The sequence below is a fragment of the Rattus norvegicus genome, chromosome 16 (assembly GCF_036323735.1).
Source record: "Rattus norvegicus strain BN/NHsdMcwi chromosome 16, GRCr8, whole genome shotgun sequence".
Taxonomy (NCBI): Eukaryota; Metazoa; Chordata; class Mammalia; order Rodentia; family Muridae; genus Rattus; species Rattus norvegicus.
This window is the reverse complement of record NC_086034.1, coordinates 20,457,747-20,529,835: the sequence shown is the minus strand read 5'-3', so window position 1 is coordinate 20,529,835 and position 72,089 is coordinate 20,457,747. Positions and strand designations below refer to the sequence as shown.

General features: G+C 41.5%; 1 long non-coding RNA gene across 3 annotated transcripts; it reads left to right on the top strand.

Annotated features, from left to right (window-relative positions):
• The first annotated feature begins 37,596 nt into the window (after positions 1 to 37,596).
• On the top strand, positions 37,597 to 58,275 carry LOC120097476 (uncharacterized). 3 transcript variants are annotated; one of them, XR_010058367.1, is made up of 3 exons: positions 37,597 to 37,934; positions 56,345 to 56,496; positions 58,035 to 58,275. It is a non-coding gene; the product is annotated as an uncharacterized LOC120097476 (long non-coding RNA). The 3 variants fall into 3 exon arrangements; XR_010058366.1 differs by lacking the exon at positions 37,597 to 37,934 and adding an exon at positions 53,887 to 54,241; XR_005494906.2 differs by lacking the exon at positions 37,597 to 37,934 and having other exon boundaries at positions 56,135 to 56,496.
• Positions 58,276 to 72,089: the final 13,814 nt, after the last annotated feature.

Genomic DNA, 72,089 nt, shown 5'->3' with positions numbered 1-72,089 from the left:
ACAGAAACAAAATCCTGCGCTTCCTTCACTACATGATTTTTATAAAGTTATTAGAATACATTGATGAAGTTCATCATCACAAACATCTCCCCATTTGATTTCAAGCAGGCATGGTAACAGGATTGGCTCTGCATGGCAAACCTGAGGTCTGAATGATGTAGGAGAGGAGCCGGAGGCAGAGATGGATCTTTGCTATCAGCATGATTTATTGTGTGCTGTCTCCCAGGTTTATCACGTCCCTATTTATGTTGTGAGTGTGTGGGGGTTGTGGGTTTTTGAACATTTCTATGTTTAATATTTAATTGAATACTGTTGATATTTACTTTGTATAATTGACAGACTGTGTGAATTTTCTCTTGATAACTGACAGACTATTGGAAATTCCTATGCACAATTGGCTTGCTGTGGTCATTTCCTATGCATGAATGGCATGCACTTAGTTTTTCCTATGGATGACTCTCAAGCAATGTGTGTGTCCTCTAGATGACTAACAGACTGTGTGTGTTTCCAATAGATGACTGAAAGGCTGTTGACTTTCTCTGTGGATTTTCAGAGGATATGGGCATTTTTTAGAAATGGTTCTAAGGCTGTGGGCAATTCCTATGGGTGTTTGATAGGCTGCAGGTTTTTCCCACAGATGGTTGCCAGGTTGGGGGTCTGCCATGTAGGTGACAAACAGGCTGTAACTCCTTCCTACGGATGATTGACATGTTGTAGGTGTTTCCTATGAATGCCTGACAGGTTGTGGGTACTTTCTATGGATGATTTGCAGGTAGCAGTCAGCTAATATGGATGACTGACTGGAAGGCTGTGCATGTTTGCTATGCATATTGAACAATTGTAGATGTGTACTATGTATGGTTGACAGGCGTTGGGTGTTCCTTATGAATGATGGACAGGGTGTGGGTATTTCCTGTGAATGACTGACATAGTGTGGGCTTGTACTTTGGACAAGTGACAAAGTTGGTATGTGTTTCCTACGGTTGAGAGACAGGCTGTTGACTCTACCTATGAATAATTGACAGGCTCTAAGATATGTTATGAAAGACTGACAAGCTGTGGGTCTCTCCATTGAATGAGAGGCTATGGGAGTTTCTAATGAATGACTAACAGGCTCTGAGGGGTTTGTATATAACTTTGTGGGCATGTCCTGTGGGTGATTAATAGACTATGGCCATTTGTTAGGTCTGATTGACAGACTGTGATAATTTCTTCTGGGTGACTGACAGGTTTTGTGAGTTGCTGATAGATGATTGACAGGATGAGGGGGTTTCCAGTGGATGACTGACAGGACATGGGCAATTCTTATGGATGGTTGCCAGGCTGTGGGCTTTTCCTTTGGATAATTAACAGGCTATGTAGGTTTTAGGGACAGATTTTTGATAACCTGTATGACTTGTGGGTGACTGACATGTTGTGGGTCTTATGCTAGATGACTGACACAACATAGGCATGACCTACAGATGCAGATCTACAGACTATTTGTATCTCCGTAAATTTTAGCAACAAATGAAAAATTGAAACCCCCAGTCACCAATACTTTGACTCTTTTCATTTCCAAATTTCATTTTTTTACACCCACGATTAAGGTTTCCATATTTGCTGCCATTAGGATCACCACATACTGCTTATAGATAAAGTATCCATGATAACACAGGGGCTAAAAGGTAGTAAAGCAGGACCTCAGGCTTTATGGTAAAATGGTCGATGTGTCCCTGGACTTACAACAAATTGGGTAAATATAAATACAAGGAGATAACCTATGGCATCCAATCTCCTATACATGAGAGTCCAAAAGGTTTCAGCAAAAAGAAACGAGGTTTCCAAATAGCAAAGTTCATTTCATGTTATATTTACATTCATATAATGTAAGGAAGCTTGACTGGGCAGAGGAATGTAAAGGTTGAGGAATGGGAAGATCTTGAGATATATTAGAATGTGTATTATACACAATAGATATTTAAGTTACATGTGGGGAATAAATGGACTGACAGAATGAAAAAGTAAAGTTGGACAAGTCAGAGTTTTAAAGAAAATATTCAATAAGCAAAAGAATATTTTCATTATATTATATCAAATATAATTCATCCTTGCATTATTTACATGAATCTCTACCTTAACAACTAATTAACACCCTAAAATAACAAAATGATCAAGAAGCATGTGGACTTCAGAAAATATGCTGGTGTATCATCAATTCTCCTTCAAGCAAAAAAATAGGAAATGAGAATGAGAGTGTAGATCCCTAATCTCAAATCCCGTGGGGAAGAGAGCTGAAAACTGAGAAGTGCAGAACATCCTGAAACCGCAGGACACTTCTGCTCACCTCTGCCCACATCCCTGGTCAGACAGGAAACTGCATAGTTCCTCTGGACACAGTAATATAGGAACTGTTAGCAGCAGGTACCTGCAGTTCTGGTCGGTGCCCAGAACTGAACTGAATGAGTCAAACAGCTCCCTGCTCCCAAATCCTGTGGGGGAGATAGCTGGACCCTCAGAAGTGAGGACACTCCTGAGAAATCAAAGGAGACTACCCTCTGCCCACATTCCCAGCCCAAGAGGGAATGGTCTAGTGTCATCTCTGCCTGCTGGGTGCAGGGACATAGGAGCAGTCGGGGGTGGGGGATCCTTCCAATTCCTACCTGTGCCAAGAGCTCAAAGACAGTCACCAGGAGCACCTCCATACCTGAGAGCAGAGCACCTCTTCCCAGAAATGGCTGAAAGAAAACAGGAAAACAATTCCACCTGAGTGCTGACACAGAGGCCCGTTGAAAGAACAAAAAAACAAGAATAGCAAAAACTATACTCAACAATGAAAGAACTTCCTGGGGAATCACCATCCCTCACCACAAACAGTATTACAGAGCAATAGTCATAAAAACTGTATGGTATTGGTACAGAGACCTGCAGATAGATCAGCGAAATAAAACTGAAAATCCAGAAATGTTTCCACACACCGTTGGTCACTTAATCTTTGAAAAAGGAGCTAAAATCATCCAATGGAAAAAAAGCGTTTTCAACATATGGTTCTAGATCAATGGAGGACAGCATGTAGAAGAATGCAAATAGTTACGTTCTTTTTTATTAATCTTTTATTAGATATGTTTCCTTATTTACATTTTAAAAGTTATTCCCCTTCCCAGTTTCCGGTCCATCTGCCCCCATCCCCTCCAATATCCTCCCCCATATGGGTATTACCCCATACATTCCCCTTACTGCCCCCCCACATACCCCTGCACTGGGAGTCCAACCTTCGGAGGACCAAGGGCTTTGGGTCCATTCTTATCTCCCTATACAAACCTTAAGTCCACATGGATCAAGGACCTCCAAATCAAACCACATGCACTGAAAGTAACAGAAGAAAAAGTAGGGAACTGTCTCAAACACGTGAGAACTGGGAAAAATTTCCTGAACAAAACACCAATGGTTTATGCTCTAAGATCAGGAATCAACAAATGGGATCTCATAAAACTACAAAGCTTCTATGAGGCAAAGGACACTGTTGTTAGGACAAAATAGAAATCGACAAATTGGGAAAAGATCTTTACCAATACTACATCTGATACAGGGCTAATATCAAAAATATAGAAAGAACTCAAGAACTTATGTTCCAGAGAGCCAAATAACACTATCAAAAACTGGGGTACAGAGCTAAACAAAAATTCAAAGGTGAGGAATATCGAATGGGTGAGAAGCACCTTAGGAAATGTTCAACATCCTTAGTCATCAGGGCAATGCAAATCAAAACAACCCTACAATTTCACCTCACACTAGTCAGAATGGCTAGGATAAAATCTCAGGTGACAGTAGATGCTGGTGAGGATGTGGAGAAAGAGGAACACTCCTCCATTGTTGGTAGGATTGCAAACTGGTACAACCAATTTGGAAATCAGTCTGGAGGTTCCTCAGAAAATTGAACATTCCACTACCTGAGGACCCAGCTACACCTCTCCTGGGCAAAGACCCAAATGGTGCTCCAACATATAACAAAGACACATGCTCCACTATGTTCATAGCAGACTTATTTATAATAGCCAGAAGCTGGAAAGAACCCAGATGCCCTTCAACAGAGGAATGGATACAGAAAATGTGGTACATCTACACAATGGAGTACTACTCAACTATATGATTTCATGAAATTCAGAGGCAAATGGATGGAACTGGAAAATGTCAACCTGAGTGAGGGAACCCATTCACAGGAAAACACACATGGTCTACACTCAGTGATAATTGTATGTTAGCCCAAAAGCTCAAATTACCCAAGATGCAATCCCCAGACTCCATGAAGTTCAAGAAGGATGACCAAAATTCAGATGCTTGCAATCCTTCTTAAAATGGGGAACAAAAATATTCATAGGAGGGTATATGGAGGCAAACTTTACAGCAGACACTCAAGAAACGGCCATTCAGAGCCTGCCCAAATGTGCCCCATATATATATACAGAAATACAGAGAGAGAGAGAGAGAGAGAGAGAGAGAGAGAGAGAGAGAGAGCGAGCCACCAAAACTAGGTGAGACTGATGAAGCTAAGAAGAGCATGATGACAGGAACCGGATATAGGTCTCTCCTGAGAGACACGAGCTGAGCATGTCAAATACATAGGTAAACACTAGCAGCAACCTACTCAACTGAGAATGGGGCACCCTTGGGGAAATTACAGAAGGGACTGAAAGATCTGAAGGTTCTTGAAACCTCATAACAATACCAAGGCCTACCATCCAGAGCTTCCAGGGACTAAATCACTACCCAAAGACTTTACATAGACTGTCCCAGGACTCCAACTGCATATGTTGCAGAGTTGGAATATCATTTTTGGGCACCAGTGGAAGGGGACGTCCTTGGTCCTGCCAAGGATGGACCCCAGAGCAGGGAAATGTCGGGGGCATAGAAAGGAGGAGTGATGGGATGGCCACAGTTATGATGAAGGAGGAGGGGATAGGAGGCTTACGGACAGGAAAATGGGAAAGGAATGTACATTTGAACATAAATAATTTATCCAATTAAAAAGAAGAAAAAGAAAACAGACTGAAGGAGCTGAAGGGGCTTTCAATCCCATAGGAATAACAACAACATCAACCATCCAGACCCTCCAGAGCTCCCAGAGACTAAACCATCAACCACTAAGCCACTACCCAAAGACTATACATGGACTGACCCTGGTCTCCAACTGCATAGGTAGCAATGAATAGCCTAGTGGGGCACCGGTGGAAGGGGAAGCCCTTGGTGCTGCCAAGACCTAATGCCCAGTGAACAGGATTGTTGTGGGGAGGGTTGTAAGGAGAGGAGGATGGAAAGGTGAACACCCATATAGAAGGGGAGGGGAAGGGGTTAGGGGGATGTTTGCTTGGAAACCAGGAAAGGTAATAACAACTGAAATGTAAATAAGAAATACTCAAGTCGAGGAAACAGACGGGATAAACAGTTCTCTGCACCCAAATCCCGTGGGAGGGAGAGCTAAAACTACAGAGAGGCAGACACGCCTGGGAAACCAGAAGAGACTGCACTCTGCACACATCCAGACGCCAGAGGAAAACACCAAACGCCATCTGGAACCCTGGTGCACGGAGACTCCCAGAAAGAGCGGCGCAGATCTCCTCGGTTGCTGCCGCCGCGGAGAGGACTTAGGCAGTACCCCACGAGCACACTTGAGCCTCGGAACCTCAGGTAGGACCAACTTTTCCCCTGCAAGTGACCTGCCTGGTGAACTCAAGACACAGGCCCACAGGAACAGCTGAAGACCTGTAGAGAGGAAAAACTACACGCCCGAAAGCAGAACACTCTGTCCCCATAACTGGCTGAAAGAAAAAAGGAAAACAGGTCTACAGCACTCCTGACACACAGGCTTATAGGACAGTCTAGCCACTGTCAGAAATAGCAGAACAAAGTAACACTAGAGATAATCTGATGGCGGGAGGCAAGCGCAGGAACCCAAGCAACAGAAACCAAGACTACATGGCATCATCGGAGCCCAATTCTCCCACCAAAATAAACATGGAATATCCAAACACACCAGAAAAGCAAGATCTAGTTTCAAAATCATATTTGATCATGATGCTGGAGGACTTCAAGAAAGACGTGAAGAACTCCCTTAGAGAACAAGTAGAAGCCTACAGAGAGGAATCACAAAAATGCCTGAAAGAATTCCAGGAAAACACAATCAAACAGTTGAAGGAATTAAAAATGGAAATAGAAGCAATCAAGAAAGAACACATGGAAACAACCCTGGATATAGAAAATCAAAAGAAGAGACAAGGAGCTGTAGATAGAAGCCTCGCCAACAGAATACAAGAGATGGAAGAGAGAATCTCGGGAGCAGAAGATTCCCTAGAAATCATTGACTCAACTGTCAAAGATAATGTAAAGCGGAAAAAGCTACCGGTCCAAAACATACAGGAAATCCAGGACTCAATGAGAAGATCAAACCTAAGGATAATAGGTATAGAAGAGAGTGAAGACTCCCAGCTCAAAGGACCATTAAATATCTTCAACAAAATCATAGAAGAAAACTTCCCTAACCTAAAAGAAGAGATACCCATAGGCATACAAGAAGCTTACAGAACTCCAAATAGATTGGACCAGAAAAGAAACACCTCCCGTCACATAATAGTCAAAACACAAAACGCACAAAATAAAGAAAGAATATTAAAAGCAGTAAGGGAAAAAGGTCAAGTAACATATAAAGGTAGACCTATCAGAATTACACCAGACTTTTCGCCAGAAACTATGAGGCCAGAAGATCCTGGACAGATGTCATACGGACCCTAAGAGAACACAAGTGCCAGCCCAGGTTACTGTATCCTGCAGAACTCTCAATTAACATAGATGGAGAAACCAAGATATTCCATGACAAAACAAAATTTACACAATATCGTTCTACAAATCCAGCACTACAAAGGATAATAAAGGGTAAAGCCCAACATAAGGAGGCAAGCTATACCCTAGAAGAAGCAAGAAACTAATCGTCTTGGCAACAAAACAAAGAGAAGAAAAGCACACAAACATAACCTCACATCCAAATATGAATATAACAGGAAGCAATAATCACTATTCCTTAATATCTCTCAACATCAATGGCCTCAACTCCCCAATAAAAAGACACAGATTAACAAACTGGATACTCAACAAGGACCCTGCATTCTGCTGCCTACAGGAAACACACCTCAGAGACAAAGACAGACACTACCTCAGAGTGAAAGGCTGGAAAACAAATTTCCAAGCAAATGGTCAGAAGAAGCAAGCTGGAGTAGCCATTCTAATATCAAAAAAAAATCAATTTTCAATTAAAAGTCATCAAAAAAGATAAGGAAGGACACTTCATATTCATCAAAGGAAAAATCCACCAAGATGAACTCTCAATCCTAAATATCTATGCCCCAAATACAAGGGCACCTACATACGTAAAAGAAACATTACTAAAGCTCAAAACACACATTGCACCTCACACAATAATAGTGGGAGATTTCAGCACCCCACTCTCATCAATGGACAGATCATGGAAACAGAAATTACACAGAGACGTAGACAGACTAAGAGAAGTCATGAGCCAAATGGACTTAACGGATATTTATAGAACATTCTATCCTAAAGCAAAAGGATATACCTTCTTCTCAGCTCCTCATGGTACTTTCTCCAAAATTGACCATATAGTTGGTCAAAAAACAGGCCTCAACAGGTACAGAAAGATAGAAATAATCCCATGCGTGCTATTAGACCACCACGGCCTAAAACTAGTCTTCAATAACAATAAGGGAAGAATGCCCACATATACAAGGAAATTGAACAATGCTCTACTCAATGATAACCTGGTCAAGGAAGAAATAAAGAAAGAAATTAAAGACTTCTGAGAATTTAATGAAAATGAAGGTACAACATACCCAAACTTATGGGACACAATGAAAGCTGTGCTAAGAGGAAAACTCATAGCGCTGAGTGCCTGAAGAAAAAAACAGGAAAGAGCATATGTCAGCAGCTTGACAGCACACCTAAAAGCTCTAGAGCAAAAAGAAGCAAATACAACCAGGAGGAGTAGAAGGCAGGAAATAATCAAACTCAGAGATGAAATCAACCAAGTAGAAACAAAAAGGACCATAGAAAGAATCAACAGAACCAAAAGTTGGTTCTTTGAGAAAATCAACAAGATAGATAAACCCTTAGCCAGACTAACGAGAGGACCCAGAGAGTGTGTCCAAATTAACAAAATCAGAAATAAAAAGGGAGACATAACTACAGATTCAGAGGAAATTCAAAAAATCATCAGATCTTACTATAAAACCCTATATTCAACAAAACTTGAAAATCTACAGGAAATGGACAAGTTCCTACACACATATCAGGTACCAAAGTTAAATCAGGAACAGATAAACCAGTAAAACAACCCCATAACTCCTAAGGAAATAGTAGCAGTCATTAAAGGTCTCCCAACCAAAAAGAGCCCAGGTCCAGACAGGTTTAGTGCAGAATTCTATCAGACCTTCATAGAAGACCTCATACCAATATTAGCCAAACTATTTCACAAAATTGAAACAGATGGAGCACTACCAAATTCCTTCTATGAAGCCACAATTACTCTTATACCTAAACCACACAAAGACCCAACAAAGAAAGAGAACTTCAGACCAATTTCCCTTATGAATATCGACGCAAAAATACTCAATAAAATTCTGGCAAACCGAATCCAAGAGCACATCAAAACAATCATCCACCATGATCAAGTAGGCTTCATCCCAGGCATGCAGGGATGGTTTAATATACGGAAAACCATCAACGTGATCCATTATATAAACAAACTGAAAGAACAAAACCACATGATCATTTCATTAGATGCTGAGAAAGCATTTGACAAAATTCAACACCCCTTCATTATAAAAGTCCTGGAAAGAATAGGAATTCAAGGCCCATACCTAAACACAGTAAAAGCCATATACAGCAAACCAGTTGCTAACATTAAACTAAAGGGAGAGAAACTTGAAGCAATCCCACTAAAATCAGGGACTAGACAAGGCTGCCCACTCTCTCCCTACTTATTCAATATAGTTCTTGAAGTTCTAGCCAGAGCAATCAGACAACAAAAGGAGGTCAAGGGGATACAGATCAGAAAATAAGAAGTCAAAATATCACTATTTGCCGATGATATGATAGTATATTTAAGTGATCCCAAAAGTTCCACAAGAGAACTACTAAAGCTGATGAACAACTTCAGTAAAGTGGCTGGGTATAAAATTAACTCAAATAAATCAGTAGCCTTCCTCTACACAAAAGAGAAACAAGCCGAGAAAGAAATTAGGGAAACGACACCCTTCATCATACACCCAAATAATATAAAGTAACTCGGTGTGACTTTAACCAAGCAAGTAAAAGATCTGTACAATAAGAACTTCAAGACACTGAAGAAAGAAACTGAAGAAGACCTCAAAAAATGGAAAGATCTCCCATGCTCATGGATTGGCAGGATTAATATAGTAAAAATGGCCATTTTACCAAAAGCGATCTACAGATTCAATGCAATCCCCATCAAAATACCAATCCAATTCTTCAAAGAGTTAGACAGAAAAATTTGCAAATTCATCTGGAATAACAAAAAACCCAGGATAGCTAAAACTATCCTCAACAATAAAAGGACTTCAGGGGGAATCACTATCCCTGAACTCAAGCAGTATTACAGAGCAATAGTGATAAAAACTGCATGGTATTGGTACAGAGACAGACAGATAGACCAATGGAATAGAATTGAAGACCCAGAAATGAACCCACACACCTATGGTCACTTGATTTTTGACAAAGGAGCCAAAACCATCCAATGGAAAAAAGATAGCATTTTCAGCAAATGGTGCTGGTTCAACTGGAGGTCAACATGAAGAAGAATGCAGATTGATCCATGCTTATCACCCTGTACAAAGCTTAAGTCCAAGTGGATCAAGGACCTCCACATCAAACCTGATAACTCAAACTAATAGAAGGAAAACTAGGGCAGCATCTCGAACACATGGGCATTGGAAAAAATTTCCTGAACAAAACACCAATGGCTATGTTCTAAGATCAAGAATCGACAAATGGGATCTCATAAAACTGCAAAGCTTCTGTAAGGCAAAGGACACTGTGGTTAGGACAAAACGGCAACCAACAGATTGGGAAAAGATCTTTACCAATCCTACAACAGATAGAGGGCTTATATCCAAAATAGACAAAGAACTCAAGAAGTTAGACCGCAGGGAGACAAATAACCCTATTAAAAAATGGGGTTCAGAGCTAAACAAAGAATTCACAGCTGAGGAATGCCGAATGGCTGAGAAACACCTAAAGAAATGTTCAACATCTTTAGTCATAAGGGAAATGCAAATCAAAACAACCCTGAGATTTCACCTCACACCAGTGAGAATGGCTAAGATCAAAAACTCAGGTGACAGCAGATGCTGGCGAGGATGCGGAGAAAGAGGAACACTCCTCCATTGTTGCTGGGATTGCAGACTGGTACAACCATTCTGGAAATCAGTCTGGAGGTTCCTCAGAAAATTGGACATTGAACTGCCTGAGGATCCAGCTATATCTCTCTTGGGCATATACCCAAAAGATGCCCCAACATATAAAAAAGACACGTGCTCCACTATGTTCATTGCAGCCTTATTTATAATAGCCAGAAGCTGGAATGAACCCAGATGCCCTTCAACAGAGGAATGGATACAGAAAATGTGGTACATCTACACAATGGAATATTACTCAGCTATCAAAAACAACGGCTTTATGAAATTCGTAGGCAAATGGTTGGAACTGGAAAATATCATCCTGAGTGAGCTAACCCAAACACAGAAAGACATACATGGTATGCACTCACTGATAAGTGGCTATTAGCCCAAATGCTTGATTTACCCTAGATTCCTAGAACAAATGAAACTCAAGACGGATGATCAAAATGTGAATGCTTCACTCCTTCTCTAAAAGGGGAACAAGAATACCCTTGGCAGGGAAGAGAGGCAAAGATTAAAACAGAGACTGAAGGAACTCCCATTCAGAGCCTGCCACACATGTGGCCCATACATATACAGCCACCCAATTAGACAAGATGGATGAAGCAAAGAAGTGCAGACCAACAGGCGCCGGATGTAGATCTCTCCTGAGAGACACAGCCAGAATACAGCAAATACAGAGGCGAATGCCAGCATCAAACCACTGAACTGAGAATAGGACCCCCGTTGAAGGAGTCAGAGAAAGAACTGGAAGAGCTTGAAGGGGCTCGAGACCCCATATATACAACAATGCCAAGCAACCAGAGCTTCCAGGGACTAAGCCACTACCTAAAGACTATACATGGACTGACCCTGGACTCTGACCTCATAGGTAGCAATGAATATCCTAGTAAGAGCACCAGTGGAAGGGGAAGCCCTGGGTCCTGCTAAGACTGAATCCCCAGTGAACTAGACTGTTGGGGGGAGGGCGGCAATGGGGGGAGGGTTGGGAGGGGAACACCCATAAGGAAGGGGAGGGGTGGGGGGATGTTTGCCCGGAAACCAAAGAATTATTATTAAGTATTAAATAAATTAAAAAATATAATAATTTGACAGATAAAGAAAAAGCCAGAATCCTATGAATTAAAACGTTGACTAATTGAAAAAAAAAAGAAATACTCAAGATAATAAAGATGAAAAAATTATAAAAACAATTCCAAAAAAAAGTAAATAAGAAATAACCAATTTAATAAAGATGGAGAGAAGGAAAAAAAACACACACGATCATTTCCTTATATGCTGAGAAAATATTTGAAATAATTAATCAACCTTGATGATAAATGTCCTGGAAATGTCAGCAATCAAGGTCCATAACTAAACATAGTAAAACCATGTACAGCAAACCAGTAACTAACACCAAACTAAATGGAAAGGAACTTGAAGCAATACCACCAAAATCAGGGACTAGATAAGGCTGTCTACTCTCTAACTACTTATTCAATATAGTACTGGATGTCCTAGCCAGAGCAATCAGACAACAAAAGGAGGTCAAAGGGATACAAATTGGAAGGGAAGAAGTCAAAATATCACTATTTGCAGATGATATGATAGTATATTTAAGTGACCCCAAAAGTTCCACCAGAGAACTACTAAACCTGACAACAACTTTAGCAAAGTGTTGGGTATAAAAATAATTCGAACGAATCAGTAGCCTTCCTCCACTCAAAGGATAAACAGGCTGAGAAAAAAAATTAGGGAAATGACACCCTTCAAAATAGTCCCAAATAATATAAACTAACTTGGTGTGACTTTAATGAAATAAATGAAAGATCTGTATGACAAGAACTTCAAGTCTCTGAAAAGACATTGAAGAAGATACCAGAAAATGGAACGGCCTCCCATTCCCATTGGATTGGCCAGATTAATAGAGTAAAAATGGCCATTTTGCCAAAAGCAATCTACAGATTCACTGCAATCCCCATCAAAAATCCAACTTGATTCTTCAGAGATAGAAAGAGCAATTTACTAATTCATTTGGAATAAAAAAAAAAACCAGGATAGCAAAACCTATACTCAACGATAAAACAACTTCTGGGGGAATCATCATCCCTGACCTCAAGCAGTATTACAGAGCAATAGTGAAAAACAGCTGTATGGTATAGTTACAGAGACAGTCAGACAGATCAGTGAAATATAATTGAAGACCCAGATCTGGACCCACACACCTTTGGTCACTTGATCTTTGACAAAGAGCAAAAACCATCCAATAGAAAAAAGATAGCATTTTCAACAAATGGTGCTGGTTCAATAGGTTAGCATGTAGAAGATACAAAAAAAAATTCTTATCTCCCTGTACAAAGCTTAAGTCTAAGTGGATCACGAACATCAACTTCAAACCACATACACTGTATCTAATAGAAGAAAATGTGGGGAAGAGGCTCAAACACATGGACATTGGGGAAAATTTCCTGACAAAACAACAATGGTGTATGCTCTAAGATCAAGAATTGACAAATGGAACCTCATAAAACTGCAAAGCTTCTGCAATACAAACGACACTTTCAATAGGACAGAACAGCAACCAACAGATTTGCAAAAGATCTTTATCAATACTACATCTGATACAGGGCTAATATCCAAAATATACAAAAAAAACCCTAATAACTTAGACTCCAGAGAGACAAATAAATCTATTAAACATTAGGGTGCAGATGTAAACAAAGAATTCCCAGCTGAAGAATACTGAATGTCTGAGAATCACCTAAAGAAATGTTCAGCATACTTAGTCATCAGGGAAATGCAAATCAAAAAACACCCTGAGATTTCCACCTCACACTAGTCAGAATGGCTAAGATAAAAAACTCAGATGCTGGCCAGGATTTGGAAGGATTGCAGAATGGTACAACCACTCTGGAAATCAGTCTGGAGGTTCCTGAGAAAATTGGCATTGCATTACCTGAGAACCCAGCTATACCTCTCTTGGGCATATACCCAAAAGATGCCCTAAATATAACAAAGACACGTGCTCCACTATGTTCATAGCAGCCTTATTTATAATAGCTAGAAGCTGGAAAGAACCCAGATGCCCTTCAACAGAGGAATAGATACAGAAAATGTGGTACATCTACACAATGGAATATTACTCAGCAATCAAAAACAATGACTTCATGAAATTTATAGGCAAATGGTTGGAACTGGAAAATATCATCCTGAGTGAGGTAACCCAATCACAGAAAAACACACATGGCATGCACTCATTGATAAGTGGCTATTAGAACAAAACCTTGAATTACTCTAGATGCAATCCACAGACCACATGAAGCTAAAAAAAAAACAATGAATAAAATACAGATGCTTCCATTCCTTCTTAAAATGGGATAACAAAAATATCCACAGGAGGAGGCAAAGTTTAGAGCAGAGACTGAAGGAACAGCCATTCAGAGCCTGGCCCACATGTGGCCCATACATATACAGCCACCAAAACTAGATTAGACTGATGAAGCTAAGAAGTGTGTGATGACAGGAACCGGATATAGATGTCCCCTGAGAGACACAACCAGAGCATGTGAAATGCAGAGGTGAACACTAGCAGCAAACTACTGAATTGAGAACAGGACCCCCTTTCACGAATTAGAGAAAGGACTGAAAGAGCTGAACGTGCTTGCAACCCCATAAGAACAACAATGCCAGAGATTGCCAGGGACTAAACCACTACCCAAAGACTATATATGGACCCAGGGCTCCAACTGTATATGTATCAGAGAATACAATTGTTGGTCACCAGTGGAAGGGGGAGCCCTTGGTCCTAACCTGGTTGGACCCCCAGCTCAGGGGAATGTAGGGGTGGGTTGTAAGGGGGTGGATTCGTGGAGGGAGACCCTTACAGGGAAGGGGGAGGGCATTGGGTGTTTATGGACAGGAAACTGGGAAAGGGAATAACATTTGAAATGTTAAATAAAGAAATATATCCAATATAAAAGAAGAAGAAAAATAAGAAAAAGTTAAAGGAGGGGGAGGAGGAGCGGGAGGAGGAGCAGCAGTAGCAGCAGCAGCAGGAGCAACCTAAGCAGAAGCAGAAGATGCAGCCAAAGCAGCACCTGATGCAGCAGGCCAAGCCACAGCCGAAGAAATCGACACCGAAGCTGTCGATGCGGCTGAAGCCGCCGAAGCCAACGAAGTCGATGCTGAAACCACCGAAGCCGAAGCTGACCAAGAAGCCAACGCTGAAGCCAAAGCCGAAGCCGAAGCCGAAGCCGAAGCCGAAGACAAAGCCGAGGCAGAGTCCGAGGCCGAGGCCGAAGCCGAAGACAAAGCCTAAGCTGAAGGCGAGGCCGAGGCTGCCAAAGAAGCTGTCGAAGCTGATGCGGCCTACGCTGATGTGCCAGAAGTCGATGCCGACCAAGCCAGTGCCCACGAAGCCGATGCCGCTGAAGCCGATGGGGCCGAAGCTGCCTAAGTCGAAGCCGAAACTGAAGCTGAAGCCGAAGAAGAAGGGAAAGAAGAAGTGAAAGAAGAAGGCGAAGACAAAGCCAAGAAGAAGGGAAAGAAGCAAAAGAAGCCGAAGCCAAGGAGCCAACAAAGCCTAAGAAGCCGACGAAGCCGACAACTTCTAGGAAGAAGACGAAGACAAAGAAGACTGAGGAGGAGGAGGAGGAGGAGGAGGAGGAGGAGGAGGAGGAGGAGGAGGAGGAGGAGGAGGAGGAGGAGGAGGTGGAGGAGGAGGAGGTGGAGGAGGAGGAGGAGGAGGAGGAGGAAGATTAGGAGGACGAGGATCACAGGAAGCGGGGGGAGGGGGGAGAGGGGAGGGTGAAGAGGAGAAGGAGGGGTAGGAAGAGACGACAACGATGAAGACAACGAAGACAACGACTAAGAAGAAGGTGAAGGAGAAGACAGAGTATAGAAGGCTAATATGCAATGTGTACAAAGAAACTCAGAAGTTTTGACTGCAGAGAATCAAATAACTCTAGTACAAAATGAGGTGCAGAGCTAAACAAAGAATTCTAAACTGAGGAATATCAAATGGCCCTGAAGTACCTAAGGAACTATTAAACATCCTTAATCATCAGCAAAAATCAAACTAAGAAAATGCTGAGATTTGACCCCACACCAGTCAGAATGGCTAAGAACAAAATCTAAGGTGACAACAAATGTTGACGAGGATGAGGAGAAAGAGGAACACTCCTCCACTGTAGGTGGGATTGCAACTCTGGAAATTAGTTTGTAAGTTCCTCAGAATTCGGACATAGTACTACCTGAGGACCTAGCTATACAGCCTCCTGGGCATATACCCAAAAGGGGCACCAACATATAACAAGGACACATACTCAGTTACATTCATAGCACCCTTACTTGTAATTGCCAGGGCTGGAAAGAACCCAGATGTCCCGCCATCTACAGAGTACACTGACAGACCCATGTCTTCAGGTGCATATGTAGCAGAGGACGGCCTTGTTGAGCACCAATGGGAGGAGAAGCCCTTGGTCTTGCCAAGGCTCTATCCTCTCCACAATGTAAGGGAATGCTAAGACAGGGAGGTAGGAAGGGGTGAGTATATGGGTGGGGGAAAACCCTCAGGGGGAGGGGCGATGAAATAGGGGTTCATGGATGGCAAACTAGGAAAGGGGATAACATTTGAAATGGAAATGAAAAATATCAAATAAAAATCCCCCCCAAGAAAATAATGAAGGGCTGTGGTGGTTGGTAAAGCTCAATTGGTAAAACTTTTGCCTTGAAAACCCGACTGTAGATGTGGGGATAAGGGGATCCCAAAGCTACTTGCCTGCAAGTGTGAATATCAGTGCACTCCAAAGTAGTAAATCAATCACACCAGGGATGTGGGTGAGTGAGGTTTGTCTCCAGAACAGAGGGACCAGGGGTGGAACCCACAGGGAGGCCTGATGACCTGAGTTCAGTCCTCAGAAGCCACAATGTGGCAGAACAGAACTGTAAGTTGGCTCTGTCCTCTGACCAGTACACACTTAGCTCCACATGTGTGGGGGACAAGAAACTGAGAGGAAGACAATGGGAATCTCTGACCTTCACATGTATATCAGTGCAAAATCAACAGAACAGAAGGTCCTCACTCCCCTTCTGTGAGGGGAACATGGTCACAGTTCCTGTTCAATATGTCTTTTATCCATTAGCAAACAGGTAATGTTAATCTAATATTCATTATTGATATTGCCCTAAAGTTGACAATTTGTCTTATGATTAATTTTCCAGTGCTGTCTATTAACATTAATGCTCTATATATTAAGAAAGTCTTCATAGAATCAGGGGTTGTGGAGGGGGGATGGGAGAGGCAAGAAAGGGGATAACATTTGAAATGTAAATACATAAAATATCCAAGAAAAAAGAAAAAAGAACAAAAATAACAAAAACAGGAAAAACAAAAAAAAATCTAGATAGGGGGCTTGGCAGTGACCAGCTCTAGTTTTGGTTTGAATAACACTCAGTTCTGATTGCTAAGACACACAGGGCAGCTCACAACTGTCTATAGCTGCAGTCCCAGGGGAACCAGCACCAGGTTCTACCACACATGGTACACAGAAAATACACAGAGGCAAAACAATTGTGTGTGTGTGTGTGTGTGTGTGTGTTTGTGTGTGTGTGTGCTTGCCCACGTGCATGTGTGTGTCTGTATCTGTGTACCTTTTTGTATGTTTACACAACTTAAGTTATACATAAAAATAAAATTAGGTAGTTTCATTAAGGCGTAGGAGCTGCTGTCCCACAGGGTGGAGGTCTCATATGACTAAGAGCATTCAGCAGGTATAGACTCAGGAGTCCCCAGGCTTGGGCTCTGTCTTCAAATCATGGGTCACCTGGTACCCATCATGAAAAGGATGCTTAGGGATCCTGAAGAGAGACAAGCAGCTAGGGAGAGCAGCAGAACGCCTTGACTTGCTGTTTGGCAAATGGTGCTGCAGAGACTTGTGAGATTGCCTGGGCTCTGTTAATGTTTTGGGGGTTTTGCTTTGGTTTGGTGTTTTGAGCCAGGGTTTCTCTGTAGACCAGGCTGCCCACAAAGTGAGATTCTATCTCAGAAGTAGTAAGTTACCTTCCCAGAGACGGTGTCATCTGCTTCAGATGTCTTCTGTGAGCCCTTGTAGAAAGGTTGATGACTGATTTATGTGATGCTACCAGAGCTGTTTGTAATGAGGCAGGAAAACAGGGGACGTATGTGAGGGCTGCCTTTGCTCCTTGTGTATCACAGGCCAAATCCTTCCTTCCTAAACTCCAGACTTGCGCGCTGCCCCTTTACCTCTTGAGCAGATGAAGTCCTTGTGGAGATGACCGCAGCTCCATCCTGCAGTTGCTGGTTCTGACAGACAGCCCCGTGAGACCACAAAGCCTTTAAGGATCGGGCTTGTTCTGGAAGTCCGCTAATGTGGGGTCCACCCACACTGGACAGACTAGACGGAGCAAGTCTCACAACCGCCATCTTGGTGAATGCCCACATCAGCTCCAGGAAGCGGAAGTACATGGATGGGGGGAGGAGTCCTCCAGCACTGGTTAGAATGGACAGTCTCAAAACGCCCAAGCATGTCCAGGCCACTTCTCTTTACATTTCCATGTGGACTTTGTGACCTCTGTCTCAATACTTTTCTCCTAGGCATGATTTTTAATACATGTATGTTATTTTATACTTATCTATTTTCCCACTACTGTCACTACCAGTCACCTTAAAAGGCAATAATATACATATTCCAAAAACCCTGTAGGTTTCTTCTACACTTCTCTCAGCCAACAAAAGCATGAATGCCCAGTTTAACAGTTTAACATATGTGGCCAAATTTTAAAAAATGAAAATAATAATATATATGAATATAAATATATATATGAATATATGAATATATAAATATATATATATATATATATATATATATATATATAAATCTGTGTCTGTGTGTGTGTGTGTGTGTGCGCGCGCACAGAGGGAATACATATGGAGCCAAACTAACAGAGGACACAAGGCTCCACCTAGATATCTTGTGCCACACAATTTCACCTCCAGTAACAGGAATGGGTAACAAACTGCTGAGTCATTAACCATAGGGTCCTATAGGAAGCCTCAACTGTCACAGGCTTGTGTCAAGACTATTGGTTGGTCTACACAATCTGATGTTCAGGACTGATTTCTGATGGTAACACTTCTGTCATCACAGTGGGAGAGGTTGAGCCGGGGTCTAGCTAGACTCTTCACCCTACTAACCAGAGTTCATAATACTGGAAGGTACCCTGTCTGCTACTGGAGGGCAAAGGTAATCCTCAATATCTGTCACCTACAAACCCTGCAACTACAATGACACCTATGTGGAAGCCCAAAAGCATCTTCAAATCTAATTCCAGGTGATCTAGTCCCCTCTTATATCTTCACAGGCCTGGACATGCACACAGTGCACACACATATACATAGGCAAATCATTCACACATAGGAAATAACCATAATGTTTCAATAATAATAGGTTCACATGTATGTAGTAAACTTATGTGCTAAGTTCATTACTTACAAGCATACAATCTATTAGTGCTTTCTTAGTATTTTATTAAAATTATGCCCCTATCACCCTATTGGTTTTAAAAAAAAAATTATCTTTCACCAAAAAACCTGTGGCCATTACAAGCTACTCTTTATTCCTCCACAGCCTACCCCCTATTAAATTTTTAGGTACCACTTCCAACTATTGATGATAGAAGTATGACCTTCAAATATATAACCTTAAAACCAGGTTGTGTACAGCACCAGTGCCTTTGCAATAGCCCATAATATAAATGGTTTTCTGAGGGGCCCTTTGATTAATGAGGAAACAGGCTGGAACCCAATCTAACTTCTACTTCAGGTTTCTCATTCTGCTAGCGTTTGTTGTTGCTGCTACTGTCTTATTGATTGATTGATTTTTTTTGTGTCTGGTTTTTGAGGTATTTGTTGGATTTGATTGAATGAGTGAGTGAGAGAGAGAGGGTGAGTGAGTTATTTCCAGAATGAATGTGCGTGTGTGCATGTGCGTGTGCGTGCTTGTGTGTGTGTGTGTGTGTGTGTGTGTGTGTGTGTGTGTGTGTATGTGTGTGTAGCACCATTGGCTGTCCTGAATCTAGCTCTGTAGACCAGACTGGCCTTAAACTCATGGAGAACTGCATGCCTCTGCTGCCTGAGTGATGCGATTAAAGGCATATGTCGCCACCAACCACTTCATTCTAGGTATTTAATAGAAATGAAATCATCTAATATAACATTAACCCCTTTTTGTTCACTAGAATTTCTTCTTTCACAGAGTTTAATGTTTGTCATTTTTATTAATGTTTTAGGATTAGTATCAATAAGTCTTGTCATTGCTAGATACTAGTCCATTGTATTGATATGCCACACTTTGTTTACCTATTCATCACACTGTACTTCTTCGGGTTCCTCCCTTTTGTCATTTATAAGTTCTGTGCACATTCAGGTGCTTAAGACTGAACCATTTTATATTTATACTTCAAACAGTAAGATAGAAGGTTGCTATTTCTCAGTTCCTTTACAGTCTCACATGTGCTCTTGCACTTTTAGACACTTCACAAGTGCTCTACCACTGACCTACACACTCAGCATATAAATATATATGAATATATATTGTTATATTATACTATATGTTACATAAATGATAAACATATAAAATATATTTCTCAACTGCACTCCCCTGCTCTATGAACTGAGCTACCACACTCTCTACAAAACAACTAGATAGAATACTTGGAAAATAGGCTTTATACCAGGGAAGCAGCAATGTTCAGTTTACAAACACTCATCAAATTTATCTGCCATATAAAGAAACTGATAGAAAAAAATCAGGAATTGATGACAGAGTAGAGACTGAGGGAATGGCCAGCTAATTACTAGCCAAACTTGATACCCATCCATGGGCAAGCACCAATCCTTGACATTTCATAATACTCTGTAACAGAGTATTTTATAACAATTGTAACAACTGCAGACAAGTGTTTAACATGGCTGTCCTCTGAGAGGCTCCACTGAACAGCTTACTCAGACTGATGCAGATATCCACAGCTAAACAGTGGGTAGAACTTAAGGACTCATATACAAGATTCAGAAGAAGGATTGCAGCCCTCAAGGGGAATGAAACTCCATAGGCCATACAGCAGAGTTAACTAGACTTGACACTTTGGGCTCTCAGTGTCTGAACCATCAGCAAAAGAACACACAGGGGCTGGAGACAGGCCTCCCAGTACATGTGTGGCAGATGTGCAGCTCGATATTCATGTGTGTCCTGAACAACTGGAACAGGGGCTGGACCAAAAGCTGTTGCTTTTCTGGTTGCTATGTTCTTCTAGCTGGGCATCTTCGAATATATAAATGAAGTACTTGGAAATCTCTGGAGAAGTGTCTTGAAATCATTGTCCACGCTGTCCTTTTACTGTTGAGTTATTAGACATCTTCATATATTCTGGACAAAGATTGCTACATCTATACCTTTGCATAAACTTCTGGAAATATTTCAAACAGCAGGAAAAACACACTGGCTTCTTCTGGACACAAATGAATAAAGACATCAGGCCCTGGTGTCTTATACAATTATTGATTGTACTAAAAATTATTTACTTGCCTTAAAATATTGTGCTTGTCTTCACTGTTAGAGAGCTGCCTTCCATGTGTGAAGCAAACTCACACTCCCTCTAAAGTACATGCACAGCCTTATGTGTTCCTTAATACTTTCTAATGTTTGATGTATTTAGAAAGGGACAGAAATATTAAAAACACTTATGTTTTTGAATGAAAAGAATGTTAATGAGAAGAAATTCGTAAAAAAGCATCCATTTAGATGATGCAGCACATAAGATCATTTTCCATCCAAGCCTGATGACCCTCAATCTTGGTAGGAGGATCAAATCTACTCTAAGACATTGCAGTCTCACCTCTACATATATGCATCATCACTTACACACACACACACACACACACACACACACACACACACACACACACACTCAGAGAGAGAGAGAGAGAGAGAGAGAGAGAGAGAGAAGTGGGAGGGGCAGTGCTTGCTCCCATGGTTTGCTGAACCTGTTTTCTTATACAATTGAGGCCCATCCACCCTGGAATACCAACATCTAGGACCACCACCTACAATTACAGGGGACATTCTACATTAATCACAAGAAAATGACCCACAGACTTCCTTCAAGACAATGTGATGGAGAGGATACCTCTACTCTGATTCAGTCTTCCCAGATTATATGTAGATTTATGGAAAGTTCATTAAATTCAACCAGCACAACATCCTCCAAGGCTCAGGTACTGTTGTTGAAGAGGGAGTCAGAAATGATATAAGAACAAAATTTGGGGAGACATGCTGTGAAACTAGGTCTTCTGGATGTGACAAAGTAATGACAGTCATGAATCCAATACAGGTGTTTTCCTGAAAACACCCTACACAAGAATGGGGCATCATGGGGCTGGGGATTTAGCTCAGTGGTAGAGCGCTTGCCTAGCAAGCACAAGGCCCTGGGTTTGGTCCCCTGCGCTGAAAAAAAAAAGAATGGGGCATCACCATCATCTCAGGTATTTGGAGTGGTTCATAAAGCCCCCATTAATGGCCACTTCTTGAGGGAATTGGATAAAAGTTTTACAAAGGAAAGAAAGAAAGAAAGAAAGAAAGAAAGAGAGAGAGAGAGAGAGAGAGAGAGAGAGAGAGAGAGAGAGAGAGAGAGAGGAAGAAAGTTAGTTCAGAAAAGCCAGGTTTCAACTGTCTTTTCTCTTTGGCAACTAATAACACATGACTTGGTAATATGAGTAGTTTTTCAGAGTAGGGTTAAAGAGAGATTGTAGGGCGCCCTCCTGTGGTGAACAACGGTACTGCGCATGCGCAGGTTTTGTACCTGGAGTCAGTTGGCCGGGACGGTACCATGCTAGTGAGGTGATTCATTCTCCGCCAATCCCTGAAGGACAATTAGCCACAGCCTGTTATGTATATAAGGCGAGTGCTTTGCTGCTGGAGGTCCCCGTATCAGCAAAGAGGTGGTCCTGCAATAAAGGTTGTTGAGAAGAATCCGACCGTGTTGCGTCTTCCTTGCTGGCCGAGGCAGGCAAGACAATTGGTGGCCTGTGCGGTGACCCGAGGACAATCTCGTGGATTCAGAACTCTTAAAGTTCAGGACGGTGACATCGGTAAATTCCCGGATAAGGGACCATAAGGTTCTCTGGAGGTAAGCAGAGAAGATGAAAGCCTTGCTATAGAAACCGAAAGGTTTGTAAACTATGGCAATGTTGTTTCCAATGGATCCTTTGTGGGTAGGGCTTGTACCTCTTTTTGTTTCCTTTTTTCTTTGTGTGGGATAGAGAAGCCACAGAGGGCAAGCTTAAGCCCTGACCAAAACCTCTTTGGCGAATGGTCCGTGCCTGCTTAGAGGATAAACGACGTGAGGAAGCCGTTAGAGCCATTAGGACAGGTCAGAGGGTCCTTGCAGAGCAACAAGAAAGTATGTCGGAGGGAGAAAAGTTCTCGAAAGAAAAAAAGAAAAGAAAAGGAGATAAAAGGAACAGAGAGAAGGTAGAGATAAAAAAAAAGAGGATAATCAGAACCAGGAAACAAATAAGATATATTCTTCTTTAAAAGCCTTGACCTTAGAAATGTCAGATGATTCAGAGCTTAGTGAGGATGATGAGGCTGATTTCGAGGAAGAGGCTGCTCAGTGTGAGAGGGAGAGATATGATCCAGACTGGCCACACGCTAGTGCCACATGGCAACAAGGCGGACAATTAGACAAGAAAGCGGTTATACCAACAGCACCTCCGTATAACCCTCAATATAAAAGCATGGTGAAGCCTACAAAAGCTACTTCCTTTTGCCCAGAGGTGTGGAAAGAGATGGGATTAAGTTTTCCAGTGTTTCTGGATGCTAACGGGCATTGATATCATGAACATGTTGACTTTAAGACTATAAAGAAATTGGCAGAATCGGTCAGAACCTATGGGGTGAGTGCAGCTTTTGTTGTGGCTCAAGTTGAGGCTATTGCTAGGTATTGCCTCACCTCTGGGGATTGGGGGAGTCTGGCTAAAGCCTGCCTCTCCTCAGGTCAATACTTAGATTGGAAATCTTATCTTTTTGAGTATGCTAATACTCAGGCCACCATTAATCTAGCCTCAGGAGTAGACCCTCAGAGACATTGGGATGCTGACATTGCTATTGGGTCTAGGGAGATTCACTCTGCACCAGACTGGTTATCCAGAACAAGTCTATAGTCAAATTAATGAAATAGCCATCAAGGCATGGAAAGCACTGCCTAATAGGGGTGCAGTCTTCGGGAACCTTACCAAGGTTCTGCAAGGACCCACAGAGCTGTTTTCAGACTTTGTAGCCTGCATGGTAGAGGCTGCTACCAAGATCTTCGGAGACCCTGATACAGCCATGCCTCTCATTAAGCAGCTAGTGTATGAGCAATGTACAAAAGAATGTAGGACTGCTATAAACCCATACTAACACAAAGGTTTAGAAATTTGGATGAAAGTCTGCAGGGAACTGGGAGGACCATTGACTAATGCTGGCCTAGCGGCAGCTGTGATACAGTTAGGAAAAACTGCCACCACGGATACCTGTTTCAAATGTGGCCATAAAGGGCATTATCGAAGACAGTGTCCTGAAAGGAATAAGGGGAGAATTAGTGATAGACCTAAGCAGCCTGGACTATGTCCACAGTGTAAGAAGGGAAGTCATTGGGCAAATGAGTGTAGATCTGTGAAGGACTTGGATGGCCGACCCCTAGCGACAGGATATGGTGGTGCACGGCCAAAAAACAGACAACAGGGCCCACGTCCCCAGGGCCCTCAAATATATGGGGCTCTGCAGGGCGACAGACAGGGACAGGACAATCAGAGGCCTTGGCCTTTCCTTCGCCACCCAAAGGACCGAGGAGAGCCACTAAAGGCTCCGCAGGACTGGACCTTCACTCCACCACCAGACTCGTACTAACCCCCCAAATGGGAGTACAGCCTGTAGACACAGATTTTAGAGGACCCCTCCCTAAAGATACAGTTGGGCTATTGTTGGGATGCTCCTCCTCTGCCCTGAAGGGTTTACAGATTGTGCCCGGAGTAATTGACCCTGATTATTTAGGCACAGTAAAAGTCCTGGTAGCCTCCCCCTAGGGAATTACTGCAATTTCCCCTGGAGACAGAATCGCTCAAATGCTGCTTCCGCCTAGCTTGCATAAGTGCTTTCCTGCTGAAAATAGAATCAGAGGGGACAGGGGCTTAGGATCTACAGGCTCCCGATTTGCCTTTATCTCATTGGAACTGGGTGATCATCCAATGTTAACATTGACTGTAGAGAGACAATCATTCCTTGGCCTGTTGGACACTGGAGCAGATCATAGTATTATCTCTGCTCATGACTGGCCACCTAGGTGGCCTACGCAAACATCATCTCAGGCCCTACGTGGTCTAGGGTATGAAATGGCTCCTTTTATAAGCTCCAAAGAATTGACATGGAAGGATACAGAAGGGAGATCAGGAAAGATTGCTCCCTATGTTATAGACATTCCCGTGACACTGTGGGGCAGAGATGTTTTGATAAATCTAGACATGAGACTGACTAATGCTTACTCCCTGCAAGTTAAGGATATAATGGCGAAAATGGGCTACATGCCTAGAAAAGGTCTGGGAAAAAATTACAAGGACGAGTTGACCCAGTACTGTCAAAACAAAAACAAAACAGGACGGGTCTGGGTTTTTCCTAGGGGCCATTGAGGGAGGAATACCCATTACGTGGAAAACAGAGGAGCCTGTATGTGTTCCTCAATGGCCTCTATCCTCTGAAAAATTAATTGCTGCTGCCGAACTAGTATTTGAACAATTGCAATTAGGACATATTAAACCATCCAGATCACCTTGGAATACACCCATATTTGTTATTAAGAAAAAGTCAGGAAAATGGCGATTATTGCAGGATTTAAGAGCTATCAATTCTCAGATGCAAACAATGGGTCCCATACAGAGAGGTTTGCCATTACTCTCCAGCATCCCTGCCGATTGGCCTATTATTATTATTGATATTAAAGATTGTTTTTTTCCATCCCTCTTGCTCCACAAGATAGCCTGCTATTTGCCTACTGAGTCTAGAAAAGGGCTGCTGATTCCACAGATAGGCAACAGCTTTAAGAACAGCTCCCACTCCATGTTTGGGGCCCATAATGAAGACTGAGCTACATATCTGCAGCATATGTGTGGGGGCCTAGGACTACTTCATGTATGATCTTAGGTAGGTAGTTCAGTCTCTGAGAGGTTCAGTTTACTTGATTCCTGGTATTCCTGTGTAGTTGCTATCCTCTTCTGGCCCTCAGTCATTCTGCCAAGTGTCCCATAAGAGCCTCTGAACACAATATTTGGCTGTAGGTTTCTAAATCTGCTTCAGTCAGTGCTTGGTGGAACCTATCAGAGGAAAGTTAAGCTATTCTTCTGTCTCCAAGCATAACGAATTATCGTTAATGGTGTCAGAGACTTGTACTTGCCTGTGAGATGGGTCTAAAGTTGGGCCTCTTGTTGGATGCCCATTCTCTCAGTCTCTGTTCCATCTTGTCCCTGCCTTTCTTGCAGGAAGGATAAATTTGGGGGTCACAAATTTGTGTCCTCTTGTGTGTTGGTGTCCTTATTCTTCTACTGGAGTTTCTACCTGACAGGCAGCTTCTTCATCTTCCATATCCCCACTGCTATGAGTATCAGGTAATGTCACCACCATTTGTCCTGAGAACTTTTCCACCCCAGGTGTCTGATACATCCTCAGGAGGACCTCATTCAGCAAACACACACACACAGAGAGAGACACACACACACACAGGCTCACACACACACACACACACACAGGTGCACACACAGAGACATACAAACAGATACACACAAGCACACACACACAGACATATAAACAGATACACACACAAACACACCATGTCTGCTGTAGATTTCCATTTATTCTCTGGGCTCTGTGACCCTGTTTTATGTTTCACCTCATATGTGATACTGAATCCCTTCCCCATTCCTTTTTCTATACTTCTCTTACACAGTGCCCTCCCTCCATCTTTCTCCTATTACTCTTTTACTCCCCCTCCTTGTGAAAAGCATGCATTCTCTCTTGAGCCTTCCTTGTTGTTTAGCATCTCTGGGTCTATAGAATGCACTGAGAGTGTTTTGTATTTTATTGCTAATATCCACTTATAAATAAGTACATACACTGCATGTCTTTTTAGGTGTGGTTACCTAATTGAGGATGACATCAATTTCCATCCATTAGTTTTTCATACCTGAATAGTATTCTACTGTGTAGATATAGCATTTTCTTTATCTATTGTTTGTTTGAGGAGCATCTGGGTTATCTCCAGTATCTGGCTATTATGAAGAAAGCTGCTATGAACATAGTTGAGCAAGTGTCTCTGTTCTGTACTAGGTTATCTTTTGGGAATGTACCCTAGGTATTTTTTTTACTAATTATTTATTTTTTATCATTCCATATTTATTCACCTCTTGGTCCTCGACCTCCCAGTGTTCCATATTGCATACCTCCCTCCCCTTGCAATCACCCTCCCTTAACTTCTCCACAAGAACATTCCCATTCCATGCACTCCACCCAACCCGTAAAGTTCCTGGGAATTCTAGTCTTTGAGGATTAGGTGCATCCTTCTCTGACTGAACACAGACCTGGGAGTCCTCTGCTGTATGTGTGTTGGAGGCCTCATCTCAGCTGCTGTATACTACCTGGTTGGTGATCTAGTGTCTAAGCAATCTCAGGGGGGCTAGGTAATTGAGACTGCTGGTCCTCCTCCAGGGTTACCCACCTCCTTCGCTTCCTCCAGCTTTTCTCCAATTCAACCAGAGGAGTCAGCAGCTTCTGTTCACTGGTTGGGTGCACATAACTGCATCTGACTCTTTCAGCTGCTTGTTGGGTCTTTTGAGGAGCAACCATGATACATCCCTTTTTGTGAAAGCTCCATAGCTTCAGTAATGGTTTCAGGTCTTGGCACCTCCCCTTGAGCTGGATCTCACTTTGGGCCTTTTGCTTGACCTCCTTTTCCTCAGCTCCTCTCCATTTCCATTCCTGCATTTCCTTCAGACAGGAAGAAATATGGGTCAGAGCTTTGGCTGTGGCATAGCTACTCCATCCCTCACTTGATTCCCTGTCTTCCTGGGGAAAAGACAGGTGGACTCAAAAAGTTCAGTCTTTTCACAGTAGGGCCTTTCATCTAGGGTACCCCATTTGAGACCAGAGAGTCGTTCACTTCCCAGGTCTCTGGTATATTCTAGAGGGTCTTCTCAACCTCTGTCCTCACAAGTTCATCTGTTTCAATGTTTTCTGCTGTACCTCAGGGCTTCAGATCATGATACCAGATCATGACCCTCCCTACCTCATTCCCTCCCAGTACCTCCCTCCCTCCCCCTTGTGATTGCTTTCTGTTCCCTCCCAAGTGGAACTGAGGCTTCCTCACTTGAGCCCTTAGTTTGTTGACCTTTTTGAGTCCTGTGGACTCTATGGGTATTCTGTATTTTTTTATTTTGGCTAATATCCACTTATTAGTGAGGACATATTGTGCATGTCCTTTTGGGTCTGAGTTACTTCCCTCAGGATGACATTTTCTAGTTCCATCCACGTGCCCGAAAAATGCAGAATGTCCTCATTTTTAATAGCTGGTTAGTATTCCATTGTGTAAATGAACCACATTTTCTTTATCTATTCTTCTGTCTTGGAACATCTGCATTGTTTCCAGGTTTCAGCCATCACAAGTGAAGCAATTATGCACATAGTGGAATATGTGTCCCTGTGGCAGGCTGCAGAATCTTGGGTATATTCCCAAGAGTAGTATTTCTGCATCTTTAGGTATGTCTATTTCCAATTTACTGAGCAACCTCCAAATTGATTTCCAGAGTGGTTGTACCAGTGTGCAATCCCACCAGGAATGGAGGAGAGTTCCTCTTTCACCACATCCTCACAAACATCTGTTGTTAATTGAGGTTTAGATCTTAGATATACTGAGTGGTGTAAGGTGGAATCTCAGGGTCACTTTGATTTGCATTTCTCTGATCAATAATGAATTTGAACATTATTTAGGTGTTTCTCAGCCATTCGAGGTGGTACAAATTTTCCTTTTAGCACTGCTTTCATTGTGTGCCATAGGTTTGGGTATGATGTGTTCATATTTTCATTAAATTCCAGAAAGTGGTGGTTTTTTCATCCCAGACCAAATGATCATTAAGTAGAGAGTTGTTCAGTTTCCACATGTATGTGGGTTTTCTCTTGCCTTTGCTCTTATTAAAGACCAGCCTCAGGCTATTGTGGCCTGAAAGGGTGCATGGGATTATTTCAATCTTCTTGTATTGGTTAAGAACAGTTTTGTATCCAATTATATGTTCCATTTTGGAGAAGATACCATGAGGTACTGAAAAGAAGGTGTATTCTTTCTTTAGGGTGAAATGTTTTGGATATATCTGTTAAATACTTTTGGTTCATAACCTCTATTAGTTTCACTGTGTCTCTGCTTAGTTTCTCTACCAAAGACCTCTCCATTGATGAGACAGGGGTGTTGAAGTCTACCATGATTATTGTGTGGGTTTCAATGTGTCTTTTGAGCTTTACTAAAGGTTTGTTTTTTGTTTTGTTTTGTTTTGTTTTGTTTTGCTTTGTTTTTGTAAACCCAGCAGGTTAACATTTATTTGAAACTGCTATGAGTGTTTTACATTTTCTTAGTAGTTCAACATAGTAAAGACAATGTGGAAAACAGAATACATGGTTTTGTTTGTTTGTTTGTTTGTTTGTTTTCATCTTTATTAAAATGGGTATTTGTTTATTTATATTTCAAATGTTATTCCCTTTCCCGGTTTCCATGCCAACATCACCATAACCCCTCCCCTTCCCATTCTATATGGATGTTCCCCTCCCAACCCTCCCCCAACTATACCCTTCTTAGGCATATACCCAAAAGATGCTCCCACATATAACAATGACACATGCTGCACTATGTTCATAGCAGTATTATATATAATAGCCAGAAGCTGGAAAGAACCCAGATGCCCTTCAACAGAGGAATGGATACAGAAAATGTGGTACATCTACACAATGGAATATTACTCAGCTATCAAAAACAATGACTTTATGAAATTCGTAGGCAAATGGATGGAATTGGAAAATATCATCCTGAGTGAGGTAACACAATCACAGAAAAACACACATGGTATGCACTCATTGAAAAGTGGCTATTAGCCCTACTGTTTGAATTGCCCTAGATGCACAGAACACATGAAACTCAAGAGGGGTGACCAAAATGCCAATGCTTCACTCCTTCTTTAAAAGGGGAACAAGAATACCCTTGGCAGGGAATAGGGAGGCAAAGTTTAAAACAGAGGCAGAAGGAACACCCATTCAGAGCCTGCCCCACATGTGGCCCATACACATACAGCCAACCATTTAGATAAGATGGATGAAGGAAAGAAGTGCAGGCCGACAGGAACAGGATGTAGATCTTTCCTGAGAGACAAAGCCAGAATACAGCAAATACATAGGCGAATGCCAGCAGCAAACCACTGAACTGAGAACAGGACCTCCGTTGAAGGAATCAGAGAAAGGACTGGAAGAGCTTGAAGGGGCTCGAGACCCCATATGAGCAATAATGCCAACCAATCAGAGCTTCCAGGGAGTAAGCCACTACCCAAAGACTATACATGGACTGACCCTGGGCTCCAACCTCATAGGTAGCAATGAATATCCTAGTTAGATCACCAGTGGAAGGGGACTCCCTTGGTCCTGTCAAGACTGAACCCCCAGTGAACGTGATTCTTGGGGAGAGGGTAGTAATGGGGGGAGGATGGGGAGGGGAACTCCCATATAGAAGAGGAGGGGGACAGGTTATGGGTCCAGAAACCGGAAAGGGAATAACAATCAAAATGTAAATAAGAAATACTCAAGTTAGTAAAGATAAAAAGTAAAAATCAAAATTGAACAGTGGGAAAAAAACAACAACTTTATGAAAATCATAGGCAAATGGATGGAACTGGAAAATGTCATCCTGTGTAAGGTTTTTATTTTTAATGGGAATGCCCTTGCATTCAGGTCATAGATATTCAGAATTCTTAATTTTCTCTTGGGGGATTTTCCCTTTAATGAAATATGAGTGTCTTTGTTCATCATACTTATAACTTTCAGTTGAAAGTCTATTTTATTGTATTTTAGGATGGCAACTCCAGGTTGTTTTTTGAGCCCATTCCCTCGGTAGAACTGTTGCCATCCTTTTATTCTGAAATAGTGTCTGTCTACGTTAATGAGGTGTGCTTCTTATATGCAGCAAAATGCTTGATATTGTTTGTGTAGCCCATCACACAGCTTATGTCGTTTTATAGGTGAGTTGAGTTCATTAATATTGAGAGACATTAAAACCAGATGACTGTTGGTTCCTGTTATATTTGCTATTGTAAGTATTTTTTATGTGTTTGGGGTTTTCTCCTTTAGGCTTTGCTGTGAGATGTTTAATATGTTGTCTTTTCTTTGTTATAGGTATCTTCCTTATATTAAACTTTTCCTTACAGGATTCTCTGTTGTCCTGGATTAGTAGATAGATACTGTTTGAATTTAGTTTTCTCCTGGAATATTCTAGTTTCTCCACCTATATTGATTAAGAGTTTTGCTGGGTACAGTAGCCTGGGCTGGCATTTGTGTTCTCTTAGAGTCTGCATGACCTCTGACCAGGCTCTTCAGGCTTTCATAGTCTCTGTTGAGAAGTCTGGTGTAATTCTGACAGGTCTGCCTTTTTATGTTATGTGGCCCTTTTCCCTTGCAGCTTTTAATATTCTTTCTCTGTTCTTTGCATTTAGTGTGTTGAGGATTATGTGACAAGAAGAATTTATGTGAAGAGAGGGAGGTAAGACCGGTCGAATAAGTGTCGTCCCATCGTCGTGGGGAAGGTACAGTCTAAGGAGGCTTGTTTCATAGGAGAGATCAAGCACTCACTCAGGGAGAGAGGATTAAGAGTGAAGAAAAAGGATTTAATCAAGTTCTTTTTTTTTAATTAACTTGAGTATTTCTTGTATACATTTCCAGTGTTATTCCCTTTCCCGGTTTCCGGGCAAACGTCCCCCTCCCACTCCCCTTCTTTATGGGCAATCCCCTCCCCATACTCCCCACCTTGTCGCCCTCCCCCCAACAATCTAGTTCACTGGGGGTTCAGTCTTAGCAGAACCTAGGGCTTCCCCTTCCACTGGTGCTCTTACTAGGATATTTATTGCTACCTATGAGGTCAGAGTCCAGGGTCAGTCCATGTATAGTCTTTAGGTAGTGGCTTAGTCCCTGGAAGCTCTGGTTGCTTGGCATTGTTGTACATATGGGGTCTCGAGCCCCTTCAAGCTCTTCCAGTTCTTTCTCTGATTCCTTCAACGGGGGTCTTATTCTCAATTCAGTGGTTTGCTGCTGGCATGCGCCTCTGTGTTTGCTGTATTCTGGCTGTGTCTCTCACGAGATATCTACATCCGACTCCTGTCGGCCTGCACTTCTTTACTTCATCCATCTTGTCTAACTAGATGGCTGTATATGTGTGGGCCACATGTGGGGCAGGCTCTGAATGGGTGTTCCTTTTGCCTCTGTTTTAAACTTTGCCTCTCTATTCCCTGCCAAGGATATTCTTGTTCCCCTTTTAAAGAAGGAGTGAAGCATTGGCATTTTGATCATCTGTCTTGAGTTTCATTTGTTCTAGGCATCTAGGGTAATTCAAGCATTTGGTCTAATAGCCACTTATCAATGAGTGCATGCCATGTGTGTTTTTCTGTGATTGTGTTACCTCACTCAGGATGATATTTTCCAATTCCATCCATTTGCCTACGAATTTCATAAAGTCATTGTTTTTGATAGGTGAGTAATATTCCATTGTGTAGATGTACCACATTTTCTGTATCCATTCCTCTGTTGAAGGGCATCTGGGCTCTTTCCAGCTTCTGGCTATTATACATAAGGCTACGATGAACATAGTGGAACACATGTCTTTTTTATAGGTTGGGGCATCTTTGGGTATATGGCCAAGAGAGGTATAGCTGGATCCTCAGGCAGTTCAATGTCCAATTTTCTGAGGAACCTCCAAACTGATTTCCAGAATGGTTGTACCAGTCTGCAATCCCACCAACAATGGAGGAGTGTTCCCCCTCCACATCCTCGCCAGCATTTCCTGTCACCTGAGTTTTTGATCTTAGCCATTCTGACTAGTGTGAAGTGAAATCTCAGGGTTGTTTTGATTTGCATTTCCCTTATGACTAAAGATGTTGAACATTTCTTTAGTTGTTTCCCAGCCATTCGGCATTCCTCAGCTGTGAATTCTTTCTTTAGCTCTGAACCCCATTTTTTAATAGGGTTATTTGTCTCCCTGCGGTCTAACTTCTTGAGTTCTTTGTCTATTTTGGATATAAGGCCTCTATGTGTTGTAGGATTGGTAAAGATCTTTTCCCAATCTCTTGGTTGCCATTTTGCCCTAACCACAGTATCCTTTGCCTTACAGAAGCTTTGCAGTTTTATGAGATCCCATTTGTACATTCTTGATCTTAGAGCGTAAGCCATTGGTGTTTTGTTCAGGAAATTTTTTCCAGTGCCCATGTGTTCCAGATGCTTCCCTAGTTTTTCTTCTATTAGTTTGAGTGTGTCTGGTTTGATGTGGAGGTCCTTGATCCACTTGGACTTAAACTTTCTACATGGTGATAAGCATGGATCGATCTGCATTCTTCTACATGTTGACCTCCAGTTGAACCACCACCATTTGCTGAAAATGCTATCTTTTTTCCATTGGATGGTTTTGGCTCCTTTGTCAAAAATCAAGTGCCCATAGGTCTGTGGGTTCATTTCTGGGTCTTCAATTCTGTTCCATTGGTCTATCTGTCTGTCTCTGTACCAATACCATGCAGTTTTTATCACTATTGCTCTGTAATACTGCTTGAGTTCAGGGATAGTGATTCCCCCTGAAGTCCTTTTATTGTTGAGGATAGTTTTAGCTATCCTGGGTTTTTTGTTATTCCAGATGAATTTGTAAATTGTTCTGTCTAACTCTTTGAAGAATTGGATTGGTATTTTGATGGGGATTGCATTGAATCTGTAGATCGCTTTTGGTAAAATGGCCATTTTCACTATATTAATCCTGCCAATCCATGAGCATGGGAGATCTTTCCATCTTCTGAGGTCTTCTTCAATTTCTTTCTTCACAGTCTTGAAGTTCTTATTGTACAAATCTTTTCCTTGCTTGGTTAAAGTCACACCGAGGTACTTTATATTATTTGGGTCTATTATGAAGGGTGTCATTTCCCTAATTTCTTTCTCGTCTTGTTTCTCTTTTGTGTAGAGGAAGGCTACTGATTCATTTGAGTTAATTTTATACCCAGCCACTTTGCTGAAGTTATCAGCTTTAGTAGTTCTCTGGTGGAACTTTTGGGATCACTTAAATATACTATCATATCATCTTCAAATAGTGATATTTTGACTTCTTCTTTTCCCATCTGTATCCACTTGACCTCCTTTTGTTGTCTGGTTGCTCTGGCTAGAACTTCAAGATCTATATTGAATAAGTAGGGAGAGAGTGGCAGCCTTGTCTAGTCCCTGATTTTAGTGGGATTGCTTCAAATTTCTCTCCATTTAATTTAATGTTAACAACTGGTTTGCTGTATATGGCTTTTACTATTTTTAGGTATAGGCCTTGAATTCCTATTCTTTCCCAGACTTTTATCCTGAAGGGGTGTTGAATTTTGTCAAATGCTTTCTCAGCATCTAATGAAATGATCATGTTGTTTTGTTCTTTCAGTTTGTTTATATAATGGATCACATTGATGGTTTTCCGTATATTAAACCATCCTTGCATGCCTGGGATGAAGCCTACTTGATCATGGTGGATTATTGTTTTGATGTGCTCTTGGATTCCGTTTGCCAGAATTTTATTGAGTATTTTTGTGTCTATATTCATAAGGGAAATTGGTCTGAAGTTCTCTTTATTTGTTGGGTCTTTGTGTGGTTTAGGTGTAAGAGTAATTGGGGCTTCAAAGAAGGAATTTGGTAGTGCTCCATCTCTTTCAATTTTGTGGAATAGTTTGGATAATATTGGTACGAGGTCTTCTATGAAGGTCTGATAGAATTCTGCACTAAACCCATCTGGACCTGGTCTCTTTTTGGTTGGGAGACCTTTAATGACTGCTTCTAGTTTCTTAGGAGTTATGGGGTTGTTTAACTGCTTTATCTGTTCCTGATTTAACTTTGGTACCTGGTATATGTCTAGGAAATTGTCCATTTCCTGCAGATTTTCAAGTTTTGTTGAATATAGGCTTTTATAGTAAGATCTGATGATTTTTTGAATTTCTTCCGAATCTGTAGTTATGTCTCCCTTTTCATTTCTGATTTTGTTAATTTGGATACACTCTCTGTGTCCTCTCATTAGTCTGGCTAAGGGTTTATCTATCTTGTTGGTTTTCTCAAAGAACCAACTTCTGGTTCTGTTGATACTTTCTATGGTCCTTTTTGTTTCTACCTGGTTGATTTTAGCTCTCAGTTTGATTATTTCCTGGCTTCTACTCCTCCTGGGTGTGTTTGCTTCTTTTTGTTCTAGAGCTTTTAGGTGTGCTGTCAAGCTGCTGACATATACTCTTTCCTGTTTCTTTCTGCAGGCACTCAGCGTTATGAGTTTTCCTCTTAGCACAGCTTTCATTGTGTCCCATAAATTTGGGTATGTTGTACCTTCATTTTCAGTAAATTCTCAGAAGTCTTTAATTTCTTTCTTTATTTCTTCCTTTACCAGGTTATCATTGAGTAGAGAATTGTTCAATTTCCACGTATATGTGGGCATTCTTCCCATATTGTTATTGAAGACCAGTTTTAGGCCGTGGTGGTCCGATAGCACGCATGGGATTATTTCTATCTTTCTGTACCTGTTGAGGCCCGTTTTTTGACCAATTATATGGTCAATTTTGGAGAAAGTACCATGAGGAGCTGAGAAGAAGGTATATCCTTTTTCTTTAGGGTAGAATGTTCTATAAATATCTGTTAAGTCCATTTGGCTCATGACTTCTCTTAGTCTGTCTACGTCTCTGTTTAATTTCTGTTTCCATGATCTGTCCATTGATGACAGTGGGGTGTCCTACTATTATTGTTTGAGGTGCAATGTGTGTTTTGAGCTTTAGTAATGTTTCTTTTACGTATGTAGGTGCCCTTGTATTTGGGGCATAGATATTTAGGATTGAGAGTTCATCTTGGTGGATTTTTCCTTTGATGAATATGAAGTGTCCTTCCTTATCTTTTTTGATGACTTTTAGTTGAAAATTGATTTTATTTGATATTAGAATGGCTACTCCAGCTTGCTTCTTCTGACCATTTGCTTAGAAAGTTGTTTTCCAGCCTTTCATTCTGAGGTAGTGTCTGTCTTTGTCTCTGAGGTGTGTTTCCTGTAGGCAGCAGAATGCAGGGTCCTCATTGCATATCCAGTTTATTAATCTATGTCTTTTTATTGGGGAGTTGAGGCCATTGATGTTGAGAGATATTAAGGAATAGTGATTATTGCTTCCTGTTATATTCATATTTGGATGTGAGGTTATGTTTGTGTGCTTTCATTCTCTTTGTTTTGTTGCCAAGACGATTAGTTTCTTGCTTCTTCTAGGGTATAGCTTGCCTCCTTATGTTGGGCTTTACCATTTATTATCCTTTGTAGTGCTGGATTTGTAGAAAGATATTGTGTAAATTTGGTTTTGTCATGGATTATCTTGGTTTCTCCATCTATGTTAATTGAGAGTTTTGCAGGATACAGTAACCTGGGCTGGCATTTGTGTTCTCTTAGGGTCTGTATGACATCTGTCCAGGATCTTCTGGCTTTCATAGTTTCTGGCGGAAAGCCTGGTGTAATTCTGATAGGTCTGCCTTTATATGTTACTTGACCTTTTTCCCTTACTGCTTTTAATATTCTTTCTTTATTTTGTGCGTTTGGTGTTTTGACTATTATGTGACGGGAGGTGTTTCGTTTCTGGTCCAATCTATTTGGAGTTCTGTAGGCTTCTTGTGTGCCTATAGGTATCGCTTTCTTTAGGTTAGGGAAGTTTTCGTCTATGATTTTGTTGAAGATATTTACTCGTCCTTTGAGCTGGCTGTCTTCACTCTCTGCTACACCTATTATCCTTACGTGTGATCTTCTCATTGAGTCTTGGATTTCCTGTATGTTTTGTGACCAGTAGCTTTTTCCACTTTACATTATCTTTGACAGTTGAGTCAATGATTTCTATGGAATCTTCTGCTCCTGAGATTCTCTCTTCCATCTCTTGTATTCTGTTGGTGAAGCTCGTATCTACAGCTCCTTGTCTCTTCTTTTGGTTTTCTATATCCAGGGTTGTTTCCATGTGTTCTTTCTTGATTGCTTCTATTTCCATTTTTAATTCCTTCAACTGTTTGTGTTTTCCTGGAATTCTTTCATGGATTTTTGTGACTCCTCTCTATGTGCTTCTACTTGTTTATTTATGATTTCCTAGACTTCTTTCATGGATTTTTGTGACTCCTCTCTATGGGCTTCTACTTGTTTATTTATGATTTCCTGGAATTCTTTCAGGGATTTTTGCGATTCCTATCTGTAGGCTTCTACTTGTTCTCTAAGGGAGTTCTTCACGTCTTTCTTGAAGTCCTCCAGCATCCTGATCAAATATGATTTTGAAACTATATCTTGCTTTTCTGGTGTGTTTGGATATTCCATGTTTATTTTGGTGGGAGAATTTGGCTCCGATGATGCCATGTAGTCCTGGTTTCTGTTGCTTGGGTTCCTGCGCTGGCCTCTCGCCATCAGATTATCTCTAGTGTTACTTTGTTCTGCTATTTCTGACAGTGGCTGGACTGTCCTATAAGCCTGTGTGTCAGGAGTGTTGTAGACCTCTTTTCCTGTTTTCTTTCAGCCAGTTATGGGGACAGAGTGTTCTGCTTTCAGGCGTGTAGTTTTTCCTATCTACAGGCCTTCAACTGTTCCTGTGGGCCTGTGTCTGGAGTTCACCAGGCAGGTCACTTGCAGCAGAAAAGTTGGTCTTACCTGTGGTCCCGAGGCTCAAGTTTGCTCATGGGGTGCTGCCTACAAGCTCTCCGCGGTGGCAGCAACCAGGAAGATCTGCGCCACCATTTCCGGGAGCCTCAGTGCACCAGGGCTCCAGATGGCGTTTGGTGTTTTCCTCTGGCGTCAGAGATGTGTGCAGAGTGCAGTCTCTTCTGATTTCCCAGGCGTGTCTGCCTCTCTGAAGGTTTAGCTCTCCCTCCCACGGGATTTGGGTGCAGAGAACTGTTTATCCGGTCTGTCCTAAATTCTTTTGTTTTATTGATGAAAAATGTCCCTGGTTAATTTTAAGCAGTGTGGGGCTGAGGGTGACAAGTGTGCAGGCCTGCTAACAAGCAAGCTGCAGGCTGTGCGTGGGCAACAGCACAGCTCAGGCCAAGTCAGCATAAGAAGAGTTTCAAGGTGAGGAAGCCAGCGCAGAAACAGGGATGTATTGGGGTAAGTTGTGCTAGAAAAGGCCTCGATGATTTGGACTAGCTTGAGTAAAACTTGTAATAAAAAGGGACAAGGTAATGGTAAATTGTTTTTATGTATGCGTTCTTTTAGAGTTATGTTTTAGTCTTTGGACCTGATTAGAGATAGTTTACACCCTAGACATGAGAGAGAATGGGTTTGGAAAAAAGAGTCCTCCCAGACTCTCCATGGATGCTTTGGAGAAAGAGAAAAACTTACAGAGCTCTCCTAGTAACAGAAGAAAGGCAGGAGATGTCCTGGCTCTCTGCTGGCTCCTATTGGAGAAATGCTTCTTTCTGGTTCTGGGTTCCATAGGTAGGATATCTGAGTCCCTAGCAAGCACAAGGCCCTGGGTTTGGTCCCCTGCTCTGAAAAAAAAAAGAATGGGGCATCACCATCATCTCAGGTATTTGGAGTGGTTCATAAAGCCCCCATTAATGGCCACTTCTTGAGGGAATTGGATAAAAGTTTTACAAAGGAAAGAAAGAAAGAAAGAAAGAAAGGGAGAGAGAGAGAGAGAGAGAGAGAGAGAGAGAGAGAGAGAGGAAGAAAGTTAGTTCAGAAAAGCCAGGTTCAACTGTCTTTTCTCTTTGGCAACTAATAACACATGACTTGGTAATATGAGTAGTTTTTCAGAGTAGGGTTAAAGAGAGATTGTAGGGCGCCCTCCTGTGGTGAACAACGGTACTGCGCATGCGCAGGTTTTGTACCTGGAGTCAGTTGGCCGGGACGGTACCATGCTAGTGAGGTGATTCATTCTCCGCCAATCCCTGAAGGACAATTAGCCACAGCCTGTTATGTATATAAGGCGAGTGCTTTGCCGCTCGAGGTCCCCGTATCAGCAAAGAGGTGGTCCTGCAATAAAGGTTGTTGAGAAGAATCCGACCGTGTTGCGTCTTCCTTGCTGGCCGAGGCAGGCAAGACAATTGGTGGCCTGTGCGGTGACCCGAGGACAATCTCGTGGATTCAGAACTCTTAAAGTTCAGGACGGTGACATCGGTAAATTCCCGGATAAGGGACCATAAGGTTCTCTGGAGGTAAGCAGAGAAGATGAAAGCCTTGCTATAGAAACCGAAAGGTTTGTAAACTATGGCAATGTTGTTTCCAATGGATCCTTTGTGGGTAGGGCTTGTACCTCTTTTTGTTTCCTTTTTTCTTTGTGTGGGATAGAGAAGCCACAGAGGGCAAGCTTAAGCCCTGACCAAAACCTCTTTGGCGAATGGTCCGTGCCTGCTTAGAGGATAAACGACGTGAGGAAGCCGTTAGAGCCATTAGGACAGGTCAGAGGGTCCTTGCAGAGCAACAAGAAAGTATGTCGGAGGGAGAAAAGTTCTCGAAAGAAAAAAAGAAAAGAAAAGGAGATAAAAGGAACAGAGAGAAGGTAGAGATAAAAAAAAAGAGGATAATCAGAACCAGGAAACAAATAAGATATATTCTTCTTTAAAAGCCTTGACCTTAGAAATGTCAGATGATTCAGAGCTTAGTGAGGATGATGAGGCTGATCTCGAGGAAGAGGCTGCTCAGTGTGAGAGGGAGAGATATGATCCAGACTGGCCACACGCTAGTGCCACATGGCAACAAGGCGGACAATTAGACAAGAAAGCGGTTATACCAACAGCACCTCCGTATAACCCTCAATATAAAAGCATGGTGAAGCCTACAAAAGCTACTTCCTTTTGCCCAGAGGTGTGGAAAGAGATGGGATTAAGTTTTCCAGTGTTTCTGGATGCTAACGGGCATTGATATCATGAACATGTTGACTTTAAGACTATAAAGAAATTGGCAGAATCGGTCAGAACCTATGGGGTGAGTGCAGCTTTTGTTGTGGCTCAAGTTGAGGCTATTGCTAGGTATTGCCTCACCTCTGGGGATTGGGGGAGTCTGGCTAAAGCCTGCCTCTCCTCAGGTCAATACTTAGATTGGAAATCTTATCTTTTTGAGTATGCTAATACTCAGGCCACCATTAATCTAGCCTCAGGAGTAGACCCTCAGAGACATTGGGATGCTGACATTGCTATTGGGTCTAGGGAGATTCACTCTGCACCAGACTGGTTATCCAGAACAAGTCTATAGTCAAATTAATGAAATAGCCATCAAGGCATGGAAAGCACTGCCTAATAGGGGTGCAGTCTTCGGGAACCTTACCAAGGTTCTGCAAGGACCCACAGAGCTGTTTTCAGACTTTGTAGCCTGCATGGTAGAGGCTGCTACCAAGATCTTCGGAGACCCTGATACAGCCATGCCTCTCATTAAGCAGCTAGTGTATGAGCAATGTACAAAAGAATGTAGGACTGCTATAAACCCATACTAACACAAAGGTTTAGAAATTTGGATGAAAGTCTGCAGGGAACTGGGAGGACCATTGACTAATGCTGGCCTAGCGGCAGCTGTGATACAGTTAGGAAAAACTGCCACCACGGATACCTGTTTCAAATGTGGCCATAAAGGGCATTATCGAAGACAGTGTCCTGAAAGGAATAAGGGGAGAATTAGTGATAGACCTAAGCAGCCTGGACTATGTCCACAGTGTAAGAAGGGAAGTCATTGGGCAAATGAGTGTAGATCTGTGAAGGACTTGGATGGCCGACCCCTAGCGACAGGATATGGTGGTGCACGGCCAAAAAACAGACAACAGGGCCCACGTCCCCAGGGCCCTCAAATATATGGGGCTCTGCAGGGCGACAGACAGGGACAGGACAATCAGAGGCCTTGGCCTTTCCTTCGCCACCCAAAGGACCGAGGAGAGCCACTAAAGGCTCCGCAGGACTGGACCTTCACTCCACCACCAGACTCGTACTAACCCCCCAAATGGGAGTACAGCCTGTAGACACAGATTTTAGAGGACCCCTCCCTAAAGATACAGTTGGGCTATTGTTGGGATGCTCCTCCTCTGCCCTGAAGGGTTTACAGATTGTGCCCGGAGTAATTGACCCTGATTATTTAGGCACAGTAAAAGTCCTGGTAGCCTCCCCCTAGGGAATTACTGCAATTTCCCCTGGAGACAGAATCGCTCAAATGCTGCTTCCGCCTAGCTTGCATAAGTGCTTTCCTGCTGAAAATAGAATCAGAGGGGACAGGGGCTTAGGATCTACAGGCTCCCGATTTGCCTTTATCTCATTGGAACTGGGTGATCATCCAATGTTAACATTGACTGTAGAGAGACAATCATTCCTTGGCCTGTTGGACACTGGAGCAGATCATAGTATTATCTCTGCTCATGACTGGCCACCTAGGTGGCCTACGCAAACATCATCTCAGGCCCTACGTGGTCTAGGGTATGAAATGGCTCCTTTTATAAGCTCCAAAGAATTGACATGGAAGGATACAGAAGGGAGATCAGGAAAGATTGCTCCCTATGTTATAGACATTCCCGTGACACTGTGGGGCAGAGATGTTTTGATAAATCTAGACATGAGACTGACTAATGCTTACTCCCTGCAAGTTAAGGATATAATGGCGAAAATGGGCTACATGCCTAGAAAAGGTCTGGGAAAAAATTACAAGGACGAGTTGACCCAGTACTGTCAAAACAAAAACAAAACAGGACGGGTCTGGGTTTTTCCTAGGGGCCATTGAGGGAGGAATACCCATTACGTGGAAAACAGAGGAGCCTGTATGTGTTCCTCAATGGCCTCTATCCTCTGAAAAATTAATTGCTGCTGCCGAACTAGTATTTGAACAATTGCAATTAGGACATATTAAACCATCCAGATCACCTTGGAATACACCCATATTTGTTATTAAGAAAAAGTCAGGAAAATGGCGATTATTGCAGGATTTAAGAGCTATCAATTCTCAGATGCAAACAATGGGTCCCATACAGAGAGGTTTGCCATTACTCTCCAGCATCCCTGCCGATTGGCCTATTATTATTATTGATATTAAAGATTGTTTTTTTCCATCCCTCTTGCTCCACAAGATAGCCTGCTATTTGCCTACTGAGTCTAGAAAAGGGCTGCTGATTCCACAGATAGGCAACAGCTTTAAGAACAGCTCCCACTCCATGTTTGGGGCCCATAATGAAGACTGAGCTACATATCTGCAGCATATGTGTGGGGGCCTAGGACTACTTCATGTATGATCTTAGGTAGGTAGTTCAGTCTCTGAGAGGTTCAGTTTACTTGATTCCTGGTATTCCTGTGTAGTTGCTATCCTCTTCTGGCCCTCAGTCATTCTGCCAAGTGTCCCATAAGAGCCTCTGAACACAATATTTGGCTGTAGGTTTCTAAATCTGCTTCAGTCAGTGCTTGGTGGAACCTATCAGAGGAAAGTTAAGCTATTCTTCTGTCTCCAAGCATAACGAATTATCGTTAATGGTGTCAGAGACTTGTACTTGCCTGTGAGATGGGTCTAAAGTTGGGCCTCTTGTTGGATGCCCATTCTCTCAGTCTCTGTTCCATCTTGTCCCTGCCTTTCTTGCAGGAAGGATAAATTTGGGGGTCACAAATTTGTGTCCTCTTGTGTGTTGGTGTCCTTATTCTTCTACTGGAGTTTCTACCTGACAGGCAGCTTCTTCATCTTCCATATCCCCACTGCTATGAGTATCAGGTAATGTCACCACCATTTGTCCTGAGAACTTTTCCACCCCAGGTGTCTGATACATCCTCAGGAGGACCTCATTCAGCAAACACACACACACAGAGAGAGACACACACACACACAGGCTCACACACACACACACACACACAGGTGCACACACAGAGACATACAAACAGATACACACAAGCACACACACACAGACATATAAACAGATACACACACAAACACACCATGTCTGCTGTAGATTTCCATTTATTCTCTGGGCTCTGTGACCCTGTTTTATGTTTCACCTCATATGTGATACTGAATCCCTTCCCCATTCCTTTTTCTATACTTCTCTTACACAGTGCCCTCCCTCCATCTTTCTCCTATTACTCTTTTACTCCCCCTCCTTGTGAAAAGCATGCATTCTCTCTTGAGCCTTCCTTGTTGTTTAGCATCTCTGGGTCTATAGAATGCACTGAGAGTGTTTTGTATTTTATTGCTAATATCCACTTATAAATAAGTACATACACTGCATGTCTTTTTAGGTGTGGTTACCTAATTGAGGATGACATCAATTTCCATCCATTAGTTTTTCATACCTGAATAGTATTCTACTGTGTAGATATAGCATTTTCTTTATCTATTGTTTGTTTGAGGAGCATCTGGGTTATCTCCAGTATCTGGCTATTATGAAGAAAGCTGCTATGAACATAGTTGAGCAAGTGTCTCTGTTCTGTACTAGGTTATCTTTTGGGAATGTACCCTAGGTATTTTTTTTACTAATTATTTATTTTTTATCATTCCATATTTATTCACCTCTTGGTCCTCGACCTCCCAGTGTTCCATATTGCATACCTCCCTCCCCTTGCAATCACCCTCCCTTAACTTCTCCACAAGAACATTCCCATTCCATGCACTCCACCCAACCCGTAAAGTTCCTGGGAATTCTAGTCTTTGAGGATTAGGTGCATCCTTCTCTGACTGAACACAGACCTGGGAGTCCTCTGCTGTATGTGTGTTGGAGGCCTCATCTCAGCTGCTGTATACTACCTGGTTGGTGATCTAGTGTCTAAGCAATCTCAGGGGGGCTAGGTAATTGAGACTGCTGGTCCTCCTCCAGGGTTACCCACCTCCTTCGCTTCCTCCAGCTTTTCTCCAATTCAACCAGAGGAGTCAGCAGCTTCTGTTCACTGGTTGGGTGCACATAACTGCATCTGACTCTTTCAGCTGCTTGTTGGGTCTTTTGAGGAGCAACCATGATACATCCCTTTTTGTGAAAGCTCCATAGCTTCAGTAATGGTTTCAGGTCTTGGCACCTCCCCTTGAGCTGGATCTCACTTTGGGCCTTTTGCTTGACCTCCTTTTCCTCAGCTCCTCTCCATTTCCATTCCTGCATTTCCTTCAGACAGGAAGAAATATGGGTCAGAGCTTTGGCTGTGGCATAGCTACTCCATCCCTCACTTGATTCCCTGTCTTCCTGGGGAAAAGACAGGTGGACTCAAAAAGTTCAGTCTTTTCACAGTAGGGCCTTTCATCTAGGGTACCCCATTTGAGACCAGAGAGTCGTTCACTTCCCAGGTCTCTGGTATATTCTAGAGGGTCTTCTCAACCTCTGTCCTCACAAGTTCATCTGTTTCAATGTTTTCTGCTGTACCTCAGGGCTTCAGATCATGATACCAGATCATGACGCTCCCTACCTCATTCCCTCCCAGTACCTCCCTCCCTCCCCCTTGTGATTGCTTTCTGTTCCCTCCCAAGTGGAACTGAGGCTTCCTCACTTGAGCCCTTAGTTTGTTGACCTTTTTGAGTCCTGTGGACTCTATGGGTGTTCTGTATTTTTTTATTTTGGCTAATATCCACTTATTAGTGAGGACATATTGTGCATGTCCTTTTGGGTCTGAGTTACTTCCCTCAGGATGACATTTTCTAGTTCCATCCACGTGCCCGAAAAATGCAGAATGTCCTCATTTTTAATAGCTGGTTAGTATTCCATTGTGTAAATGAACCACATTTTCTTTATCTATTCTTCTGTCTTGGAACATCTGCATTGTTTCCAGGTTTCAGCCATCACAAGTGAAGCAATTATGCACATAGTGGAATATGTGTCCCTGTGGCAGGCTGCAGAATCTTGGGTATATTCCCAAGAGTAGTATTTCTGCATCTTTAGGTATGTCTATTTCCAATTTACTGAGCAACCTCCAAATTGATTTCCAGAGTGGTTGTACCAGTGTGCAATCCCACCAGGAATGGAGGAGAGTTCCTCTTTCACCACATCCTCACAAACATCTGTTGTTAATTGAGGTTTAGATCTTAGATATACTGAGTGGTGTAAGGTGGAATCTCAGGGTCACTTTGATTTGCATTTCTCTGATCAATAATGAATTTGAACATTATTTAGGTGTTTCTCAGCCATTCGAGGTGGTACAAATTTTCCTTTTAGCACTGCTTTCATTGTGTGCCATAGGTTTGGGTATGATGTGTTCATATTTTCATTAAATTCCAGAAAGTGGTGGTTTTTTCATCCCAGACCAAATGATCATTAAGTAGAGAGTTGTTCAGTTTCCACATGTATGTGGGTTTTCTCTTGCCTTTGCTCTTATTAAAGACCAGCCTCAGGCTATTGTGGCCTGAAAGGGTGCATGGGATTATTTCAATCTTCTTGTATTGGTTAAGAACAGTTTTGTATCCAATTATATGTTCCATTTTGGAGAAGATACCATGAGGTACTGAAAAGAAGGTGTATTCTTTCTTTAGGGTGAAATGTTTTGGATATATCTGTTAAATACTTTTGGTTCATAACCTCTATTAGTTTCACTGTGTCTCTGCTTAGTTTCTCTACCAAAGACCTCTCCATTGATGAGACAGGGGTGTTGAAGTCTACCATGATTATTGTGTGGGTTTCAATGTGTCTTTTGAGCTTTACTAAAGGTTTGTTTTTTGTTTTGTTTTGTTTTGTTTTGTTTTGCTTTGTTTTTGTAAACCCAGCAGGTTAACATTTATTTGAAACTGCTATGAGTGTTTTACATTTTCTTAGTAGTTCAACATAGTAAAGACAATGTGGAAAACAGAATACATGGTTTTGTTTGTTTGTTTGTTTGTTTGTTTTCATCTTTATTAAAATGGGTATTTGTTTATTTATATTTCAAATGTTATTCCCTTTCCCGGTTTCCATGCCAACATCACCATAACCCCTCCCCTTCCCATTCTATATGGATGTTCCCCTCCCAACCCTCCCCCAACTATACCCTTCTTAGGCATATACCCAAAAGATGCTCCCACATATAACAATGACACATGCTGCACTATGTTCATAGCAGTATTATATATAATAGCCAGAAGCTGGAAAGAACCCAGATGCCCTTCAACAGAGGAATGGATACAGAAAATGTGGTACATCTACACAATGGAATATTACTCAGCTATCAAAAACAATGACTTTATGAAATTCGTAGGCAAATGGATGGAATTGGAAAATATCATCCTGAGTGAGGTAACACAATCACAGAAAAACACACATGGTATGCACTCATTGAAAAGTGGCTATTAGCCCTACTGTTTGAATTGCCCTAGATGCACAGAACACATGAAACTCAAGAGGGGTGACCAAAATGCCAATGCTTCACTCCTTCTTTAAAAGGGGAACAAGAATACCCTTGGCAGGGAATAGGGAGGCAAAGTTTAAAACAGAGGCAGAAGGAACACCCATTCAGAGCCTGCCCCACATGTGGCCCATACACATACAGCCAACCATTTAGATAAGATGGATGAAGGAAAGAAGTGCAGGCCGACAGGAACAGGATGTAGATCTTTCCTGAGAGACAAAGCCAGAATACAGCAAATACATAGGCGAATGCCAGCAGCAAACCACTGAACTGAGAACAGGACCTCCGTTGAAGGAATCAGAGAAAGGACTGGAAGAGCTTGAAGGGGCTCGAGACCCCATATGAGCAATAATGCCAACCAATCAGAGCTTCCAGGGAGTAAGCCACTACCCAAAGACTATACATGGACTGACCCTGGGCTCCAACCTCATAGGTAGCAATGAATATCCTAGTTAGATCACCAGTGGAAGGGGACTCCCTTGGTCCTGTCAAGACTGAACCCCCAGTGAACGTGATTCTTGGGGAGAGGGTAGTAATGGGGGGAGGATGGGGAGGGGAACTCCCATATAGAAGAGGAGGGGGACAGGTTATGGGTCCAGAAACCGGAAAGGGAATAACAATCAAAATGTAAATAAGAAATACTCAAGTTAGTAAAGATAAAAAGTAAAAATCAAAATTGAACAGTGGGAAAAAAACAACAACTTTATGAAAATCATAGGCAAATGGATGGAACTGGAAAATGTCATCCTGTGTAAGGTTTTTATTTTTAATGGGAATGCCCTTGCATTCAGGTCATAGATATTCAGAATTCTTAATTTTCTCTTGGGGGATTTTCCCTTTAATGAAATATGAGTGTCTTTGTTCATCATACTTATAACTTTCAGTTGAAAGTCTATTTTATTGTATTTTAGGATGGCAACTCCAGGTTGTTTTTTGAGCCCATTCCCTCGGTAGAACTGTTGCCATCCTTTTATTCTGAAATAGTGTCTGTCTACGTTAATGAGGTGTGCTTCTTATATGCAGCAAAATGCTTGATATTGTTTGTGTAGCCCATCACACAGCTTATGTCGTTTTATAGGTGAGTTGAGTTCATTAATATTGAGAGACATTAAAACCAGATGACTGTTGGTTCCTGTTATATTTGCTATTGTAAGTATTTTTTATGTGTTTGGGGTTTTCTCCTTTAGGCTTTGCTGTGAGATGTTTAATATGTTGTCTTTTCTTTGTTATAGGTATCTTCCTTATATTAAACTTTTCCTTACAGGATTCTCTGTTGTCCTGGATTAGTAGATAGATACTGTTTGAATTTAGTTTTCTCCTGGAATATTCTAGTTTCTCCACCTATATTGATTAAGAGTTTTGCTGGGTACAGTAGCCTGGGCTGGCATTTGTGTTCTCTTAGAGTCTGCATGACCTCTGACCAGGCTCTTCAGGCTTTCATAGTCTCTGTTGAGAAGTCTGGTGTAATTCTGACAGGTCTGCCTTTTTATGTTATGTGGCCCTTTTCCCTTGCAGCTTTTAATATTCTTTCTCTGTTCTTTGCATTTAGTGTGTTGAGGATTATGTGACAAGAAGAATTTATGTGAAGAGAGGGAGGTAAGACCGGTCGAATAAGTGTCGTCCCATCGTCGTGGGGAAGGTACAGTCTAAGGAGGCTTGTTTCATAGGAGAGATCAAGCACTCACTCAGGGAGAGAGGATTAAGAGTGAAGAAAAAGGATTTAATCAAGTTCTTTTTTTTTAATTAACTTGAGTATTTCTTGTATACATTTCCAGTGTTATTCCCTTTCCCGGTTTCCGGGCAAACGTCCCCCTCCCACTCCCCTTCTTTATGGGCAATCCCCTCCCCATACTCCCCACCTTGTCGCCCTCCCCCCAACAATCTAGTTCACTGGGGGTTCAGTCTTAGCAGAACCTAGGGCTTCCCCTTCCACTGGTGCTCTTACTAGGATATTTATTGCTACCTATGAGGTCAGAGTCCAGGGTCAGTCCATGTATAGTCTTTAGGTAGTGGCTTAGTCCCTGGAAGCTCTGGTTGCTTGGCATTGTTGTACATATGGGGTCTCGAGTCCCTTCAAGCTCTTCCAGTTCTTTCTCTGATTCCTTCAACGGGGGTCTTATTCTCAATTCAGTGGTTTGCTGCTGGCATGCGCCTCTGTGTTTGCTGTATTCTGGCTGTGTCTCTCACGAGATATCTACATCCGACTCCTGTCGGCCTGCACTTCTTTACTTCATCCATCTTGTCTAACTAGATGGCTGTATATGTGTGGGCCACATGTGGGGCAGGCTCTGAATGGGTGTTCCTTTTGCCTCTGTTTTAAACTTTGCCTCTCTATTCCCTGCCAAGGATATTCTTGTTCCCCTTTTAAAGAAGGAGTGAAGCATTCACATTTTGATCATCTGTCTTGAGTTTCATTTGTTCTAGGCATCTAGGGTAATTCAAGCATTTGGTCTAATAGCCACTTATCAATGAGTGCATGCCATGTGTGTTTTTCTGTGATTGTGTTACCTCACTCAGGATGATATTTTCCAATTCCATCCATTTGCCTACGAATTTCATAAAGTCATTGTTTTTGATAGGTGAGTAATATTCCATTGTGTAGATGTACCACATTTTCTGTATCCATTCCTCTGTTGAAGGGCATCTGGGTTCTTTCCAGCTTCTGGCTATTATACATAAGGCTACGATGAACATAGTGGAGCACATGTCTTTTTTATAGGTTGGGGCATCTTTGGGTATATGGCCAAGAGAGGTATAGCTGGATCCTCAGGCAGTTCAATGTCCAATTTTCTGAGGAACCTCCAAACTGATTTCCAGAATGGTTGTACCAGTCTGCAATCCCACCAACAATGGAGGAGTGTTCCCCCTCCACATCCTCGCCAGCATTTCCTGTCACCTGAGTTTTTGATCTTAGCCATTCTGACTAGTGTGAAGTGAAATCTCAGGGTTGTTTTGATTTGCATTTCCCTTATGACTAAAGATGTTGAACATTTCTTTAGTTGTTTCCCAGCCATTCGGCATTCCTCAGCTGTGAATTCTTTCTTTAGCTCTGAACCCCATTTTTTAATAGGGTTATTTGTCTCCCTGCGGTCTAACTTCTTGAGTTCTTTGTCTATTTTGGATATAAGGCCTCTATGTGTTGTAGGATTGATAAAGATCTTTTCCCAATCTCTTGGTTGCCATTTTGCCCTAACCACAGTATCCTTTGCCTTACAGAAGCTTTGCAGTTTTATGAGATCCCATTTGTACATTCTTGATCTTAGAGCGTAAGCCATTGGTGTTTTGTTCAGGAAATTTTTTCCAGTGCCCATGTGTTCCAGATGCTTCCCTAGTTTTTCTTCTATTAGTTTGAGTGTGTCTGGTTTGATGTGGAGGTCCTTGATCCACTTGGACTTAAACTTTCTACATGGTGATAAGCATGGATCGATCTGCATTCTTCTACATGTTGACCTCCAGTTGAACCACCACCATTTGCTGAAAATGCTATCTTTTTTCCATTGGATGGTTTTGGCTCCTTTGTCAAAAATCAAGTGCCCATAGGTCTGTGGGTTCATTTCTGGGTCTTCAATTCTGTTCCATTGGTCTATCTGTCTGTCTCTGTACCAATACCATGCAGTTTTTATCACTATTGCTCTGTAATACTGCTTGAGTTCAGGGATAGTGATTCCCCCTGAAGTCCTTTTATTGTTGAGGATAGTTTTAGCTATCCTGGGTTTTTTGTTATTCCAGATGAATTTGTAAATTGTTCTGTCTAACTCTTTGAAGAATTGGATTGGTATTTTGATGGGGATTGCATTGAATCTGTAGATCGCTTTTGGTAAAATGGCCATTTTCACTATATTAATCCTGCCAATCCATGAGCATGGGAGATCTTTCCATCTTCTGAGGTCTTCTTCAATTTCTTTCTTCACAGTCTTGAAGTTCTTATTGTACAAATCTTTTCCTTGCTTGGTTAAAGTCACACCGAGGTACTTTATATTATTTGGGTCTATTATGAAGGGTGTCATTTCCCTAATTTCTTTCTCGTCTTGTTTCTCTTTTGTGTAGAGGAAGGCTACTGATTCATTTGAGTTAATTTTATACCCAGCCACTTTGCTGAAGTTATCAGCTTTAGTAGTTCTCTGGTGGAACTTTTGGGATCACTTAAATATACTATCATATCATCTTCAAATAGTGATATTTTGACTTCTTCTTTTCCCATCTGTATCCACTTGACCTCCTTTTGTTGTCTGGTTGCTCTGGCTAGAACTTCAAGATCTATATTGAATAAGTAGGGAGAGAGTGGCAGCCTTGTCTAGTCCCTGATTTTAGTGGGATTGCTTCAAATTTCTCTCCATTTAATTTAATGTTAACAACTGGTTTGCTGTATATGGCTTTTACTATTTTTAGGTATAGGCCTTGAATTCCTATTCTTTCCCAGACTTTTATCCTGAAGGGGTGTTGAATTTTGTCAAATGCTTTCTCAGCATCTAATGAAATGATCATGTTGTTTTGTTCTTTCAGTTTGTTTATATAATGGATCACATTGATGGTTTTCCGTATATTAAACCATCCTTGCATGCCTGGGATGAAGCCTACTTGATCATGGTGGATTATTGTTTTGATGTGCTCTTGGATTCCGTTTGCCAGAATTTTATTGAGTATTTTTGTGTCTATATTCATAAGGGAAATTGGTCTGAAGTTCTCTTTATTTGTTGGGTCTTTGTGTGGTTTAGGTGTAAGAGTAATTGGGGCTTCAAAGAAGGAATTTGGTAGTGCTCCATCTCTTTCAATTTTGTGGAATAGTTTGGATAATATTGGTACGAGGTCTTCTATGAAGGTCTGATAGAATTCTGCACTAAACCCATCTGGACCTGGTCTCTTTTTGGTTGGGAGACCTTTAATGACTGCTTCTAGTTTCTTAGGAGTTATGGGGTTGTTTAACTGCTTTATCTGTTCCTGATTTAACTTTGGTACCTGGTATATGTCTAGGAAATTGTCCATTTCCTGCAGATTTTCAAGTTTTGTTGAATATAGGCTTTTATAGTAAGATCTGATGATTTTTTGAATTTCCTCCGAATCTGTAGTTATGTCTCCCTTTTCATTTCTGATTTTGTTAATTTGGATACACTCTCTGTGTCCTCTCATTAGTCTGGCTAAGGGTTTATCTATCTTGTTGGTTTTCTCAAAGAACCAACTTCTGGTTCTGTTGATACTTTCTATGGTCCTTTTTGTTTCTACCTGGTTGATTTCAGCTCTCAGTTTGATTATTTCCTGGCTTCTACTCCTCCTGGGTGTGTTTGCTTCTTTTTGTTCTAGAGCTTTTAGGTGTGCTGTCAAGCTGCTGACATATACTCTTTCCTGTTTCTTTCTGCAGGCACTCAGCGTTATGAGTTTTCCTCTTAGCACAGCTTTCATTGTGTCCCATAAATTTGGGTATGTTGTACCTTCATTTTCAGTAAATTCTCAGAAGTCTTTAATTTCTTTCTTTATTTCTTCCTTTACCAGGTTATCATTGAGTAGAGAATTGTTCAATTTCCACGTATATGTGGGCATTCTTCCCATATTGTTATTGAAGACCAGTTTTAGGCCGTGGTGGTCCGATAGCACGCATGGGATTATTTCTATCTTTCTGTACCTGTTGAGGCCCGTTTTTTGACCAATTGTATGGTCAATTTTGGAGAAAGTACCATGAGGAGCTGAGAAGAAGGTATATCCTTTTTCTTTAGGGTAGAATGTTCTATAAATATCTGTTAAGTCCATTTGGCTCATGACTTCTCTTAGTCTGTCTACGTCTCTGTTTAATTTCTGTTTCCATGATCTGTCCATTGATGACAGTGGGGTGTCCTACTATTATTGTTTGAGGTGCAATGTGTGTTTTGAGCTTTAGTAATGTTTCTTTTACGTATGTAGGTGCCCTTGTATTTGGGGCATAGATATTTAGGATTGAGAGTTCATCTTGGTGGATTTTTCCTTTGATGAATATGAAGTGTCCTTCCTTATCTTTTTTGATGACTTTTAGTTGAAAATTGATTTTATTTGATATTAGAATGGCTACTCCAGCTTGCTTCTTCTGACCATTTGCTTAGAAAGTTGTTTTCCAGCCTTTCACTCTGAGGTAGTGTCTGTCTTTGTCTCTGAGGTGTGTTTCCTGTAGGCAGCAGAATGCAGGGTCCTCATTGCATATCCAGTTTATTAATCTATGTCTTTTTATTGGGGAGTTGAGGCCATTGATGTTGAGAGATATTAAGGAATAGTGATTATTGCTTCCTGTTATATTCATATTTGGATGTGAGGTTATGTTTGTGTGCTTTCATTCTCTTTGTTTTGTTGCCAAGACGATTAGTTTCTTGCTTCTTCTAGGGTATAGCTTGCCTCCTTATGTTGGGCTTTACCATTTATTATCCTTTGTAGTGCTGGATTTGTAGAAAGATATTGTGTAAATTTGGTTTTGTCATGGATTATCTTGGTTTCTCCATCTATGTTAATTGAGAGTTTTGCAGGATACAGTAACCTGGGCTGGCATTTGTGTTCTCTTAGGGTCTGTATGACATCTGTCCAGGATCTTCTGGCTTTCATAGTTTCTGGCGGAAAGCCTGGTGTAATTCTGATAGGTCTGCCTTTATATGTTACTTGACCTTTTTCCCTTACTGCTTTTAATATTCTTTCTTTATTTTGTGCGTTTGGTGTTTTGACTATTATGTGACGGGAGGTGTTTCGTTTCTGGTCCAATCTATTTGGAGTTCTGTAGGCTTCTTGTGTGCCTATAGGTATCGCTTTCTTTAGGTTAGGGAAGTTTTCGTCTATGATTTTGTTGAAGATATTTACTCGTCCTTTGAGCTGGCTGTCTTCACTCTCTGCTACACCTATTATCCTTACGTGTGATCTTCTCATTGAGTCCTGGATTTCCTGTATGTTTTGTGACCAGTAGCTTTTTCCACTTTACATTATCTTTGACAGTTGAGTCAATGATTTCTATGGAATCTTCTGCTCCTGAGATTCTCTCTTCCATCTCTTGTATTCTGTTGGTGAAGCTCGTATCTACAGCTCCTTGTCTCTTCTTTTGGTTTTCTATATCCAGGGTTGTTTCCATGTGTTCTTTCTTGATTGCTTCTATTTCCATTTTTAATTCCTTCAACTGTTTGTGTTTTCCTGGAATTCTTTCATGGATTTTTGTGACTCCTCTCTATGTGCTTCTACTTGTTTATTTATGATTTCCTAGACTTCTTTCATGGATTTTTGTGACTCCTCTCTATGGGCTTCTACTTGTTTATTTATGATTTCCTGGAATTCTTTCAGGGATTTTTGCGATTCCTATCTGTAGGCTTCTACTTGTTCTCTAAGGGAGTTCTTCACGTCTTTCTTGAAGTCCTCCAGCATCCTGATCAAATATGATTTTGAAACTATATCTTGCTTTTCTGGTGTGTTTGGATATTCCATGTTTATTTTGGTGGGAGAATTTGGCTCCGATGATGCCATGTAGTCCTGGTTTCTGTTGCTTGGGTTCCTGCGCTGGCCTCTCGCCATCAGATTATCTCTAGTGTTACTTTGTTTTGCTATTTCTGACAGTGGCTGGACTGTCCTATAAGCCTGTGTGTCAGGAGTGCTGTAGACCTGTTTTCCTGTTTTCTTTCAGCCAGTTATGGGGACAGAGTGTTCTGCTTTCAGGCGTGTAGTTTTTCCTATCTACAGGCCTTCAACTGTTCCTGTGGGCCTGTGTCTGGAGTTCACCAGGCAGGTCACTTGCAGCAGAAAAGTTGGTCTTACCTGTGGTCCCGAGGCTCAAGTTTGCTCGTGGGGTGCTGCCTACGAGCTCTCCGCGGTGGCAGCAACCAGGAAGATCTGCGCCACCATTTCCGGGAGCCTCAGTGCACCAGGGCTCCAGATGGCGTTTGGTGTTTTCCTCTGGCGTCAGAGATGTGTGCAGAGTGCAGTCTCTTCTGATTTCCCAGGCGTGTCTGCCTCTCTGAAGGTTTAGCTCTCCCTCCCACGGGATTTGGGTGCAGAGAACTGTTTATCCGGTCTGTCCTAAATTCTTTTGTTTTATTGATGAAAAATGTCCCTGGTTAATTTTAAGCAGTGTGGGGCTGAGGGTGACAAGTGTGCAGGCCTGCTAACAAGCAAGCTGCAGGCTGTGCGTGGGCAACAGCACAGCTCAGGCCAAGTCAGCATAAGAAGAGTTTCAAGGTGAGGAAGCCAGCACAGAAACAGGGATGTATTGGGGTAAGTTGTGCTAGAAAAGGCCTCGATGATTTGGACTAGCTTGAGTAAAACTTGTAATAAAAAAGGGACAAGGTATTGGTAAATTGTTTTTATGTATGCGTTCTTTTAGAGTTATGTTTTAGTCTTTGGACCTGATTAGAGATAGTTTACACCCTAGACATGAGAGAGAATGGGTTTGGGAAAAAGAGTCCTCCCAGACTCTCCATGGATGCTTTGGAGAAAGAGAAAAACTTACAGAGCTCTCCTAGTAACAGAAGAAAGGCAGGAGATGTCCTGCCTCTCTGCTGGCTCCTATTGGAGAAATGCTTCTTTCTGGTTCTGGGTTCCATAGGTAGGATATCTGAGTACCTTCGGTGGGACACCATCTAGTTTTTCCCCTGTATGTCTATTGTCTGGTGCACCAAGCTGTCCATGTCTGTCAGTTTATGTCTGTGGTTTTTGTTTCTTGTTGTTTAAATGTTTTATGTTTCATGTTCAAAAGAAAAAATGGTAAAAACTTTATCTGCCAGTCATTCACACCTTGATTTGGTTTTAACTCGTTTCAAAAAAAGGGAACAAATGAATAAAAAACAGTTTCAATGGGCCTTTGGAGCCCTGTACCTGTAGCTAGGAGCCTAGGTCAGCTGGAGAAGCTGCCTGGGGGCAGAGCGTCTACAGGAGCTGATCTTAAAGGCGCCAACAGCCCCTCAGCTTCTATGGTATGGGAGCTGATGGCTGTTTCTCTTAGAAAAATCCCTGACTTATTATTAGACTTAGCAGGTGACAAGGTGCTTCTCTTAAAATCACAGCTAGAAAAGTAAAAATGGTGCTTGGTCTAAATATTAAAGACATGTGTAGCCACTTCAATCTTGTTTCTGACTGGTTTTAAATGTATAAATATGCTCTACATGCCTGGGTCATAGATTATTGACTTTTAGGTTATTGGAGATGGTTATAAAATTATAACGTTGGTAACAGAAAGTTGACATAAAACTGGTAATTTGGATACAGTCATTCTAGACAACATTTGGCATGAGCCAACCTAGGGAAACAGGTCTAAATTGAGATAATATTTTTATGGAACTCTTATCCTAGAAACCAGGCTTCTAAAAGAATTTAGGGCAATGTCTCTTTGTTGAGGTATTGGAGACCACACCATCGTGCGTTCATATGTAGGAATTGGCAATCAAACTTTGTAGCATGAAGGATAGACTCTGTGTCTTGGAGACTAGATCGTTTGTTGGAGGTTGAGTTTTGCTTTCCAAAGTTGTGGTTTGCCCTGAAGTTACCTGTATTTTGATGCTAATTCTACTGCCCCAAGGGAAGCTTCCTAGTCTTACTCAGAACTCAGATGACTTTCAAAGTTGTGGTTGTGCTCTGGTGTTACAAGGAGAACTTAAGGATTGTGATTTAGGATTGCCAGTGTTACATTGACTAACTCAAACTTATTTATAATTTAAAAAAATGGCTAATACCCTTATTATGTAATTTCATCACTTCTTCAATGTAAGAAGTTAAAACTTTAAATCTTTCAGTGTATCTGGAAATTTTTACTACAAACCTTTGCTCTCAAAATGAGCTTTAACATTTGGGGAATAGCTGTTACACTACTCAAGAACATTTAAGAACTCAAACTGGATTGCCTAGACTTAGATTGCCTTAACAAGGGAGGACAACGATACCAGGCAGATTATAGGCCTTACATAGGAACAATTATTCAAAAAATATTATTCTTTATTATCCAAAAGAATAATGCTAGAGACAGTAATTTGATATACAAGTCTATTTATAAATACAAGTGCTCAGTGTCCTCAATTTAATCCTAGAGGACTTGTCTTAATAAATAATATATTAACAATGTCTTAATAAATAAACAGGGGGAATTATATCCCTGTATGCTATGCAATTATTTAAAAATACTCCTTTTATATTAATTATAAATTTGGATGCCAAGGAACACTCTGAGTTTATGGCACCCTACAACTAGGCATACTTCTGCCTAGGTGAAATAGAAAGATCCACATATTGGCATGAACATGTCCAGGTATTTTTATGTGGAAGAGGGAATCTTTGTGTTTTTTTCTACAGGATGCTACAGAAGTGTGCCAGCTGCCTGCGTGTCTGGTGAGACATGCTGATCCTGGGAGCATGAAGATTCAGCTCTCCTGGTTCGGGACCGTGGAGTCATTCCTGTGCCCTTGAAAGAAGATGGAGACTTTTTAGGATTTACCCTCACCGAGGTATCTGGGGTGGAAAGTTATATTTTGGGAGAACATATGCTCCATCCTCACCAGCTGTTAGAAATATACAACCATACCTTGGTTGTTAATAAACATCATGAGTACCTGCTCGCCCCAAACCATACTTCTCTGGCATGTTCATCAGGGCTGACTACCTATGTAATAATATCTGAGTTCCTGCAGCAGCACGATTATTGTGTATGAGTACAATTACTCCCCAGAATCAGCATACATGAGCCAGAGACTTTTCTTAAATCCTAGGAAAAGGGCTTTCCCCACAAAGTAAAAAGAGAACCAGTAACTGCCATCACTCTCGCGGTTCTCCTAGGACTAGGGGCTGCGGGTGCAGGCACTGGCATCACTTCCCTAGTTAACTCCCATCAATACTATAACCAGCTTAGTGAAGCCATAGATAAGGATATTGCTGAATTAAGAGATGGATTAGCTAACTTAAAAGATTCAGTTGCCTCGTTGTCTGAAGTAGTCTTACAAAATAGAAGAGGCCTAGACTTAATCTTCCTACAACAAGGAGGACTTTGTGCAGCCTTAAAATAGGAATGCTGTGCTTATGTAGATAAGACTGGACTTGTAGAAGACAGTCTAAAAAAGGTGAGAGTTAGCCTAGAAAAACGAAGGAGAGAGAGAGCAACAAGAGTCTTGCTACAAAAACTGGTTTTCTACATCCCCATGGCTCTCTACCCTGTTGCCCTCAATTTTGGGACCCCTTGTGGGCCTACTTTTGTAGATTTCCTTTGGTCCTTGGGCCTTTCAGCGACTTATATGCTTTATTAAATCACAAATAGATTCTGCTTTGCCTAGAAATTCCGATTCATTGCTTGGAGACCAGAATAGCTGAGGAGAACCAGAGAGACAATGAACAAGATGAGGTGCCTACAACATATCAGGAGAGGCTCGATTTCCACAATCTCTTATATTAATGCCATCTGGCCCCTACTCTTTCGCCCCTGGGCTCAAATAAGAGGAATGAGTAGATGACCCAATGTAGCCATCATCAACGACGGGCAACTTCCTCTGACCCTTGACCAATCTAAGACATGGAGCCTTGAGGGCAACAAGGTGATCCTATGACAGATAAGGCTGGGGTTCGAGAGGTAGATCCTAAGACAGAGGTGGCTACACCCTGTTTAAACGTATGGGTTGGTCAAATGCTCCTCGGCCCAGTTTCTCCCCCAATAAACACACACGTATAGCCCAGTATGGTGTGTTACAGCATAAGTTCATTCCTAGCCATTGGGGTGCAGTCCTAACTGCAAGAGTGGCTCGCCATGGCCGAGCTGGGCACTCTGTGAGGCATGTCTAATCTCTCTTAGGCCACTACTTCCAGCTAATGGTCTTTTATAAAGAAAAATGGGGGAAATGTAGGGAGCCATATTGGATTTGAGCCTGGCCACTTTTTGACTCCATGGCGCAAAGTGGCTAGGTGACTCTGGGCTGTTTGGCCACAGATATTCACCCCTAAGATGACTGCCATGAAGTCTTGAGATTGTTGGACAAAAGCCTCTCCCATGAATTTACAGCACAGGAAGATAACATTCAAGGGATGCCTCAGCTTGAGCAGATACCAGTTATCTCCTGAGTCAACACCCGGTGTCTCCACCGCATGACCTCATCGTCTACCGCCTGACCTCTTTGCCTCCTGCTATCACTGACTATATCCTCATCCCTCCATCCTTTGTGTTTCACAAAGGACACTCCCCCTACCTGAAAGCCTTAAAAGCTGGAACGTTCACCCCAATAAATGAGACCTTGACAATAGAATCTTGCTTGGTCTCCTTCTCCTCTCGCCCCCCATAGGCCTATGAGTAAGCATACATATAAGACTACAACCAGCTGAGTCATTTGTTGATGTTGTTGCTGTTGTTATTGTTGTTATTGATTGTGTGTATATAATTTCAGGTGTGATCACAATGCACTAAATTGCCAATTAGGGGGTTTATTCTTCCAGTAGGCTGATTCTCTGACTTGCAAATGAATGAAAGGACAGTAGGGGAATAACCCTTCTAATGACCTAGCAGCTTTGGAGAGGAAATATATATATATATATATATATATATATATATATATATATATATATATATATATATATATATATATATATATAAACCTTGGGATGGAAAACACATGAGCAGCTGAGAACACTGTAGATTTTTTGAGAGCATCCAGGTTTCATTTCCAGCAACATAAGAGTAGCTCACATCTACCTCTAATTCCAGTTTTAGAGGTTCAGAGAAAAGCTGTTCACCTCCCTAGTCAGGCAAAAATTTACCAGGCAGGAATGGGGAAAAGTCACATAAACAGGAAAAAAAAACCCATATACATGAAATACAAGTGAAATTCTATTTTGGTGCCCATAATCATTTTCAGTAACGAACATTGCCAAGAACAGTAGCACAAATGTTAATGCAAGCACTTGGAGGCTAAGACAGTCTGATTTCCATGAGTTACAGTGCATTTTAATCTACTTAGTCACTCACATTATCAGACTAACCTCACGAATACCCCCGATTTTTTTAAGTAAATGTAATTTTCATTTGATTCATTGGTTGACAGTAGATGTCACAAGAACTTTGACTTTGATTTACTTCTTATACTATAATCATAATACATATTGAATCTTTAACAAATTCTCATATACATTTAATCTCAGTGCCTGTGAATTATCATTGCTAGCTTTCCAATCTTCTATAAAAGAGAGAGCTAATGAATAAATTAATATTGCTAACTCTGTTAAGGAGTAGATGAGAATGTTCCTTATGTGGTTGTTCATGGCAGTCTACACTCGTCATCTTCGGATCTCTTCTACCCTCAAGGTCATGGTATTCATGCTACCTGCTCTAGAGCTACAGTTAAAACACACCCCTTCCTGGTTTCCTGTACCTGGATGGAGAGACATCAGTATTCTGATCTTCCACAGAACACTTTCATACAGTTACCCTTCTACTGCTGTGATAAAACATAACATGGCCAAGGCAGGTTTTAAAAGAAAGCAGTAAATTGGGCTTACAAATCCACAGTTAGAGATGGTGCTGGCACAATAAACACAGGGCAGCAGGAAGCACTGAGAGCTTACATCTGGAACCTCAGGTTGAAAGTAGAAAATACACTGGGCATGGCTATAGGAATCCACATCCAAGACTATTAACATGATGCCCCTCCTTTAAAAGGCCACACCTCTCATCTCTCACAAAGAGTTAAGGCAGCTGGTTAACAATTATTCAAACAGAAAAAAGTATGGGAGCCATTTTCATTTAACCAACACAGTTTTCTGAAATTCTTAGTTAGTGCCAACTTAAATGGCACTGATATGTTTTCAACATACAGTGCCATAAAATATTAACTGCATTCTCTATGACCATTATATTTTTGTTCTATTGTATGCAATTACCTTCTATTTAACCTAAGGGAAATAGTTTAAGCATCCTATCTATAGCCACCCTGCACTTCTGAAACTACTTTAGAAGTTTTACAACAGGCTCAAGTTTTTCCTTGCTTCATTTCCATATATGCTTTTGAATCATAATCAATAATGTCTCCAGTCCCATTTATATAAAGTTGTTACCTGCTCCTAGTTCATTATCTTTACCTAAAACTGTATGTCATCAACTTAATATATCTTCTCATCTCTTTGTGGGTGACTGACTTTCTGTCTCCATGGCCTAACAAGTCCCTTCTAACAGTTGCCACATTCACAGGCAAAGCACAAGGAAAGGAAGGAAAAGCACAAGAAAGCAGTAAGGAAATATACTTTAGTCACTCAAAGACTTAGCCTTGTATGCCAGGATTCACTATGCAAACTATGTTTCAAAAGGGGATGTTGGAGATGTCCCATGAATTAATGTCCTGGTTATCTTTACTCTGTAAACCAAACACAGAAAAGAGTTTCATCCTCATTCCCATTGAGCTGATTAAGTAACCTGACCCAACGTGAAATACATGGGAAAACAGTCATTTGTATCAAAGTTCTAAATGACAGCTCATCATATACAAGGCTACAAATGCTGAAAAATAGAGTCTAATCACATCTCATTCATAGTCAAATCCAAAAAATATTAAACACATACTTGCTTTCCTCTTTCCTGCTTTCTTCACTCATTGACAAGTCATGGCTCAGCCTATTGTCCAGACATATCCAGAGTGGGCTTGGTATTTCATATCAATGAACTGTCACACAGTTTAACACCCATATGCAAACAGGACAACCTGGTCAACTGTCAGACATTTTCCAAGTATATTTGCTTGTGTCAAGTTGACAGTTGAAATTCCACAACTTTTAACTTGAATAACACCCTTCACAAGCTTGCCTGTCCATCCCTATTAACCAAGGAGTCCTGTTTTTCCTAACAAAAAACACTTCTAAATTCTTAAATCCCATGGATTAAATAGGGTTCTAGAGTCCCAGAACTTATGAGTAATCTCTATATAGTAAGAGACTTTGTTGATGACTTATAGTCTGTACTCCAAGTCCCAACAATGGTCAGAAGCAGCTGTGAATAAAAGTCCAAAGATCTAGTTTTGGCTCAGTCCCACAAGGCAGTAGAGAGAAAAAGAGAGATTCTTCCTTCTTCCATTGTCCTTATGTAGGTCTCCAGCAGAAGGTGTGTCCCAGATTAAAGGTGTGTACCACCATGCCTAGATCTGGGACTTGCTTTGCTCCAGGTGACCTTGAACTCAGAGATCTCCTTGCCTTGGTCTCCTGGGATTCATAGCCACTGTGCCTCAAGATCTCATATCCCAAGATCCATGTCAGAAAACTTGTATCTCCCATCTTCAAGATCAGGATCAGAGGTGAACCCTCCAATGCTGTATTGTAATTTACTCAAGATATATTCAAGTTGACAACCTGGAATAGCCATGATACCCATAGTCTTTAAAAATACCAACATTTAAAAAAAAAACTGAAACCCTAAGTTCCCTGTGTAGATTCCTTGAAATTAACAACAACAAATGATTAGTATCCCAATATTTCAAAGTGGAAAAAAGAGAGTAGTGTAATCAATCCTACTTAAAGAGAGCAAAACCGAATAGCTTCTGTTACCACAATGTGCAAATTCGATGAAACATAATGATACTCTGGACTCAAAAAGACATGGGAAACTCCGTGTTTCAAGCTTGGCCTGTAATACTCACAGCCTCCCTCACATGCCAAATCCATTCCATACCTGCTCTTCTCCTATGTTCTAGAGTATATCATATCTTCAGGTGTCCACTGCAAATAGTGTCCTCTCCAGGGCTCTCTAATGAGACTTCACATATGCCTGAAGGACATTGGCTATCTTTCATATTCTCAAATATTAGTACCACACAGATGATAATCACTCTTCCTTACTTAACTCATGAAATGGCCTCGTTTCTTTAGATCACACAGTTGCATGAGCTTTTGAGGTAAAACAGAAGATGTCAATTGTGGACTGATACACCAAGTTATTTTTCAGTGACACTGTCCTGTGATAGAAGACCAAGAGACCAAAAGATCAGGCAGATAGTGTTGTTTGGTATTACAACGTCTTATACAAGCTATGTCTTATGCCAAGAGTGATGACTCATAAGTAGAATATTTATTTTTAATAAAGGAATGGGATGAGGTAAGCAGAAATTACCATACAATGCGATGCAGACACCAGGAAGCTAATAAAGCAAGATTGCACAAAGCAACAAAGGATACTTCTGGATCATTATAGACAGAGTACCCAACAGCCTTGGGGCTGGTGACTATAACCTAGTATGAGAAGAAACAATAGGTTCTTCTGATCCTAAGCCAATGATCCACAAAATTGTTGGCCTTGTTCTACAGGCACTGCCAAGCATGCTCCTTGTTATAGAGAAGGAACTTAGTATTTCGCATATAATATACATAAGAGCCTCAGAAAAGGGATGCAAAGACATGCACACACAAATGTTAATGGAACTAACATGTATGTTGATGAAACAACTTTTCTTCTCCATACATTGTAGCCTCAGGGAAAAGCCTGGGAGGACCCCAGACCTCAAGACAAATCTGTAGTGCTGCTCTCTTTCATACTTCCTCCACAGCACCAACAGATTTAGCACACATGAATTGAGTGAAAATACTACAGAAGCCCAGGACAGATAGATGTGTCTGCCCCTTTCCAAACTGTAGAGCCTACACGTTTCCCTGAATATCTGCCATCACCAGGGACACAGGGATGATCCCTATCCCAGTACACATGCCAGCTGGGATCACCACAGAGCCCAGCACAGGAGACTACTCACCTCTCTGATCAAGTCCCGTCTTCTTTCTGATCTACACTTCCAACCAGAGCAGATTAGACTGTCTGACCTGCTACCACACCCTACATCCTGAGCACCTCCCAGGAGATCTGCCACAAGCTTTTCAGGAGGTCTCCCTTAACCAGGGACACAGGTGAATGGCTCCAATGAGAGACAAACAATCCAGTTAACATTACAGTTAATGAGGTAATAAGAGAAAAAGCACAAGAATATAAGCAAGAGAAGCCAAGGTAATATGGCACCATGAGAAAACAGTTCTGCTACAACAGCAGGCCCTGGATACCCTAACACACCTGGAAACTAGATTCTGACCTGACATTCCAACTCATAAAGATGAAAGAAGCCTTTAAAAAGGATATAAATAACTCCCTTAAAGAAATACAGGAAAACACAGGCAAACATGTAGAATCCATTAGAGAGAAAACAAGTCAATTCCTTAAAGATATACAGGAAAACATGACCAAGCAGGTAAAGGAATTGAACAAAAATGTTCAAGACACAAAAAATTGAAACAGAAAAAGGAAATCACAAATGGAGGCAACAACCTTGAAGATGGCACCCTAGGAAACAGTTCAGGAACTACATCACCAGAAGAAGACAAGGGAGGGAAGAGAGAATCACAAGTATAGTATATGAAGATATTACCACATTGGTCAGAAAATACAATATACAAAACGTCCTCATCCAAAACATCCAGAAAATGTGGGATACAATGAGAAGAACAATCCTAAGAATAATAGGAATAGAAGAGGGCAAAGAGTCCCAGGTCAGAGAGCCAGAGAATGTCTTCAACAACATTTAAGAAGAAACTTTCCTAATCTGAAGGAGGAGATGGCCAAAAACATACAAGAAGCCTACAGAACACCAAAAACTTTGGACTAGGAAATAAAATCCTCTTGTCACACAAAATGCACAGAACTAAGAAAGAATATTAGAAGCTGTAAGGAGAAAAGGTCAAGTAACATATGAAGGTAGAACTGTGAGAATTACACCACACCCCTCAAAAGAGACACTAAACCGTGAAAATCCAGGACACATGTCATGCAGTCCATAGGAGACCAGAAGTGCCAGCCCAGGCTCCAATACCCAGCACAAATCTCAATCATCATAGATGTAGAAACAAAGATATTTCATGATCAAACCAAATTTAAACAGTATTTTTCTAATATAAAGCACTACAAAGGACACTAGACCCAATACTCCTACACAAGGTATGTAACTACACCCAAGAAAACAAGAAATTAATCAACTCACAATAAACCTAACATAAGACACACACACACACACACACACACACACACACACACACACACACACTACCATGTCCAACCAAAAAACAATAACAATCTTTGATCTTTAATATTTATAAAAATCAGTGGACTCAAATTCAAAATAAAGACACAAGCTAACAGACTGGATTTGCAAACAGGATTCAGCTTTTGTCTGCATACAAGAATAATACCTCACTGACAAATACAGAAAGAATTCTGAGTAAAGGTCTAGAAAAAAGTTTTCCAAGCAAATGGTCCCAAGAAACAAGCTGTAGTAGCCATTCTAATACCCAATAAAATAGACTTTCAACCAAAAATAACCAACGGAGATGGGGAAGGACACTTCATATTCATCAAAGGAAAACTCCACCAATATGAACTCTCAATTCTGAATATCTAAGTCCCAATGAAAGGACACCAGCATTCTTAAAAAAAAAAAAGCAAAAACATTATTAAAGCTCAAAAAACATATTGAAACTTACACAGTAATAGTGGGAGACTTCAATGGCCCACTCTCACCCATGAACAAGTTATTGAAACAGAAACTAAACAGACACACAGAAAAGCTAGCAGAAGTTATGAACTAAAAGGATTTAACAGATATCCACAAAACATGTCACCATAATACAAAAGAACAAAATTTCTCAGGATCTCATGAAATCTTCTCCAAAATTGACCAGTTAATTGGACACAAAACAAGCATCAACAGATACAAGAAGATTGAAATAATCTCATACATTCTATTGGATCACCAGGGTCTAGTAATGAACATCCATACCGAAAAAGAAAAAGAAAAAGAAAGAAAGAAAGAAAGGAAGGAAGAAAGGAAGAAAGGAAGAAAGAAAGAAAGAAAGAAAGAAAGAGAGAGAGAGAGAGAGAGAGAGAGAGAGAGAAAGAGAGAAAGAAAGCAAGCAACAGAAAGCACACAGATACTTGAAAACCAAAGAAATGTCTAATCAATGACAACTTGATCAGGGAGGAAATAAAGAAAAAAATAAAAAATTCCCAGAATTCAATGAAAATAAAAGCACAGCATATTCAAAATCAGAGGACACAATGAAAGTAATGTTAAGAGGAAAGTTCATACCACTAAACGACTTTACAAAGAAATTGGAGAGGTCTTATACTGAAAACTTAACAGAAAATCTGAAAGCTATAGAAGCAAAAGAAGCAAACATCCCTAAGAGGAATAGACAGCCAGAAATTGTCAAGCACATGACTAAAATCAACCATTTACAAAGAGAACAATACAAAGAATCAAAAAAACCAACAGCTGATTCTTAAAGAAAATTAACAAAGCAGATAAACTGTTAACCAATCTAACTAAAAATTATGGATACAGTATCCAAATTAAACTATTATTTAGCACCATAATATGGAATAAATTAGGAAACATGAATAAATAACCCACACAAACGTCATTTTATATCGATATGAAAACCATTCTCTTTGTACAATACCCAAAACACCACTCTGTCAGTCAGAGCAATCTAACATAAAGGCCCAATTTTCCCACACCTCGCTACAGAACAGTTAAGAACAGGAAAAGTGTACCCTACAGTACAAGGACAGTCTGATCAGTGAAGAACAAAGTTACTACAGAGGAAATATTCATACGGCTTTCCTATTTCTATTAGGATACTGCATTCTGTATACCCACTTGATGATTCAAAAACCATAAATAGCTAAAACAGACAGTGAAATGCTAACTGACTCATATAACAACTGACCTAATAGAGATTATTTACATTATCAGTTTCAAGGTTGTAAAGTTTATAATATTTGATTGTGATAACATATTCAGTCCTTTAAAAACTTACTACTTTCCCTCTACTTTAACTACAACTATGATTTTATTTCTTCCAAGTATTACTCTGAACACCCCTAGTAGTCTGCTAATATGATGCCTGTTGTTTTAACATGACACCTAATTATGAAAAGATAATCCAACTGTTAATACATTGAATTAAAAAATATTTTGCTTTGAAATGCCAAAAGAAAATCATCACAATAAATGAAATCTCAGCATATCCATTAATATGAATATTTTTCTGGAAAAGAGTAAATGAATTATCTTAAGAATGTTAAAAATGTTTTATCTGTAACAGAGGAAACTATTCAGGAAATGTTAAAATAAAGAAAAGTGTCACTTCACAGCATGCCTGGCATGGGCTCAATTCTTAGTGGGTTGCATCCTTGACAAACACAGTGAATGGCCACACTCAGTAGACTCTACTCAAGGCAGTCTCCTCAAAGTTCTCCTCACACTTAACTTTCAATGAATCCATATATAATCATTAAACTGAAGGAGCCTCCCTTCACAAACGAGTAAGCCAGTCTGTCAGGAGATGTTAAATGCTATTCCGAAGGAAGAGTGTCAACAGGGAGGGTATTATAGAACTGATGTAATTCCAATTATTAAGCCAAATGTAGGTAATTACTGCTTTTTCTTTCTCATTTTATGCTCTTCAACTTGAAGCTCCATTTATATCTTAAAACACTGGTATTTTTAAGAGAGCAAAGTGTATAGCGGAGGAAAAGAGGAAATAAGAAGGAGGCTGCAGAGAGCGGGAGGAATGGGCAGGCTTCTCAGGGCCATGGGACAGGTTTTTTCCCATCTTCATTAACTTGGGTATTCCTTATTTACATTTCAATTGTTATTCCCCTTTCCGGTTTCCAGGCCAACATCCCCCTAAACCCTCCCCTTCTATGTGGGTGTTCCCCTCCCCATCCTCCCCCCATTACTGCCCTCCCCTGCAACAATCCATTCACTGGGGGTTCAGTCTTGGCAGGACCAAGGGCTTCCCCTTCCACTGGTGCCCTTCCTAGGCTATTCATTGCTACCTATGAGGTCAGAGTCCAGGGTCAGTCCATGTATAGTCTTTAGGTAGTGGCTTAGTCCCTGGAAGCTCTGGTTGCTTGGCATTGTTGTTCATATGGGGTCTCGAGCCCCTTCAGCTCTTTCAGTCCTTTCTCTGATTCCTTTAACGGGGGTCCCGTTCTCAGTTCAGTGGTTTGCTGCTGACATTCGCCTATGTATTTGCTGTATTCTGGCTGTGTCTCTCAGCAGACATCTACATCTGGTTCCTGTCAGCCTGCACCTCTTTGCTTCATCCATCTTATCTAGTTTGGTGGCTGTATATGTATGGGCCACATGTGGGGCAGGCTCTGAATGGGCGTTCCTTCAGCCTCTGTTCTAAACTTAGCCTCCCTATTCCCTGCCAAGGGTATTCTTATTCCCCTTTTAAAGAAGGAGTGAAGCATTCGCATTTTCTTCATCCTTCTTGAGTTTCATGTGTACTGTGTATCTGGAATAATTCGAGCATTTGGGCTAATAGTCACTTATCAATGAGTGCATACCATGTGTGTTTTTCTGTGATTGGGTTACCTCACTCAGGATATTTTCATCCAGTTACCTATGAATTTCATGAAGTCATTGTTTTCGTAGCTGAGTAGTATTCCATTGTGTAGATTTACCACATTTTCTGTATCCATTCCTCTGTTGAAGGGCATCTAGGTTCTTTCCAGCTTCTGGCTATTATAAATAAGGCAAGGCAGCTTATCCTTATTAAAGAGAAGAAAGCTTTCTTCTTACATCTGGGTTTAATTCATTTAGCATTAAAAGGGTTGAACCTTTTCCTTTCTTTATGCAATAAAGATTGGAGCTCATTAAAAAAAAACACTGGTATTTTAAACCATGTTTAAAATATGCCATCTGATAGCATGAAAGGTAAATTAAGCTTTTGAAAAACCTTTGAACAACTTATTCTGACCTAAACTGAGTACTGTAACTTAAGGCCCAGTATGGTATTGACCAACTTAAAAAATGAATAAATGAATAGAAAAAATTAATTTTAAATAGGAGCTAACAAAATCAGGAGCTAATAAAATGGCTGGCCACACTGATTAGGCACTCACTGTAAAACACAGCAGAATTGATATTTTCTGCTCATCACCACAGCACTGTAGTTTCACTAGCCTAATCAAATATTCATTTTTACATAGAAAACAGCCCACTTTAGTGTCTAGTAATTCCTTTTAATGCAACTACCTTTCAAAATGTTGCTGGGACAGGTGTTCAGTCGGTGTGTGAGAGCTCTCAGTAAATCCTGTGGATTTACCTGCTTGAGTCTTTCATCAGTGAGTTTGTCCTGGTTGCCTACTTGGACTTTCTGCAGTAAAGAGCTGTGAGGCATGACCACTATGAGAGAGGTGTCAGGAAGCTGCTTACACCTATATGTTGTATACCTAAGAAGTCCAGGACACTTAAATGCTAGAACACACATCAGACATACTGAGACAACCAGAAATGCTGATCTCAAATATATTCTGAATTCTGGAAGCAATTTTTTCCAATAATCATCAGTAATCTGCTGATGACTAGTAAGATCCAGCAGCTTCCAAACCTGGAAATCCAAACAAGTCAGCCCAGGACTTGCAAACCAATGATGCAGAAAGGTAACATTATTCAGGGACAAATTCAAAACTATCTTATGGACTGTGGCAGTTGGGTGATAGCTGGGATTTGGGGGAGGCTCTCTGTGACAGAAACAGGAGTTTTTAGGGATGGGCTCCTGAGAGTAAGTTTGGCTACTTTAAGGCTGCTCCTGGGCAGATGAGGGCAGGTGCACCTGGCTCTGACTGCATGCCCCCTCAGCCCCTCCCCCACAATTGACTCAATCCTGGCACACTCTGTGGCTGGAGAGGCTGGTGCCAGGTAGAGAGGCAAAAGGGCTGCACAGGGCCTCACAGCAGCTGGTGTTGGGCAGCCACGGAAGTGAGGCACCTCCCTTGCCCCTGCTGCCCTGGCACTTCAGAGGGTCTTTTCCAGCTCTCTGCTTCATACTACCTCAACTGCATTGAAGTTTTTCCTCTAAAGACTTGTGTCTCAGACATTTTCAGAGCAGTTGGTCACTTGGTCCACCATTTCAGACTGTTCAAATCATTTGTTCAAATCAAAGCTTCATTTATACCTGCACTTTCTCAGCACACAAACCCTGGACAATACATGCTACAGCTAACCAGTTTCCTTTTTTATTAATCATTTTATTCACTTGCATTCCAAATGATATCTCCCTTCCGGATAACCCCACACAAACCCCCCATCCCATCCCCTTCTCCCCCCTCCTATTTACCTCTATGAGGGGGCTCCTCCACACACTCAACCACTCACTCTTCACTTCCCTACTCTAGCATCTCCCTATTTTGGGGCATCAAGCCTCCAGAGAACCAAGGGCCTCCCCTTCAAATGAGGCCAGGTAAGGCCATCCTCTGATATATATGTATGTGGAGCCATGGATTCCCTTCATGTATACTCTTTGGTTGGTGGTCTAGTCCTTGGAATCTCCTGGTGTGTAATTACTTGGTATCTTTCTTCCTGTGGTGTTGCAGTTCCCTTCAGCTCCTTCAGTCCTTCCCCTAATTCTTCCATGGGGCCCCCATGTCCAGTCTGATGGTTGGCTTTGGGCACCTGAATTTGAATTGGTCAGGTTCTGGCACAGCCTGTCAGGGGAGAGTTATGCCAGGCTCCTATCAGCAAGTGTTTCTTGGCATCAGCAATAGTGTCTGTGTTTGGTGTCTGCAGATGGCATGGATCCCCAGGTGGAGTGGTCCCTGGATGGTGTTTCAGTCTTTGCTCCACTCTTTGTCTATATTTCCTTTAGACATGAACAATTCTGGGTTAATATTTTGAAATGGTGGGTGGCCACATCCCTCAGCTGGGGCCATGCTATCAACAGGATATAGTCTCTACTGGTTCTCTCTCCTCTTTGTTGAGTATTTTGCCTAATGTCATTCCGATTGGGTCCTAGGAAACTCTTGCTTCCCTGGCATCTGGGACTATCTAGTAGTTGTCACCAGTACCCATACCCCACTACTGCACACCTCTGTTCATTTTCCTGACCCTTAGTACATCTCCCCTTCTCCTCCCAGACCTCTTCCTGCCACCATTTTTCCCTGTGCCTGCTATCTCCCTCCCAGGTTCCTCCCTCTTCTACCTCCCATAATTATTTTGTTCCCCCCTCCAAGTAGGAATGAAACATCTACATTTTGCTCTTCATTCTTGGGCTTCATATGATCTGTGAATTATATTGTGAGTATTGTGAAATTTGGGCTAATATCCACTTATCAGTGAGATAAGTGATATGTGACCATATGATCAGTGACCCTATGTGACCTTTTTGTGTCTGGGTTACCTTACACAGGAAGATCTTTTCTAGTTCCATCCATTTGTCTGCAAATTTCACATAGACATTTTTTTACAGCTGAAAATTACTTTATTATGCAAATATACCACATTTTCTGTATCCATCCCTCTATTGAGGGAGATCTGGTTTGTCTGCAGCTTCTGGCTACTACAAATAAGGCTGCTGGTGAACTAATACCATCCCACAGTTCCCTGCACCCAAATCCCGTGGGAAAGAGAGCAGACCACCCAGGCGCGCAGACATCCCAAGGCCCCAGGACAGACTGCCACCTCTGAACACCTCGGCCCACATTCCTGGTCCAAGGGGAAACTGCACAATGCCTCTGGACAGAGGGATATAAGAACAGACAACTGCCAGTACCTGCAGTTCTGGTCTGCGCCCAGGACGGAACTGATCCCCCAAACAGCTTCCTGAAGCCAAATCCCATGGGGGAGAGAGCTGGAATCTCAGAAGTGTGGATACTCCTGAGAAGTCAGTGGAGAATACCCTCTGCCCACAGTCCAGACCCAAGAGGGAATTGAATAGTGCCAAGTGTGCCCGCTGGGTGCAAGGACCTACATGAGCAATCAGGGGCAGGACCCTTTGATACCTGCCCATGCCTAGAGCTGGAATACAGTCTCCAGGAGTGCTGCCACAGCTGAGAGCAAGCACCTGTTCTCAGGAAAGGCTGAAAGAAAACAGGAAAACAGTTCTACAGGAGTGGGGCCACACAGGCCTCTCACAGGGACAAGACACTCCCAGATATGGCAAGACAAGCAAACACCAGAGACAATGGCTAGAGGCAAACGCAGGAACATAATAAACAGTAACCAAGACTACTTTGAATCAACAGAGCCCAGTTCTCCAACCAAAGAAAATATTGGATATCCAAACACACCAGAAAAGCAAGATTTGGATTTGAAATTACATTTTTTGATACTGATGGAGGATTTTAAGAAAGACATAAAGAACTCCCTTAGAGAAATGCAGGAATGCACAAGTAAACATGTAGAAGCCCTTAGAGAGGAAACACAAAAATCACTGAAAGAATTACAGGAAAACACAATGAAACAAAACAGGTGAAAGAGTTGAAAATGAAAATAGAGACAATAAAGAAAGCACAAAGGGAGACAACTCTGGATAAAGAAAACCAAAGGAAGAGACAAGGAGTCGTAGACACAAGCATCACCAATAGAATGCAAGAGATAGATGAGAGAATCTCAGGGGCAGAAGATACTGTAGAAAACATCGACAAAACTGTCAAAGATAATGTAAAACGCAAAAATCTCCTAGCCCAAAACATACAGGAAATCCAGGACACAATGAGAAGATCAAACCTAAGGATAATAGGTATAGAAGAAAGTGAAGACTCACAACTTAAAGGGCCAGTAAATTATACAACAAACTTATAGAAGAAAACTTCCCTAACCTAAAGAAAGAGATGCCCATAAACATACAAGAAGCCTACAGACCTCCAAATAGATTGGACTAGAAGAGAAATTCCTCCCGTCACATAATAGTTAAAACAGCAAATGCACAAAACAAAGAGAGAATATTAAAAGCGGTAAGGGAAAAAGGTCAAGTGACATACAAAGGCAGACCTATAAGAATTACACCAGACTTCTCACCAGAGACTAGGAAAGATATAAGATCCAGGACAGATGTCATACAGACCCTAAGAGAACACAACTGCCAGCCCTAGTTACTGTATCCAGTAAAACTTTCAATTAACATAGATGGAGAAACCAAGCTATTCCATGACTAAACCAAATTTACACAATATCTTTCTACAAATCCAGGCCTACAAAGGATAAGAGATAGAAAACTCCAAGACAGGGAGAGGAACTACACCATACAGAAAGCAAGA